Here is a 71,173-nt window from a genome sequence, read left to right as displayed (position 1 = left end):
TGAAGCCAGATATGAACTAAAAGCGGTTGCACTGTAAAATTATTTCCAAAAAATATTTGGAGAACAATAATGAGAAATGTATTAAGTAATATTTCAAAAGAAACTAAAAAAATGTAAAAATCTTACATCTTTGAGGGTGTTTTTGTACAAGTGAGCCGATGCAGAATTGCTTTACCCGATTTTTCTCTCTCTTTATCACTCTTGTAGAGAAAATACCAGCAACCTAGGAACTTGGTGGAAATTCATTACAATTATGAACTGATTCTTTTTCTTAGTCTCTCTCCATTATTCTACTTTAGCAGAGTTGTCTGCCATATTTCTTTCTTGACTTTGACAATCTGTGATACACCGTGGGCATCTTAGGGACAGGTTTTTTTTCTTTATTTTTTATTGCTTTAGGTTCATGAATAAAATAAGTAAATTAATTTTTTTTACTTTTTACTTTCATAAGTGATTGTTACTGTATAGTATAAGATAATGAAATTTATTTATCAATTTTAGATAGTTATCATTACAAATCAAATTCTAATAAAATATTGATAAATATAATGTTATCTATTTTTAAATTACTGTAAAGTGTTAGAGTTGTCGACCACTTTATCATTAATGGGTCATGCAAACGCATTCAGGGTCCCAACTTATAGGTGGTTTGAGCATTTTCCATGTATAACCGTAAAAAGATTTTTTAAGTTATTAATTCTTTATGTGTTTGAGCTTAGGAATATAGATCCTTGTAATACTAGGATTTAGTTTTTTAAATCTAGAATATAAACTTCTTTCCTTGTGTAAGTTACCTTCATTGTAAATGAGAGAGAATTGAAACAGTATTGCAATAACATTGACTCAATTGGGCTAGCCTGTTAATTGAGTGAACTAGGGTAAAATCATGCGTATTCTTCTTTCTCTTTACTGTTTATGGTTTGTGTGTTACTATTATTTTGGTTTTCGTTATTCTATTTGTTCAAAAGTAGTAACAGCTAATAACAATTGAACCTTAACTAACTTGAAGCTGTCGATGTGAATGCTAAGCTACATTGAGCTGAGCTAACTACATATTTCTCTTTGTTTAAACTTGAACTATGAAAATGAAAGAAGATCAAAGAAGAAGAAGAGTTGATCATGTTCTTATATTAGGACATCTTTGGATTATAGAGCAACAAATAAAACCAACCATTTTTCTTCATTCATTATACAAATTTGTTTCTTTAATCATAGATTAAACTTATTTTAGTATTTTAGAAATAAAAAAATCGAAATAAAGTATTTTCAATTTTCAATACCATTTTTTTTTTAAATATGTATGGGATAAATCGTCTCTAAGTAAACATGTTACGACCCAATGCCTTAACCCAATTCCGATTGGGCCTACGCCTAAATTCACTTGGAGAATTGTTTACTATATAAGTTGAACTATCTTACGAGTTACGAGGTAAGCTAAACTAGGTCAACCCATTAGTCCACAACAGTCCATAAATAGGAATCATATCCTATTCTGTTTCCACTTCAGTCAAGATCCTGAATCTAATAAAAGTGGTAAGCTTAATCTGATAAAGGCAAGAATCTTATTCTTTCTAATGAAGACTATCTCCCAAAGAATGACTTAGAGTCCTATTAGGATTCCAACTTTTGGGTTCACTATATAAATAGAGGCTTGTCCTCTCACAAAGATGCAATATCATTACCACCGACTTGCTCCTAAAGTTCTTACTCCTAGAAATATACACCTTCATCCTAGCTCTAGTCTTTGACAAAACTCCCGATAATCCTTATTTCCCTTAATCCTTACAAATTGCATCTTTCAACCTTGCTGACTTGAGTGTTGAAGTGCCTACGGAAAACACACCCTAGTGTTTCCTGAAAGTTTCACGCTTGTTTCTCCTTGTGTGCAGGTCCAGCGAGTTGTTAATGTCCTCAATCTCACAGGTCATCTTTTTGTAACCGTAGATTTTTACCGTCTACATATATATGATGATAGCTTTTCAAGTATAAAATTTCATGCTAATTCGTTCCCATGATGGAGAATTTCTATAATAATGATGATAGCTTTTAAGTATAAAATTTCATGCTAATTTCGTTCCCATGATGGAGAATTTCTTATTAAAAGACATGCCCCGTGTTTGCCCTGATTCCACGAACATTACAAAAACAGGCTACCAAAAAGAAGCTTTGATTGTGAAACAATAATGATGGTAGAGATTAGAAATAATTAAGAGGGATAAGCTAGAATTCAATATGAAATAACAGTAAGTCCTTATTTTCAATTAAAAAGACACATCAATGGATTTAATAAAAACTCCTACTCCTACATGTTATGAACTAATCATAGTAACTATATGATTGTAAAAGAAGATAATATACTGTTGGATGTGGCATTCTGACACACGTGGAAGTCAACTTGGAGTTGGTGGTCAAAAGTAATTTGTTAAGACTTGATGGGCAGTTCAGTCTTTTCCTATGTTCTAAAACCTAAATCCGTTTTAGGTTTTGTGCGCAGCTCACTTCTCTCATTTGTTATAGAGAGAGAAATGGTTAGAGGTGCTGTGCTGGAAAACCAAGGTTCGTCCATGGAATCAACGGTGATGGTAGGTGTGAACTGTCCTATTGTGTAGTCTTCCTTTTATGTATAAATATGTACTGATTTCTGCCTATTTGATTATGTATGAGTGGTGAGAACATCTGGGTATACGGGTGTAAAATCAGAGGGTTTTGTATGGGGTGATGCCTTGGTGTAAAGGGGTGAGCCGATTCTTCTGTAAGGTTTCTCAAACTCATAATGAAGTTATTTTCTGGTTGCTCTGAGAGTGGATGTAGGTAATCTTTCAGATTACCGAACCATATAATCTGGTGTTATTCTTCTATTTTTGCTTTAGTATAATTGTTCTCTTTTGTGCTTGTTTGGTTGATGAACACTTCTGGGCTACTGCATTATTACACTGTTTTGAGTTATTTACAATATTTGGTATCAGAGCTTGGTTTTCGAGTACATAGGTTCCATTAATTCTAGGTTGTGAGATCCAATTTTAGAATTTGCAGTATCTAGGGTTTCACAGTTCTGTTTACTACTTGGGTTTTGGCTGGTCTCTAAAATTTGGGGCTTTTAGTTTCTAAGTTACTAGGAAGGTTGAAACTTAGAAAGTCTAAGTATGAACTGGAGAAGTTTACAGGAGATAACGATTATGGGTTGTGGAAGATGAAAATGAGAGCTGTCTTAGTCAAGGATGGGTTGTCTGCTACCTTAGAGGTGAGGAGAGTTTACTAGCGAGCTGTCTGAAAAGGAAAAGAAAGAACTTCTAGATAAGGCTTACAGTTCTTTAATCCTAGGGCTAGGAGATAAAGTCTAAGAGAGGTTAAGAAGATGAAAAAACCAGCAGAGATTGGGAAAAATTAGACTCCTTATACTGTCTAAGTCTTCACCAAATAGGTTAGTTTTAAAACATAAATTTTTCAGTTTTAAAATGGATGAAAACAAGTTTTAGGGGACACCATAATTGATTTTAGGAAACTAATTCAAGACTTAGAAGGTCTCAGTGTTACCATTGAAGATGAGGATCAAGTGTAATTCTTCGGAATTCTCTTCCCAAAAGTTTTTAAATTTTGTTGTACTCTTAAGTATGGTAGACAAACTCTTAAGCTAGAGAGGTTTTGGTACTATTATACTAAGGATACTGAATTTAGGAAGGAGGGTAAGTTAGATGAGAAGGTCTGAATGTCAGGGGCAGATCTGAGAAAAGAGGGTTTAAGAAAGGTCATTTTAGAAACAAATCTAAGTCAAAATCCAAGTTTGTCAGGAAGTGTTTCCCTGTCACGAAGAAGGACACTTTAAAAGGGATTGTCCAGATAGGAAGAAGAGATAAGGGGGAGAAGAGGCTAGTGGCAGTGTTGATATAGCCTCAGATAGGGATGAAAGCTCTGATGTTCTTGTAGCTTTGAAGGGAACTGAATTCTAAGTGGATTTTGGACTGGTTGCACTTTTCATATGACTCCAAATAGGAGTTCTCTTATAACCTTTCGAAAGATAGAATCTGGCAGGTTCTAATGGGAAATAAGCAGTATGTAGTGTATTAGGCATTGGGGATTGTCAGTTAAGTCTTCATGATGGTAGTTCTAGAATCCTTTCAGAAGTTAGGTACATACCTGAGTTAAAAAGGAACCTGATTTCCTTAGGTAGTCTGGACTCAAATGGGTTTAGTTACAAAGCTCAAGATGGAGTCATTAAAGTTACCAAAGGGTCCTTGGTGGTTATGAAAGGAGAGAAAAGGAATGGTCTATATGTCTTAAATGGATCCACTGTTACTGGAACAGCAACAGTAACATCTCAGAAACCTAATCAAACCTCTGTTTGGCATAAAAGGTTGAGACACATTAGTGAGAGAGGTTTAATTGAGTTAAGTAAGCAGAATGCTTTAGGGGGGGATAGAATTGAGAAACTAGAATTCTGTGATCATTGTGTTTATGGGAAGATGAGCAGAATCAGGTTCAGTGTGGGAAACCACTGTTCTAAGGGTATTTTAGACTATATTCACTCTGATGTGTGGGGGCCAACCAAACATCCATCTTTGGGAGGATATAAATACTTCATTAGCATCATAGATGATTTTTCTAGAAGGGTCTGGATTTATTTTTTAAAAACCAAAGGTGAAGCCTTTAGGAAATTTAAGGATTGGAAGATCATGATTGAAAACCAATCTGAGAAGAAAATCAGGAAACTAAGGACAGATAATGGGCTGGAGTTCATTAATGCAGAGTTTGATAACCTGTGTAGGGAGAGTGGAATTCTAAGACATAGAACAGTTAGACACACACCCCAACAAAATTGGTTTAGCAGAAAGGATGAATAGAACCATTCTTGAGAAGGTTAGGAGCATGTTATCTGATTCTAGACTACCTACTAGGTTTTGGGCAGAAGCTGCTCACACATCAGTTCACCTGATTAATAGGAGTCCATCCTCAGCCCTTAGTTTCAGAACACCTATGAAAAAATGGTTAGGGTATCTTGCTGATTATAGAAACCTTAGGGTATTTGGATGTACTGTTTTTGTGCATGAGAAAACTAACAAGCTAAAACCAAGGGCAATCAGATGTGTTTTCTTAGGGTATCCTGATGGTATAAAAAGTTATAAGTGTTGGGATGTTGTAGGACAAAGGTGTATAATCAGTAGAGATGTTAGGTTTAATGAGGATGAAGTGATTGGCCTAAATCAAACTGGTTTGAGTGAAAGTGAAAACACAGTAAGGGCAGAAACCATAAACTTAGAGTTAAGTGAAGACAACCCAAACCTGGACAGTACTGAACCAGACCACAATAGTGATGATCATACCTTTGAAGAGGAACCTACCCTAGAGGACAGTGATGAAAATGATAGAGTTGAAACTGAGTTGCAAAATTACCAACTAGCTAGGGATAGAGAAAGAAGAGAAATCAGGTTGCCTAGGAGGTACTCACATGCTTATATAGTTGCTTTTGCCCTTCAAATTCCTGAAGACACTGATGAAGAACCTAGAACTGCTAAGGAAGCCATGAGTTGTAGGGAATCTAGGCAGTGGAAACTGGCTATGCAAGAGGAGTTTGATTCTTTAATTAAAAACCAAACCTGGATTTTGATTGACAAACCTAAGGGCAGTAGGGTTGTAAAATGTAAATGGGTTTTTAAAAGAAAGGAGGGCATACCAGGGGTAGAAGCACCTAGGTTTAAAGCGAGATTAGTGGCCAAAGGGTTTACACAGGTTGAAGGGGTGGATTACAATGAGATTTTCTCACCTGTGGTGAGACATACAACCATTAGGATANAATTTATTGCTTTTAGGTTCATGAATAAAAATAAGTAAATTAATTTCTATTTTACTTTTTACTTTTCATAAAGTGATTGTTACTGTAATGGTATAAGATAATTGAAATTTATTTATCAATTTTAGATAGTTTATTCATTACAAATCAAATTCTAATAAAATATTTGATAAATATAATTGTCATCATATTTTAAATATACTGTAAAGTGTTAGAGTTGTCGACTACTTTACCATTAATGAGTCATGCAAACGCAGTCAAGGTCCCCAACTTATAGGTGCTTTGAGCATTTTTCATGTATAACCGTTAAAAGATTTCTTTAAGTTATTAATTCTTATTGTGTTTGAGCTTAGGAATATAGATCCTTGAAATACTAGGATTTAGTCTTTTAAATCTAAAATATAAACATACTTTCCTCCTATAATGAGTGATAGCAAACAATAGGATAAGTTACATTCATTGTAAATGAGAGAGAAGTGAGACAGTATTGCAATAACATTGACTCAGTTGGACCTAGCCTGTTAATTGGGTGAACTAGGGTAAAATCACGCGTATTTCTTCTTTCTCTTTACTATTTATGGTTTTGTGTTTACTATTATTTTGATTTTCATTATTCTATTTGTTCATAAAGTAGTAACAACTAATTAGCAATCAAACCTTAACTACCTTGAAGCTGTTGATGTGAATGCTAAGCTACATTGAGCTGAGCTAACTACATATTTCTCTTTGTTTAAACTTGAACTATGAAGATGAAAGAAGATTCAAAGAAGAAGAAGAGTTGATCATGTTCTTTTATATTAGGACATCTTTGGATTATAGAGCAAAAAATAAAAGCAACCATTTTTCTCCGATTCATTATACAAATTATGTTTCTTTAATCATAGATTAAACTTATTTTAGGATTTTAGAAATAAAAAAAATCGAAATAAAGTATTTTCAATTTTAAATACCATTTTTTTTTTAATATGTACAGGCAAAAAATCGTCTTGGGCCTAACAAAGCCAAATAACGAAATAAACATGTCACGATCTAAGGCTTTAACCCAATTCTGATTGGGCCTACGCTTAAATTCACCTTGTGAACTATCTACTCTATGAGTTGGATTATCCGACGAGTTAAACTAAATTAAGTCCAACCCATTAGTCCACAGCAGTCCATAAATAGGAATCAGAATCATATTCTGTTTTCACTTCAATCAAGATCCTGAATCTAATAAACGTGGTAAGCTTAATCTGATAAGGGCAAAAAATCTTATTTCTTTCCTAATAAGGACTATCTCCCAAAGTAGGACTTAAAGTTCTACTGAGATTCCAACCCCTGAGATTCACTTGTTTCTCCTCGTGTGCAGGTCCAACGGGCTGTCAGTGCCCTCAATCTCACAAGATCCATCATTTCTGTAACCGTAAATTTTTACCATCTACATAATACATATGATCATAGCTTTTCAAGTATAAAATTTCATGCTAATGTCGTTCCCATGATGGAGAAAGACCATGGAATTTCTTATTAAAAGACGTGCCCCCTGTTTTGCCCTGATTCCATGCAACATTAAAAAAAAGGCTTACCAAAAAGAAGCTGTGATTGCGAAACAATAATGATGGTAGAAGATTATAAATAATTAAGAGGGATAAGCTTGAATTCAATATGAAATAACAGTAAGTCCTTATTTTTCAATTAAAAAGACACATCATTGGATTTAAATAAAAACTCATCTACTCCTACATGTTATGAACTAATTCATAGTAAACTATATGATTGTAAACGAAGATAATAATACTACCAAGAGTCTTCTTCACTTATAAAGAAATACACAAAGTTAAAACAAAATAAAATCACAAATTAAAAGATACGTGGAAACATATGATTCATGAATGAGGAGTGGTAGAGATATTTCACAGAAATATCATACCACCATATAAATGACTAATTTCGACTCATTAATTAGCGGGGGAAAAGCAACAAATGTTGCCTAAATTATTGATAAAGAACAAGGGAATTTCTTAGAAAGATATAGATTAGTTGCCTTAATAATAATGCACATAATATTCATTAAAGGTGTTTTTGGTTGGGGGTAATTTCTCATTACAGGGGCAATGTCATCTTATATTACTTGATTACCACGTTTAATTGTCAATTACTATGGCTTCGTTTGGTTCACAATTGGGTGTTTTTGGGAAAAGTTTTCTGAAAAAAGTTAAAAAAAAGTTGAATTGGGCGGGTATTACGATGTAGGATTTATAAATTAANGGAAACATTTTGATATGAAAGATTTAGGACAAGCTAGGAAGATTTTGGGTATGAACATTGAGAGAAATAGGAAAACAGGAAGCCTCATACTGTCACAGAAAAAATATGCTGAAAAACTAATCAAGAAGTTTAACATGATTGACTCTAAGCCTGTTAAAACACCTTTAGGTCAACATTTTAAGCTTAGTGTAACCCAGTGTCCAGAAACTGAAGAAGATAAGGAAGAAATGGCTTGTATACCATATGCCAATGCCATAGGAAGTCTGATGTATTTAATGGTTTGCACCAGACCAGATTTAGCCTTTACTGTCAGTGCAGTTAGTAGGTTTATGAGTAATCCTGGAAAACATCATTGGGAAACAGTTAAATGGATCCTTAGGTATGTGAAGGGTACTCTGTCCACTGGCATAGTTTACAGTAGGGTAAAAATTTAGGAAAACCCCATCATGGGATGTGTAGATGCTGATTATGCTGGAAACATTGATAATAGGAAGTCCATGACTGGTTTTTGTTTTACTATTTGGAATAACCTGGTTTGCTGAAAAGCTAATCTGTAGGCTATTGTAACACTGTCCACTACCGAAGCAGAGTACGTTGCAATTACAGAAGCAGTCAAAGAGGCCATGTGGCTCAAGGGAATGCTGATTGAAATGGGACTGGTCCAGCAACAAGTTCCTATTAAAAGTGACAGTCAGAGTGCCATTTTTCTGTGTAAAAATTAGGTATTTCATGAGAGGTCGAAACACATAGATGTTAGACTTCATTTTATAAGAAACTTGATAGAAGACAAAATTATCAAGGTAGAGAAAATTCCTGGTAAGGAGAACCCAGCAGACATGTTCACCAAGACAGTAACCTTAGACAAGTTAATGATCTTTAAGAGCCTTTTGCATGTTGAAGAGAATTAAGAAGAATTTTCAGGGGCAACTAGAAAGGGAGAAGATCAAATGCCAAGGTGGAGATTTGTTGTGATGTGGCATTCTGATGACACACGTGGAAGTCAACTTGGAGTTGGCTGGTCAAAAGTAATTTGTTAAGACTTGAGGGNTTTCGTTCCCATGATGGAGAATTTCTTAATATATATGATGATAGCTTTTCAAGTATAAAATTTCATGCTAATTTCGTTCCCATGATGGAGAATTTCTTATTAAAAGACATGCCCCCTGTTTTGCCCTGATTCCACGCAACATTACAAAAACAGGCTTACCAAAAAGAAGCTTTGATTGTGAAACAATAATGATGGTAGAAGATTAGAAATAATTAAGAGGGATAAGCTAGAATTCAATATGAAATAACAGTAAGTCCTTATTTTTCAATTAAAAAGACACATCAATGGATTTAAATAAAAACTCATCTACTCCTACATGTTATGAACTAATTCATAGTAAACTATATGATTGTAAAAGAAGATAATAATACTACTGTTGTGATGTGGCATTCTGATGACACACGTGGAAGTCAACTTGGAGTTGGCTGGTCAAAAGTAATTTGTTAAGACTTGATGGGCAGTTCAGTCTTTTCCCTATGTTCTAAAACCTAAATCCGTTTTAGGTTTTGTGCGCAGCTCACTTCTCTCATTTGTTAATAGAGAGAGAAATGGTTAGAGGTGCTGTGCTGGAAATCCAAGGTTCGTCCATGGAATCAACGGTGATGGTAGGTGTGAACTGTCCTTATTGTGTAGTCTTCCTTTTCTATGTATAAATATGTACTGATTTCTGCCTATTTGATTATGTATGAGTGGTGAGAACATCTGGGTATACGGGTGTAAAATCAGAGGGTTTTGTATCGGGGTGATGCCTTGGTGTAAAGGGGTGAGCCGATTCTTCTGTAAGGTTTCTCAAACTCATAGTGAAGTTATTTTTCTGGTTGCTCTGAAGAGTGGATGTAGGTAATCTTTCAGATTACCGAACCACTATAAATCTGATGTTATTCTTCTTATTTTTGCTTTACTGTATAATTGTTCTCTTTTGTGCTTGTTTGGTTGAATGAACACTTCTGGGCTACTGCATTATTACACTTGTTTTGAGTCTTATTTACAACAACTACCAAGAGTCTTCTTCACTTATAGAGAAATATACGAGTTAGAACAAAATAAAATCACAAATTAAAAGATTTGTGGAAACATATGATTCATGAATGAGGAGTGGTAGAGAAATTTCACAAAAATATCATACCACCATATAAATGACTAATTTTGACTCATTAATTAGTGGGGGAAAGCAACAAATTTTGCCTAAATTATTGATAAAGAACAAGGGAATTTCTTAGAAAGATATCAGATTAGTTGCCTTAATAATAATGCACATAATTAAACAATATCAAATTATTAATAAAGTAGAATCTTAATATTCATTAAAGGTGTGTTTGGCTGGGGGTAATCTCCCATTACAGGGGCAATATCATCTTATATTACTTGATTACCACGTTTAATTGTCAATTCAATAAGATTCCGATAATCTTCCAAAAGCAATAATAATTATTGTTGGTAATATATGAGGTAATCTGATTACCTCCATTTTTTAGGTATTTTAAGATTACTTAGTAATATTATTTTTGTTACAATTTTACCCCTAACTATTAAAATTTTTCGACAATAACGCCCTTTTAAAAAAAAAAAAACAATTGACAAAAATACTATGGACTATTTTATCCTTATATACAAAATTTTTAGGACCTAAATACCCTTAGACTATAAAAAAATTACCCAAGGGTGGTAGTTGGATCTGGCCACCACTGTTAGATGCGAGCGCCAGAACAGTGCACGACAAGCTGAATCTGGCAGATCGTGCATCGATCTGGCCGTTTTTGGCCTAGCTTCTAGCCTTTAACGACACCCAGATCTACAGCTTCTGGCCTTTAACAACAGTTAGATTTCTCGTTGTCATTAACAACCAGACAGCCAGATAGATCTGATCGCTATTAACGACCAGAACTCTAATCGCTAACGACGGCCAAATCTCTAGCCGTAGATCTTGTCATTTCCAACTAAGTTTAACTTGACTAACTATTAGTTGGATTCTCTTTTAAATTCATAAAAAACAAATGTAATTGTTTATTTTTATCTTCTTCAATAACTAGTAATCAAGCTTTAGTGAAGCAAGATTAGTGGAGTCTCCTCAATTTCAGAATTAAAAAAAAAAAAAACGTAAAATGTTGTAGGCCATATGGTCACGCCTATGCATCTCGTGGAATCAATTCCCGGCTTTTAATTCTAGGAAAACATGAAGATACACTTGAAACCATGTTTACTGTTAGAAGTGTATTGAACATAAATAGATACATATTCGAATATGAATCAATATGGAATACTTATGATTCCATGTTTACATTATAAAATGAAATATTGAGGGAATGAAATCAAATGTGTGGTATGTAGACAAAAATACCTCACTATTAAAATTATATGTCAAATAACAACAAAACTAATTAGATAAATAATACTTTCACTGAATTGGGTTGTGAACAGCCTATTGTTTACATTTCACTGAATTGGGTGTCATGTGATTTTTCCTGAAGCACTCCTGTAATTTGAATTCAGTACTTAATTTTTTTTTTTCATCAAATTCTAATAGCTAATACAATTTTCAGTTTACAACTATATATGTGACAGAATTTCTTTGACTTAACAAAAATAAAATTTAAAATAGGCAGAACACAAACAAAACTTGAGTCTTCCTAGTTTAGTGGGTTGAACAAACTGGTCCGTATTGCCAAAATGACCCATGGACTGTGCTGGCCAGAACCTTATTTAGACTGGGATCATTGGTCGTGCAGCTAGATACATATTTGGCAAGCTCAGATCGTAATTTACCCTAGTTAATTGGGTTTAGCTTTGCTCTGTCATCAAGAAACCTGCTATGTTATGACAGGATGGATAAATATAATTCATATCATAAGCTTCTCAATTCAAGCAAGCAACCTGGAATTTCTTTGCAGGAATTCAGCTTTTTTCCTGAAGCTGCAATTTGAGAAAGATTAGGTGAATATGGAAAGATACATGACCAATTGGTATTCCAATATGCTTTCATTGACAGTAGGCAAAGGCTCATATACATTTCATGGACTAATTTTTATTTTTGTATGATTTCGTTACTCTAATCGAACTTCATACCATTGGATTGAACCAATATCTCCATCGAGTTCAAGTTCACAGACAGAACTTACTAGGAAAGAAACAGCCTCATCAATAGTTGGAAATCTTGCAAGGTCACGCGGCAAGGCCTTTCCTGGCCAGTTTTCTAACAAATCTTTCAATTTCGCTTTCAACTCATCTTCTGATACAAACTTCTCATCTTGGCCAGGCTCAAGCAGCACATAAGTTTCAGTTCGTGAATATGCCATTCTCCTCTTCCTTGTTGCAAAAATCTGACCACAGAAACAACTAATCAAAATATTGAAAATGACATATAAATGGTAATTTGATTAAGATGAAATCTCAATGCTATTTACACATGACCAGAAAAACAGAAGTAAAAATTTATATTTAACTTGAACTCAGGTGCACAAAAATGACCATTTTCTGCAGAATACGACATAAAATCAACCAGAAAATGTTAATTACCTGTACTTCATTGTTTCGCGGGCTCGCCATTTTGGGCAGTTTGGAATTTAATGAAGAATTCAAATTCTCAGTTACCCCAAGAGAACATGCTTGAACAAATGGTGCAAGAGTATGCTGTCTTGATTCATTTATACCTGCAAAGAAGTGACTGTAACATTAGGAAACTTAATACATTTGCCTAACTCAATATATATAGGATTAGGATTATGCTAACTGTATAAAATAGCTCCAATTTGGCTGATAAGTCTCGAGGGAAAATTAAAATATTCTATAGTCTAAGTTGTTTTCTCACAATCAAATGGAAATAACAAAACAGTGATTATATATTCTGTATACTTTAAATAAGAAGATAAGATGAATCTTTTTCTCGAAGTACTTAAACTAGCCAGAATCCACCTAATTATATTCTGTTGAATCCATTAATTTCTTTCTCTTTCAGAATTCATTAATTTCCAAACATTATGCTAAGAGATTATATCAGTCTATTAACTCTATCCATATTCAAGACATCACAGAACTCAACTCAATTTAGTGTATCTTATTCTGGAATGCATTATAAGTGGCTAATAGACATAGAAAGGCCTCATCAAAACCAAAAAAAATTAAGCAAATTTTAATTCAATTTACAGTCAATGCAGTTACGGTTCTGCAAATTCACAATTCCATCAATCTTGTTTGTGGAATTACCACCAAAGCAAAACAAACCCAAAAAAGCTTATAAGATAAACACTTGATTGTTGCTTCACTATCTTCTTCTAAAAACATAATATCATGTCAAAAGCATATAAAGTCATGGAAAAAGCCAATGAGTACCGAAAACTTACAGATGAAACTATGAACTCGGTTTATTAGTAGTTGGTTACTGAAGGCTGTCTCCATTGAAACCATTTTGCCTGCAAAAGTCAGCATTTCTCTGTATTTGAAGTAAGTCTAAGTTGCGGCACTTGGCAGGATACGTTTTGAAGATAACATGATAAACTTTAAAAATCCATTGTGTAGTACAACACGACAACTTTGTCTTCTTCTTTCAAGACAATATAATGTTTCGCAAAGGGCAAAAAAAAAAAAAAAAAGGATTTGTACAAAGATTGGTTAGAGAGTCAATTGGGCTGTTGACTTGTCCAAGCAAAAAAATTCAGTCAAAATAGGTCTAAAACAAAGTGGGGTTGATGGATTATCCAAGCCCATGAGTCGTGGAGACACACAACCAATAACCAATTGTGAAAGATCAACTTACAATCAAATGGTTGGTTTATGAAGTTAACAAATAGATAACACTTCACCAAACTTTAGTTATGTCCCTAAATTTTATGTAATTGGTTACTTAAAACTGATTCTCCACCAATTATGAAGCAAAACAAGCAATTTATGTAACCAACTTCTACATGTTTCTGTTCTCGCGTTGGTTGTGATTTAAGTGGTTCTGTAAGGCCTGAGCCCTCTTACTAAAGTCTGTTACTTGGTTACACAAAATATAGCCCATTTTTTTTTTTCCGAGTTCTCTTGTTGTCAGTGTGCAACCAATTGACCAAAAACTTGTTTCTTCTATACGATCTTTAAGCATTTGCATGAGCTTATCTTTAATCATTAACTTGTTTGAAGGTCTACAGCTTAACGGGTTGCATCATTGAATCTAGATTCTCTTGTGGAGGATCTGCTTTCGATCGAGTTCTGAAACGTTTTTGATGATATATTCCATGGATATGGAGAATCAAAATGGAACGAGCAAGCCATTAATAAAGCAGCATTCTCATTCAAGACAATCTTCACAGGAACATTTTGTTTTCGACAATGTTCCTGATCATCAGCTCAAACTTATACAAGAATCAACTGATTCAGAAGAACACTTTTCATCACCTGAATTCGGCATCCAGTCTCCACTGCAATCTCCTGAACCTGTTACATTTTCACAATCTTCTGGATACGACCCCAAAAGGATTCCCCAATCCGTTTTTTCAACTCGACCAACAACACCTATGGAGTGGAGTGTTGCTTCAAATGAATCGTTATTTAGTATTCACCTTGGAAACTGCAGCTTCTCAAAAGAGAATTTCGTTCTGTTGTATAAATCTGGAGAATTGCCAAAGGTAGAGGATCAGCCTGGAAAATCTGCCAAACCTGATGAACCAACAAAAGTTTCCAAGCCTGATGAGTCAAATAAAGTTCAGCCTAGTTCGCCCACTGCGACCAAGTTAGCAGACAACATGGAGAGAATTCTTGCAATTGGTGAAGTTAATAATAATCAGAAAAAAACCAGTCCTGCTGATGCACGTTCGGAGGGGAGTAATAGTACTACTAGCATGAAGTCTTTTCATTTCCCAGTGTAAGTTGCTATCTCTTTTCCAGAAACTTAGAATTAGGTTCATGAACGGAAACTGAAATGCATTAAGGATTTGTAATGTTTATTAACGTATGGTGATATATTTCAGATTGGAAAATGATATCGGAAGGCATACTTCAATAAACAGGGAACAATTGGAGGAGGAGATGGAGAACAGAAGACACATCTCTATAAAGAGGGAAATTTTGAAGGAAGAAAAGGAGAAGAGGCCATTTACATGGCATTCCCAGCCACAGATACAGTCAAGTGGGCTACAGTATTATAGTCAGAGTCAGGAGCAGCTGCGGCCTCAGTCGCAAACCTCATTAAAAACTCAAAAATTTGGCTCCAACAACAGCTGGTTCTCCTGCATCCCATGTTTGTCACCTCGCACTTTAATCAAGAGACAAGTCAATAATTAATCTGCGATGAAAGATGTAGTTAGTTTTAGTAATTGTAATAGTGATATTAATTACAAAGGAGATGAGAAAGTAATTAAGATGGTTTAAAGGTGAAGATTTTATGTGCAATTCATCCTCATATCTTATTAATTTGCACCTAAAATCTTCCTATAATCATCCTTAATTTTGTCTCAATTATTAGTTGCATAATTAATAAAGTTTGGTGTTTCAGAATTCAACTTCTTAGCATTGATTGGATTAGTTTCCAAAAGTTTATGAAAGACAATGTTTTAAAACCCAGCCCAGTCCAACCGGTTGAACCAGGACTCGGAGCCTTCACCGGGCCGGGTTAGGGTGGGAAAGTGTCCTATTCACCATCTTGTTCTTGTATTCTCCTATTCACCAAAAACCCTAGGAATTGGGACGGTAATCGATGAATAATTGAAGATCGAGATATTGAGGCTTTTAAAGAGGAAGGGTCGTTGAGTGTAACGGTGGCAACGGAGGTGATTTCCGGTGATTGAAAATCACAAAACTAAATCGACGATAACAACGAGTTGTTGTCGTCGATTGGCGAGGCAATTGGAGGAGGGGTGATATGGGTTTTGGTCAGGAGACTGATCAGAATGTTTTTGTGGTAATGGAGAGTATTGTCGTCACTGAAAATAGACCTTATTTGTCCTAGTTTGTTGATGCTGACGATGATGTTTGGGGTATTTTTATAAGATCTCAAACTTATAAAGACTATATAGAATTTTTAAAAACATTTTTGGATATCAGTTTCGCCCATCGGTCAAACCGATTAACCTAAGATTTGACCACTTTGCTAGGTTTCATCGGATTGGTTATTACAAATTTACAACATCGATGAAAGTACAATAAAAGGGAAAACAAGTAGGGCGAGGCCCATTGGGCGTCGTGTTGAAGTGTCGAGGCCAACCCGTCAAAAAATGGTACGGCAGAAAGACAGACACGAAGTGAAAGGAGGTCAATGTGAGATTTGGACCACCGTCTCTACTTAAATTATACTTTTTTACAAAGACTTTGGTTGACACTTAATAAGTAAATAAGTTAATTAATTAATTAATCCATAAATCATTCACTTAACAATACGTCACTCTTTCATCACCTAATCGTAATGTTTTTTTAAACCCATAAATATTATATTATAATTATGAGAATCTGTATGACAGACAGGAAATTAAGATTTATTATTGTTTTTTTTTTTTAAAATGTGGAGTCTTCTTCCTGTTTGGGAAATTGACAAATGACAGAAGAATCAAAGCACCCTATGCAACATATTATCTTTTGGACTTATGTTTCCCTTCAAAGGGTTCATTTCTTTTTACCCATCTTTATCACTCAATTTATTATACAAATATATTGTGTTATTTAGATAATAAATACAATATGGGTAGGAAAATATACCCAAATATACTCGACAGATTTGATAGAGATTTTTAGGTATATTTTTCAAGAAGTTCTTAGTTTAAATCCTTAATCGAGTGTTAATAGAGATAGTCATTAAAACTCTTACCCGATCAATAGTTTTAGAGTCCTGAGAGATTAGTTGCGATACGCGTATACTGGCTCAGACAGTCCAACCATAAAAAAAAAAAAAAAAGAGTTAACGACTTTTTCCCACTTAAATAATAGTTTAATGACACTTTCTCATCTATAGACTTTTAAATACCACTATTTCATCTAAAAAAATACATTTTCTGATTTGGCAGCAAACAATGAGCAAACTCGGTCTATGCTGTTAGGGTTTTTGAAGAGAAGAGGTTGGTAAGTCTTTTGGTGATGAAGGATTGAATTTTGGTTTTCATGATTAGTTAGAATTTGACTTGGGGGACATATGTTGTGGGTTTTAGTGAGTAATAATCGAAAAAAAGAAATGATGATGACGTGAGATTAAAATGATACCAAAACCAATCCATGATTGACGAGATAAGTGAGAAAATACTATTAAAATATGTTGTTTGAATGAGAAAATAGTATTTTAAAAACCGAAAGGTAAAAAAATGTCGTGAAACTATTATTTAGGTGGAAAAAGTCCTTTACTCGTAAAAACAAAAATCCAAATAAAGAATTTAATTTTCAGTGTATGNGGAAAGAAAATGACGAAAAAGACCCCTCCAACGGCTATAAAACGGCTATATTTTAAGGGTAAAAGTGTAATTTAAAAAACTAAATTAATTTTACATTTTTTTTTAATTTTTTTTTGCCCAACCCGGCGGGTTGGCTATTGCCAACCCGCCCGCAACCCGTCGGGTTGCGATCCTCCTGCAGAGAGAACAAAATAGCAACCCTTGGGTCGACGAGTTGCCTTTTTGTAATCCGGCCCGCCCGGGGGTTGTTGGCGGGTTGGACTCAACCCGGCCTGCCATTAAGACGGGCTGAGCTTAACCCTCTTTTTATCGGGTCGAGTTAGGGTTGACCCGTCTATCCCGACCGATTTTTTCCACCTCTAGATGTGTCCACTTCACTAGGTTTCACCCGCATTGGATATTACAACATTGATGAAAGTACAATAAAAGAGAAAACAAGTAGGGCGAGGCCCATTGGGCGTCGTGTTGAAGTGTCGAGGCCAACCCGTCAAAAAATGGTACGGCAGAAAGACAGACACGAAGTGAAAGGAGGTCAATGTGAGATTTAGACCACCGTCTCAACTTAAATTATACTTTTTTACAAAGACTTTGGTTGACACTTAATAAGTAAATAAGTTAATTAATTAATTAATCCATAAATCATTCACTTAACAATACGTCACTCTTTCATCACCTAATCGTAATGTTTTTTTAAACCCATAAATATTATATTATAATTATGAGAATCTGTATGACAGACAGGAAATTAAGATTTATTATTGTTTTTTTTTTTTTTTTTTTTAAATGTGGAGTCTTCCTGTTTGGGAAATTGACAAATGACAGAAGAATTAAAGCACCCTATGCAACATATTATCTTTTGGACTTATGTTTCCCTTCAAAGGGTTCATTTCTTTTGACCCATCTTTATCACCCAATTTATTATACAAATATATTGTGTTATTTTGATAATAAATACAATATGGGTGGGAAAATATACCCAAATATGGTCTAAAGATTTGATGGAGATATTTAGATGTATTTTTCAAGAGATTTTGAATTTAAATCCTTAATCGGGTGTTACTAGAGATAACCATTGAAACTTTTATCTGATCGGTAGTTTTAGGATCCCGAGAGATTATTTGAGGTACACGTATGCTGACCCAGACAGTTAACGACTTTTTCCCACTTAAATAATGGTTTAATGACACTTTCTCACCTACAAATTTTCAAAACACCATTACTCCATCAAAAAAAAAAAATACACTTTCCGATTTGGCAGCAAACAAGGAGCAAACTCGATTTATGCAGTTAGAGCTTTTGAAGAGAGGAGGTTGTAAGTCTTCAGGTGATGGAGGATTGAATTTTGATTTTTGTGATTGGTTGGAATTTAACTTGGGGGGAATCTGTGAAACCTTAATTGCTCAATTGTCGGCTATTAATGAGATCAACGAGAGTAAAGTTTGAGGGTTTTAGTGAGTGATGATCGAGAAAGAGAAAGGTGGTGGTGTGGGGTTACAACGATGTCAGAATCGACTGACGATTGATGAGATAGGTGAGAAAATGTCATTAAAATATGTTATTTGAGTGAGAAAGTAGTATTTTAAAAAGAGTAATGCTATAGTTACTAAAGAATGTACACCAAATTCGTGTATCGAATGATATAGCGTAATCTTGAGTCTTGACCGTTAATTCATTATAAGTTAATATTAATCAATGGTTAGGATTTTATTATGTAATTTTTGATAATTTTATCATTTTCCTTTAAAAAATAAAGATAAAAAAGTGTCGTGAAACTATTATTTAGATGGAAAAAGTTTTTTACTCATAAAAAAACAAAAATCCAAATAAAGAATTTAATTTTCAGTGTATCCAATCAAAATCCAATCCAATCCAAGGGCAGATAGAAAATTGAATTAATGACGAAGAAAAAGTAAAAGATTGAAGGAAGGGGCCCTAGTTTATCTGGACCTCATAGTAATGAAAAGGCCTGGTGGGCCATAGTGACCTTCTGGAACGGCACCCCGCACCCCCACAAGTGAATACCTTTATCCAAATCCACGTGTTAACCCTTTAAGGAATCTTTTTATTTTATTTTTATAATTTAATCTTAATGGCTAACCACCACTATCACCTTCTCTCCTTCAATTAAATTGACGCCGTTGATGTATTTATTGACCGGCTCTGGCCCCCACCTCCCTCCCTCCCGCAAAATCACAACACCCTCCCTCTATAATTCTATTTAAAAATACAATTCCTGTTTTTTTCTTTTAAATTAAAAAAGCAAAAAGAAAAAAAAATTATATTTTGAATTTAAAATAATGTTTTATAGACACTATTAATTATATATACATTGCTATGTAAATGATGAATTATATAGTATTTTTCTTTTAAATTCATTTTTATTTTTCGCATGATATCAAAATTAAAAAAAAAATGTATTTTCTCTTCACTCATTTTGTTATTTATATAATTTTGAATTTTTTTTTAGTGATCAGAAATGTCTGAACCACTTTACGTATACCTTAACTAATGTTTTGTGACTTGAAGTTGATAGTCCGGTAAATCCTTTCAGTGGTTACCTCTATTTGTAATGTAGGTAAATCAAATTCACTCTTGAGTAATATATCTAAAAATCTTAGTTGACTATTGGTCCATCCAGTGATGATTAATTTTGAATGTTTAATTGACAAAAAATAATTATGAAAATTGTTAATAACATATTTATGGAAACTAAATAAGTAACATGTTTTTCTTTTTTTAATTTATTATTTGTTCTATTTATGTGTAGTGTATTGAGGAATTTATTTTTATTAATTTTATTATACGATGTGGAGAGTAAAGATGGTGTCTAAATTATTCAAGTCAATTAATTAAATAAGAAAAAAAAAAGCAAAAAACAAAGGCAAAGAAGAAGAAAGAAATGAAAGCAAAAAAGAGAAGAAAAAACGCGTTTTCTCTAAACAATACTGTTGAACTTGAATCTTCTTTCTCTCACTTCCATTTCTTCTTTCTTTCTTTCTTTCTCCCCTCCCCACCAAAATTTAGGGTTAGGGTTAGGGCTTCAAAGAAGAAAAACCCTCTCTCTCTCTCTCTATCTCCCTGTTCATCTTCACCTACTCAGAGAAAGGGTTTAGGGTTTTTATACAACCCTCCAAAGGGTACTCAAAACATGGTTTCTTTTCTCTATTCAGTCATCAAATGGCATTTTTTATACAAACGACTCTCCCCACTTTTACTCTTGTTCCTTTCACTGCTCTGCTTCACTTGGAACGGTGTCGTTTTAGCTGCTTCTGATGATAAATCGGTGCTGATTCAGTTCAAGAACTCACTCTCCGATCCATCAGGCTTGCTCTCCACCTGGAATCTGAGCAACAACTCCAATCACTGCTCTTGGTTTGGCGTGTTGTGTGACTCCAATTCTCGTGTCGTTACGCTCAACATTTCTGGGGGTGGCAAAGAAGGTAATTTAAGTGAAGCTCAAAATGGGTTTCAATTTTCTTGTTCTGATTATGCTCAGTTTCCGATTTATGGGTTTGGTGTTAGAAGAAATTGTAAGGGTAGTAAAGGAAAATTGAGTGGAAAATTGTTGTCTGCTATTGCTGATCTTACTGAACTTAGAATTTTGTCTCTTCCATTTAATGGGTTACATGGTGAGATTTCGAAAGAAATTTGGGGCATGAAAAATTTGGAGGTTCTTGATCTAGAAGGCAATTTGTTGAATGGATCTCTGCCTTTGTCGTTTTCCGGGCTAAAAAAATTGAGGGTCCTTAACTTGGGGTTTAATAGAATAGCCGGTGAGATATCGGCTTCATTCTCAGATTTTGTGAGTTTGGAAGTGTTGAATTTGGCTGGTAATCAAGTGAATGGAACAGTACCTGCTTTTGTTGGCAGGTTGAGAGGGGTGTATTTGTCATTTAATAAACTTGGTGGGTCCGTGTCGGGTGAAATTGGAGAGAATTGTGAGAACCTTCAGCATTTGGATTTGTCAGGGAATTACTTGGTTGGTGGAATTCCGCAGAGTTTGGGGAAGTGTTTTCAGTTGCGATCCTTGTTGTTGAATGCCAATATGTTGGAGGAAGTTATTCCAGCTGAATTGGGTATGCTTCAGAATCTTGAAGTGTTAGATGTGTCAAGGAATAGTCTTAGTGGGCCGATACCTGTTGAGGTAGGAAACTGTTCCAAATTGACTGTTCTTGTGCTTTCAAATCTATTTGATACATTTGAGAATGTTGGGAGTACAAGAGGGGATTCTCCAGTTGAGCAATCGAGTTCTATGAACGATGATTTTAACTTTTTTCAAGGTGGATTTCCTGAGGAAGTTGCATCCCTTCCAAACTTGAGGATATTGTGGGCACCACGGGCAACACTTGAGGGCAAGTTACCAAGCAATTGGGGTACTTGTAACAACTTGGAGATGCTTAATTTAGGCCGCAATTTTTTCACGGGAGAGATACCTGGTGCACTTGGTCACTGCAACAAACTGCATTTTCTTGACTTGAGCTCAAATCAGCTTACTGGAGAGCTTGCTGAGGAACTCCCAGTGCCTTGTACAACTCTCTTTGATGTCAGTGGAAACTCCTTGTCAGGTTCAATCCCAACATTTCGTAGTAGGGCCTGTCCTCCTGTGCCTTCCTTAAGGGGGAACCTCTTTGAAAGCTATGACCCACCTACAGCATATTTGTCATTTTTAACAAACAAAGCTCAGGTTGGAACCCCTTTGCCATTACTTGGAGGAGATAATGTTCTTGCAATATTTCACAATTTTGGAGTGAATAATTTTACTGGCACTCTACCATCCACGGCAATTGCACCTGAAAGATTAGGGAAGCAAACTGCTTATGCATTTTTTGCTGGAGAAAACAAACTTAGTGGACCTTTCCCAGGGCACTTGTTTGAGCAATGTGATAGATTGAGCACAATAATGGTCAATGTTAGCAACAACAGAATGCCTGGTCAGGTTCCAGCTGACATTGGTACCATGTGCAATTCTCTTAAATTTCTTGATGCATCTGGGAATCAGATTGTTGGGCCCCTTCCCCATGGTGTTGGGGAATTGATGTCTCTTGTTGCTCTTAATTTAAATTGGAACCTTATGCATGGCCAGATTCCGACTAGTCTTGGACAGATAAAGAGTCTAAAGTATCTTTCTTTGGCTGGTAATAACCTCACTGGCTCTATACCTTCCAGTTTGGGTCAGTTGCAGTTATTGGAAGTGCTGGATCTTTCTTCGAATTCTCTCACTGGTGTGATCCCAAATGATCTTGAGAACTTGAGAAGTTTGACTGCTCTTCTTCTCAACAATAATAATCTCTCTGGGCAGATTCCCTCTGGTTTGGCAAATGTTTCTTCACTCTCAGCATTCAATGTGTCCTTCAATAACTTGTCTGGGCCGTTGCCCTCAAGTAATAATTTGATGAAGTGCAGTAGTGTTCTTGGAAACCCTCATCTACATCCTTGCGAGGCATTTTCCCTGACAGTTCCTTCTTCAGATATGCAGGAGGCTGGGGATCCACAGAATTATGCTGCAGCCCCAGTGGAAAGTCCAGTAAGCAGTGGGAGCCGTGGCTTCAATTCAATTGAAATAGCATCCATAACATCTGCATCGGCTATTGTGTCAGTTCTTTTAGCTCTCATTGTCTTATTCTTTTACACCAGAAGATGGAATCCACAACACAAAATAGGTTCTACTAGAAAGGAAGTAACAATTTTCACAGACATTGGAGTTCCATTGACATTTGAGAATGTTGTACAGGCGACAGGAAATTTCACTGCAGGCAACTGCATTGGGAATGGAGGTTTTGGTGCAACTTATAAGGCGGAGATCTCACCTGGAGTGTTAGTGGCCATAAAACGGCTTGCTTTCGGACGGTTTCAAGTGATTCAACAGTCTCAATCTCATGGGATTCAACAGTTTGAACAGTTTCATGCAGAAATTAAAACTCTTGGAAGGCTTCGACATCCGAATTTGGTCACTTTAATAGGTTATCATGCCAGTGAATCGGAAATGTTCCTTATTTATAATTATTTGCCAGGGGGTAATTTGGAAAATTTTATCCAGGAGAGATCCACAAGGGCTGTGGTTTGGAGGGTGCTTCACAAGATTGCTCTGGATGTTGCCCGAGCTCTAGCCTACCTTCACGATCAGTGCGTACCACGTGTCCTCCATCGTGATGTCAAGCCCAGCAATATCTTGTTGGACGATGATTTCAATGCTTATTTATCTGATTTTGGCTTGGCGAGGCTTCTAGGCACTTCAGAAACCCATGCTACTACAGGAGTAGCTGGGACTTTTGGTTATGTTGCTCCAGAATATGCAATGACTTGCCGGGTTTCTGATAAGGCTGATGTTTACAGTTATGGGGTTGTACTTCTTGAGCTACTTTCAGACAAGAAAGCTCTGGATCCCTCATTTTCCTCTTTTGGCAATGGTTTCAACATAGTTGCATGGGCATGTATGCTCTTGCGTCAAGGTCGTGCCAAGGAGTTTTTCACTGCAGGATTGTGGGATGCAGGCCCTCATGATGATTTGGTAGAGGTTTTACATTTAGCTGTTGTATGCACAGTTGATACTCTTTCTACTAGGCCAACGATGAAACAAGTTGTACGGCGGCTGAAGCAACTCCAACCTCCTTCATGCTAGTGTCTTGATAAGACTGTTCATTAACATAGTTATTTGTAGAAGGTGAGCCCATTGTAATTTATGCTTCTCCGGCTGTATTGTCCGTGGCTGCCTCGTAGGTAGAGTTCTCAACTGTAGTTAATTCCACTTGTAAATTGTATTGTAATTTTGCACCCATTTTTCTATGCCATTTTTCTGATTAGGGAGCTTACTGATGAATCTGCAGAAGAATGCAGATGCTTGTTTCCACTTATACTTGTAATTTTAGTATCATTTGTTGTTTAATAAAACCATCGAATAGAGTTACTTTCTGAGAAATTTCAAGTGCTTGTTTAAAACATTATATCTGAAGCTTGATGATTAGTGGGAAGACGAAACCTGTTAAAGGGCTCATGGTTTTCAATTTGCAAAGACTTTGTCGAGAAAGTAAAGCTAAAAAGTAATTGCAGGATTCTCCTTGGAAGAATCAAAGCTCGAAACCTTCCGAGATTATCCCTTTAACTACTAAAGAAAATTTGATAAGCACCTTAGGGTTACTTTTTCCCCATGAACCATGGTTGGTGGTTCTCCCATCTTTTCGTCTTTTACTTTTGGTGGTTCACGAGCAATGGAAGAACACATCATAACTACCCACTTACACTATACTTCATAGCTTTAATAATGCACATCACCAAGTTTATAGATGCACCAATAAGTTGCAGGTAACCACTTTTGCATATTGATATTTTCATTCATAGCTATACCCTCTCTTTTTGTCACCTGTTTTCATGATTCGCAACCATCAATTGAATTGTCTATCCTAGGATTAATGTTGGAAGATTTAAGCAGTCGAACAAAGAAACTAAAAATAGAGCTAAATTACCCTGTGAGCTCTATAACCATTGTTACATGCTTTCATGTATTACATACAATAGAAATGCCTTGTCCAGTTGAAAAAAAAAAAAAGGGAAGCTTCATAACCATTTTTGGTTGAGGTATCGATGCATTACTGCTACAAAAGGGCAGAAGGGTTAACGACTATATGCTTTAGAGGGTGTGCAACATCGCCTCCACCAGCGTGCTTCACAAATTCAGCTGGTGAGAGAAAGCTACCATGGCAAACACATACTATTCTCACCTCCTCGCCCTTCCTATACCTGTAAAGAAAACCTTCTATTCTTTTCCCGTTGGGGCCATCACCTGTAGTAGACACACAAGGCATATCTTCTAGCACATTCCTTACCACTTCCTTCATTCCCTTTTCAGCAGCTGTTGTCTTATTCAATTCATTCTTCATTGGAACCCCGGCAACTTTACTTGATTTTTCTGCAGTTGTTGCTTCAGTATTGGTTGGTGATTTGTGCTCACTCTTCAGCATAGACTGAACACTTGAAGGGCTTATTGCTTCAGTACATTTGTTCAATCCTGAAAAGAGACGCAAAATAAATTGGGACTTCAAATCACTAAATATCGTATGACTAGCTTGTGAATAAAAGACTAAAGAATAAGAATATATACAATCGGTAAAACAGAAATACACAATTGTCACTTGTATAGAACAAGATAAGAGTATGACTACCAATCTACCATATGCAATAGAAAATCTACCAGGTTCTAGATCTAAAACATTAATCATAAATGCTATATAGATCCAGTAGGCAGCATAAGCTGAAGCCAGTGAGCATCAAAATATGCATTAACTGCCAATCAACATCAGAAAACCACAAGATTTGTAAACAATCAATTCAACCTTCCCTATATTACAGTTATTACTATTTCAGTTAGGATTCACAGGAAGTGATGATCGTACAAGAAATCACATTCAAATGAAGCTGAACCACTATTTATGATGGATATTTCCCTTTTGCAGGTGAAAATAAGATAAAGAAAAATCAGTCAGTCCTCTTTCATTGTCTTCCCTTTTCCTGGAAGTGACTGTTTACCAGAGTGCACCTTTTGCCCTGATTATTCCTTTAAAGTTTAGTCATATTACAACTGCTTTAATTGGTCATAGAAGAGTCAAAATTTAACCGGAGTATCGTACCATGGAATGACAGGGAGTTTCATAAATCTTCCTCCGGTAACTTCAATTCGGCTCCATGCAACAGACCGTTCACCATGAGTGAGTGCCTGCTGTTGACTCAGGTGTAGAGCCTTATTAAACCAATTAAAGCTTTGATCACGTACCAAGAAACTCGTCACCACAATTTAAAAATGATATAACTCACATAATGAAGTCATCTCACAAACGCAGTTTTTAGAATCTCCCTTCCTCTTCCTCTCCTTCGTTTTGGCTAAGAGAAGACCATAGATTGAAGCATCTTTATAAAGTAGCCTTAAATTAATAGGTCCCAAGACACGTATAATATGGCCTTAGTTATGCATATTGGCTAACAACAAATTTCTCTCTGTAAAGCTATTAACAAAGAGGCCTGCTATTGCATAGTACTCCAATATGTTTGTTTCTTCAGCAGGTGCTATTCTGGTAATCCAATAGTTGTGAACTGTTCCAACAACTTCTCTTGCCTGCACATGCAGCTTCTTTTATCTTTGGCTATGAAATTGGCGACACATATACTCTTAACATAAACATAGAGGCTCAGATCTGTTGAATTTGCTCTCAGCAAAACGCTTGTTAACCAGTCTCGAATTATCTTGACTCACAAAGGGTTTACCAATGTACATCAAATAGGAAAACATTCTTTTTTTTTTTTTTTTTTTTATGTCAATTGACAATCTAAACAAGGACCCCATTTGAAATTCACTCATAAAAAGTTGTTTCCCCACTAACATCGCCCCCACCCGGAAAAAACAGAACATCATACGTAATCCAGCAATATCACTAAAAAAGAAGGATCTGCACACCTCATAGTCAAAGGAATACATTATCATTATGACTGAACAGAGAAAGTCACCTTATGCAAAGATTTTAGGGGCTTTAAATTCTACATTCGGAAAAGCTAGAACAGAGATCAACTTTGATTATAACAGAACATATTCGAGATTTTTTTTTTTTTTTTTTGATATAATAACTTCATACATAGCGCATAAAACCTGGATTAAAATTCTTTTGACTCTCCACACTCCAGTTTGGTTATTTTATTATTATTAGTCTAAATTATCTTATATTTGACTTGAAACAGAAAATGATTTACAGATTTAAAAATGCTCATCAGTGAAGCTAAATTGCATAAACTAGTTTAATTATACAGATCAAGAATGAGAACCTTAACAAAATCAACAAGAATAATAACTGAGAACTAAAATCAAAATAGCAAAAATATGAAGATCCACCAATAAAATAATTGTAAAAAGATAAAAGTTAAAGTACAGATTAAAAGAAATACCTTGAAATGGTTGACTCTCAAATTCAGAAATCCCAGATGAGCCACTACCTTGTGATGATCCAATTGAACCTTGTGACGGTTGTGGCGGCTGCAGCGGCGGTGGTGGTGCAGCTGGTGGTAATAGTAAACTTCCTTCACCACCACCACCACCAACACCAACACCAACCTTGACTGCAATGTTACAATTGGCTCCTTTGCCTCCATTAACCCAACTTTGCACACAATTTTCAGCCTGAAAAATCCCATTAACAGTAGCCTCTTCTTCTGCCCCAAAAACTCTACTTCTCTCCCTCGAAATCTTCCAATTCCTTTGCTTCTCTGACCTTTTCCTCTTTGCTTCCATTCTCCTCAAAGTTTGCAACCCTTTTCTCTTCCTCCAATCCTCTTCAGTCTCCGTTGGCAATGAACACGTCCTTATAAGATTACCACAACCCACAGGCACCAAAAACGAACTCTCATTATTATTATAATTGTTAAAATCTTTCCCAGTTGGGTTCAGAAAATCCGGAATTGAAGAAGATCTTTTAAGCTTATTTGCTCTTTCAGGGTCCACCCCAAACCGTCCATTCAATGACAGCCCCAAACTCAGCTCAATCTCTTCCGTTTCTTCTCCACCACCACCACCACCACCTTGTTGAAAATTCCTGTAAAAAAATTGGTTGGTCGTCCCATTCATGAATCTCTGCAACAGATCTGTAGAAAAACCACTTACTTGAGCTTCTTTCGCCATTAATTTAAAAAAAAAAACCCAAAATTCTATTTAAACGATAAACCACAAAAATCATTCCATTTTTTAATCATCTTCATCTTCTTTCAACGATAGTAGTGCACAATGAACACGTTAATGTAAGAACGGAGAGAAAGATTGATTACGTTTATTTGAGAGGGAACCAAATTACCGTAAACACCCCAGAAAGGTCATGGGAAAGTGACACGTGGAGGGCATGAAGGAAGGGGAGAGAGGTGGAGATGAATAGAACACACGTGGTGTCAAAAACCAGATTCCAAGGCGTCTCCATCTCTTTGGTTGTGTCTGTGGATTAAGCTTAGATAACAATCGTGTCGTACCATGAGTGTGGATCCCTCCTCTAACTGCCACGTGTTGCTGAATATTTTCAGTTAGCTTTAGATTGTCTGTGGGACATGACACGTGGACTTATTTGGTTCGGATTCGTGTCTCAGATTTTCTCCTTCTAGCTACCTGCCGTTCTCTCTTTCTCTTTCTCTTTCTCTTTCTCGTCTCGTCTCGTCTCGTCAATGAACGGTTCTTTGTCTAAACGTGGCGTTTGCGTTTCGGTTGCTGTGAATTTCGGTGCGACGCATCTGCATGGTTGTTGATGGGCGTTACCATCAGCTAATATTTTCTGTTTAGTTACACGCCAATTTATTTAACGTTTTGAGCTGTTACTAATTAATTAAAGAGAAATTTGCTTGATTAATTCCAACTCATTAGCCAATCAAAGACCTTAAAAGTGATGGCCCCACATGATAGTTGAATCCAACGGGTGAAAACACATGAGCGGGTGCGTAAAAGATAAAGGTGAGAAAAAGAGAAAAAGAATCTCCGAAAAACACGCAAAAAATCAAGAGAAGATCAGGCGTGGAACCCAAGAGGGCCAAGTTGCACAAATTGGCACTTTTTTAATTATTAATCGGGTTAGTGATCTCGGTTACTGCCACGTGTCTATTACCTATTTCTATGTCCACGTGTTTGGCTCCTACTGGTTTCAGACAGCTAAGCAGGCTTGCAAGTTGCAGAATGCGACGTGTCGGGAATTCATATGAAAAAGTGATGATGTAAATTGCGTGTCGTACGCACGTGTCCTGTCAGAAAAATTATTATTCTATTAATTACATTTTGTATTAGGTAAGTGTAATTATTTTTCCTTTAAATTTATTATATTTATAATCCTTAATAATACTTAATTATTCGTTATTCTAAGTATATGCTCCAATTATAACGAAGATGATTTGATTGAAAGTTAGTAAAAGTGTAAAGAAGCATCTAATACAACATGATGTTGGAAACGTTTACGTTGAACCTATTAATGTAATAAAAAAAATAATTGGATTAAAAATTCATCTGATTAAGATACAGCAAGTGGATGAAAAAGGGTGAGTCAGATGATAGCAAGTTGTTGAGAACTGTGGTTGGTGACAGTAGCACAAACATAAATAATATATTTATAAGAATGAATTAAATGGAATGATTCTTAAAGAGAAGAGAGGGATTAATTAGTCCAAGTTTTAACCATGTTTTATCACATCTCCTTTTTGGACTTTGTGGGTATTTGGTCAACAGGCAGATTCAAATCTTTTTTTGTGTAAATGGGAATCAAATTATGGACTTTTAGACTGATTTTATTCTAAGTTAGATCAACTATACATTCCTTTCAATCAAAATTGACAGTTTGATTGTTTTGGATCTCTAAAATTTTGCAACAATACCATGTTTTTTTGTTTTTGTTTTTCTGTTTTTGACAGGGTATCTTTTGACAGAGATTTTCGAACCAATTTATGCGTATTTCAACTAATCTAAGATATATTAAACACCTTACAAGCATAATGTTCCAAAGTGATTCAAACCCAGAAAATTAATGAAGTGAGCAAACTCTCTTAACCACTAGACCAACCTTTTAGGGTCATAATACCATGTTTATGATGGTAGATTTTGAACTTGTAAATCAAAACCGTAAAACTTGTAACACAGCCAAAAGGCCGAGTTTTACTCATCGCGTTCAGTTTCAAGGCCAAATGGCTGCTGCAAAATGTGACACTGAAGTGGGGATTGAACATAACCATCCCATCTAAGAAATTTTGGTAAATCAATAAAAAATTCTATCCATTTAAATAGTAGTTACAAGAAAGTAATTCCGTCCATCTCTTGAGATGTTAGGCTCATCCCATTACAGCTACCAAAAACCTTACAATTATCAACATTCTCCCAAGTTCACAATTACTTAATAAACTTAGAGAATGAGTTTAGATTCTTGAAAGTTACAGAGTAATCCTATGGGAGAAAAAAGGGCCCTAAATCCAATCCTAGAAAAGAAATCCTAAAATTAATGAAATGTCTTATAATCTCTACATCACTGCAACTCATAGTCTGGAAGTTACTTTCTTGTAAAATTTATAAATCATTGGAACACTACCTTCTAATTCTTTTCAAGGGCTGAGAACTAACCAGGTCAAAAAGTTGCCACCAAAAATTCATTCTTCAGAGTTTAATGCAGATACACCTGTCTGACTCGGTACACCTGATCGGTTACCTCTCCAACCTCTCCCTCGCTGATAACCTTCAACTCGCCCTGATGAACCCCTACCTTGACCAGAGAAATCTCCTCGGTTTCCATATTGATTTCTTCCAAAACTTCGGCCACCACCATAATTTCCACGTCCCCTGATGTTGTCATTCCGAAACTTCTCTCTTTCAGGAGGATACCTACCTCTACCACTGCCGACTGCAAGAACCAGCACCATTAACAATTTCGTCATATGCTAAAGTTTGGTTATCTAGAATTTTAAATATCAAGTACATTATTATTTCAAGAAGACAAGATTAAAAAGCGGGAATGATTTCAATTTACCTCGAGTGTTTTTCTTTCTCTCAACAACAGCCTCTAGCCCTCCAATAATGATAGGTGAAGCCTAGAACATTGCACTTCAATTTATAAACAGACAAAAAACCAATACTATAGAAATAATTTTTTTAATGGCAACGGAAGTATCAACGAGATGACAATATAGTGAAATGTTGCTAGATAAGTTTATCAACCAGTAGGTCCCCTATCCAAATAGTTTTGAGGAAGGTGTGACACAAACAAAATTGGAGAACACCAAAATTCTTCACAGTGAAGAGTATTTATGTAGGTACAAAATTGAAAAATAGCATTACAAATTTAGAGAATCTGCATCCTAAAAGAAATGACCTCATTCCACACTTCTATTTGATCAACATGAGAATCAAGTGTTAGACACTCTAAAAGGCGAACTGGCAATTCTTTAATTAGTCAAAGTAGTTACAAGTCCAGTCCAAATAGTTAGATGATACTTGGTGCTCCATATAAAGTGCATAACTCTTGAACATAGCAAGAAGCAAAAATATCATGTCTAATGGGATATTTCATGTAGTTGGAGAATAGCCAAAACATCGAACGATGGAGTACATGCTGAATATCAATGACAAGAAGAAATTGATTCACTGGTTGCAAACCTGAATTGCATTATCTACAGAAGTCGAAGACAGAAATTCAACAAAACCAAAACAGTATCCCTGTTGGCCAACATACCAAAGATAGGAAGATCAGCAAATTTTATGCCAAGTAATGCAAAACTTCATGGAAGACAAAATTGTTTAACCATGCAATGTGTTTGAAACCAACCTTACTATTTCGAACTTGAATACCTCTTTGCTTGATTGGTCCAAATCTCTTGAACTCTGCCTCAAGCTCAGAATATTTCGTGTGTAAGGGCAAATTTCGAATGTAAATGGAGTGACCCTCAACTGAATAGAAAAAAGTTATCAGACTCGACAAATTTCCAGAACAAGTAAAGAACAATCAAGAAGCTCTAGAGTGCAAACCGGTGAGATCAACTTGATAATTCTAATAGTCCCACCACAGGGCCTTACTTTCTTTCTTTACTTGTCAAGATCTGAACCTCATACCTTTCTACACCCACCCCACCTTATAGTATTTGAGCTAATACCAGGCCATTACTGTCCTTTTGCAAGTATGATTTTCCATTTAACATGAGAAAGAATCTATGAATTTCCATTTAACACAAGAAAAGGTCAAAAAACTTTGAATCTATGGAATGGCATATCAACATCAGTTTTTTCAGATGAAAGCCCTCAATCTACCATATAACACACAGAGAGACAAGGAAAAATATACCTTCCGCTTGAGCTTCGCTAGTCTCAGGGAGATCAGTATCAACTGGAGCAGGTGTGTCAGACTGTAAAGCAGGTGATGCTGATCCAATTGATTGATTCTCAGTTTTCATGGGAGTCAATTTTTCTGTATTAGTAGCTACATAAACTTTGGTTGGCCCTGACCCTCCTTTTGCGACTTTCACCTACAAAATAATAATTAATAATAAAATTAACTTCAAGAAGTAATCCAATGCAAATGCCTATGAGCAAAAATTCTTCATTTGTGCACTCACAATTGATGCATAAGATATCTTAGGAGCATCATCTTGGGCTAAAGAAGAAACCGATTCAACCATGGCAGGAGTGTCCTCTTCAACAGCATGAGACACTGATTTCATAATAGACTCTTCATCATTCACTGATTGTCTCTCGTGACCTGAAGGTTCATAGATCTTTCCAGAAACACTTTGATCCTCTTCCAAACGAGAAGTTAATGGATCTGATGCAGGAGGATCCGGATGATGAATGGGCTCTAGAAAATAAGAATTCAATTTTTTTTTTTTAGTAATTTAAAAAAAAAAAAAAAAAAAAAAAAAAAAGTTAATAGAATTCCCCCCTACCCTAAAAAGTATAACATACCTGAATCTGGGAATGACGGGACCACTGGGGTATCACCAACATTATTGACTGGATACTTTTCCAATACTTCACTATCTTCTACATACCTAAAAATATCATTCAGAACAAAGTAGCCATTGTCTTGTGGAGCAAGAAAGAATGATTGCACAAATTTTCTTCTCAAGTTGTCCTTGCCTGTCAAGCATCCAGTTACTAACACAGATACTCCACCACTAAGGGAGTTCTGAGCATCAGCAGTTTTTATCTCTGCCTTAGAGTTCTTAAAATCCAAGGAAAGAATCTTCTCATTTATACCCTGCTCCAAGAAAAACAATAATGTCATCAACAGTTTTATCTCATTTTTGGTTATAAAAGAATCATCATGGGAAATGCCAAACAAGATTTTAATGACATCTTTAGACAAAGAGAATCAATCAGAAGGAAGTAGATTAAAAAACTAACCAAAATTTCAAGGAGCAAGAGTACATGAATTCCTTAAAAATTAAAATAAGGCAAAAAAATAAAAAAAATAAATAAAGATAAGAGAGAACAGTAAGCATGTTTTCAGTATATACAGACCCATTTTCAGCATGCTATAGTGGAGGAGAAATATATAGACATTTCCAACACGGTATATTCATTTTCCACCAGAAAATTTGGTGGAAAAAAAATCTATTCTGAAAACTTATACCAGCCAAAGATATTAATTAAGTTTCACATATCAAGAAGAAAACTTTACATACCACATATTTCATCATATATTTCCCCCTAAAAACTCCCACTAGTTTAACATTAAATTATCCTTGCGGCCATTCATGAGCTTTCTAACCCAACAGAGGTACATTGCTTAGACAACATCAACCCTCAAATTGATGAGACAATTTCAAGACAATTTCTAACCCAAAATCATATTGATGAGACAATTTCAAAACCACTGTCAACATCTAAGATTGAGAATTGCCTTATTTAGCCTGCAAGAGCTCGGTGAGATAATAGTTTACGAATATTCTTAAGTTGCTGCAAATCAACCATTTGCTAGCCAACAAATGGCCACACATATAAAAATAAATAGTAAACCATATGTGTGGAATATGCAAATCATCAGATTTTCTTGAATGGCCAAAGCATTAAATAAACTGTAAATGGTCCCAAAAAAAAATATGTTCACCCTATATAGCCTACTCCAAGCATATATATCTATCAAGTTATTTCACAAGAAAAAATAAAAGGACATACAGTCCAAACAGTATATCAATTATACAATCAAAAAAGTTCCCAAGACACTTACTTCCATGGTTGTCACTGATGTCATGTCACCATTGGGATCCGGTCGGCTTAGCACACTTGAATCATGATAAAATTTATAAACTGTCTCAGGAGAATCATAAAGGATATGGTAATACTGCTCGACGAAAGCATTACCAACCATTTGGGCACTGGGAGGACTTGCCGTTTGCAAGGCCATTCTGCCAATAGCAACACATAAACATTAACATAAGAACATTTCCATAATTAAATTTTTTCTATAACTGTGGGGAAAAAAATAATAACACTAACATCAATGACACAAGGCACTATAATCTCATAAAGAAGAGAACAGCTAGCCCCAACCATAGAAATTAGCACACAAATAACAAGGGGCCGGCAAAGGAAGTGAACAGGTTTTTACACGTCCAGCATCCAATAAAATGTAAATCATCAAAACAAAAACCCGTATGTATCCCACATAGATACTATGCAACAAGCCTTCGACCACTAATTGTTGGCTCCCATGAACTCTCAACCTCAAAATATTTGGACAATTTATACCAAATGGGAACTTTTAAATGCAGCACACATTTAAACACTGTAAAATAATATATATAAATATATAAGATTCCCATTAGTCCAAAAGCTTCAATAGAGCCTAAGCAAAAAGTGAAAACATATCATAGAGTGTGCAAATTTAACACCACATAATTCTCTAAAATGTGCCAATACTGACAACTGTTTAAAGAATGCTCTTATTGACGCAACCAAAACTAGCATAATTAACACGTGAAACTTGAAAGCAAAAAGAACAAGGAAATGGCCTGAAAAGTAATAAATCCACATTCTCCAGAACAGCAAGAACAGAACTTGCAACACATACCATAATCACATTCTCACAGAAACCCTAAAAGAATGAATGCATAAATGTTTTACACTAAACAATCATACAGTAAAGAGCCACACAATTTATGACTACAACAAATAACAAAATACAGACACAGCTCAACAATTTGTCTCAACCAAAAAAAACAAAGTTACGAACTTCAAAGCAAAAATAGCTCCTTTACCATGACCCAAACGACAAAAAGCTAAAAACTTTACCCATAAAACACAAAACTAAAAGTACCAATTTGGGAAAATCAATAGATGTTATCAATCAGCAACACTATGAGCAACAATAAACGAAGTACAACCACCCATTAGAATTAGAATAGCCATTGCAATGTCAGATCAAAGAGAAGATAATGACAAGTAAACATTCAAAATAAAAACAGAAAGAATGAAAAAAAAAAGTACCATTCATTTAGGAACGTGAAAAACAAAAAATGATTAAACAAATTAAAGCAAATGTACTAAAGAAACGGACTAAAAAACAAAAAAAAAACAAAAAAAACGAGGAGTGATCTGTAAAAGAATGAGTTTTAAAATAAAATAAAAAAGTTACCTTTAATGGGGTAGTGTTAAAGCTACCAAGAAAGTAGGAGATGGTAAAGTGATGAAGGTGAAGTAGAAACAGAGAAGAAGAGGTAAAGTTTGCGCACGAAAGAAGGGACAGGAGGAGAACGAAAGGTACCCGTGAAATAAGAATAATGAATAATAATGAATAGATGGTGAATTTCTTTACTTGGGTCAGATTTTGTTTGTTATACTTGTCTGAGTTTTATTGTATTCCACACCTGGATAACCTGATTCCGGCCCATTGTTACACTTCATCAATACTTTCTGAACTAGGAAAATAATGTGTGGATATTATACGAAATATGGAAATTTTTTTTTTTTTTTTTTTTTTTTTTTTATTATAATCAGGGTGCTCAGGCCGGTTTATGTGTATCTCAACTTATCCCTATATGCTCCGTTGAACACCGAGATCCATTGAACTATCTACAAGCCCGATGGGTCAAGTAAGTTACAAATATAGTAGGTAATTACTTTGTGAGACTCGAACATAAGACCTTTAGATAACCCATCCACATAACTAAAATCTTGTCGTCCGACCACAAGGCTAGTGGTTGGAATTATGGATTTAGATATTAAAAATATTGAAATGTGATTAGAAAATGCTATCCTTACAAAGACCCATACAAAGAGGGCTACAAAGTGACATCAGCAAGAAGAAAAAAACAAAGAAAAAACGGAAAAAGAGAGAGAAAGAGAGAGAGAGAGAGAGAGAAATCATGAAAATCAAGGGTGAGGATTGTCTTTGTATGCCCCTTTTGTATGTGTCTTTGTAAAACTAGCATTGCTCATGTTATTATATATATATATATATATTGTTGTGTGTGATTTTTTTATCAAGCTCGGGCCTTCGCCGGGATATAGCTCGACCCAGAACTAGCTCAGCAACGATGATTGATCGACCTAGCATAAGCTAGTCGCAAGCAATCCGAGCAATCATTCAATCAATCCCCAGATTACTTTAGATCCTAGATATTGCGGGAATGACTAGATCAACATCGATCACTACGCAATCACAACGTCTAATCGCTAGAATATTGGAATTGCAATTCAGATCAATTGTAATCCCTTTAATTTCACTCTTTTCTCTGTACAAACCTTGTATATAAACTCTAGTTAGTAAATACGAGTACGACAAAAAAAGGGTACAAGAATTTTATTGGTATGATACAGTAAATGGTGAAAAATATGTTTGTAAAAATTTGGTCATAAAATTTGGATACGCAAAAAATATGGTACGGGTATATACGGGTTTAATACGGCACATTGTCAATAATTTGTTTTGAAAAATACAGCAATATCAATCCTAGTTTTAGCACTTTTCATGGGCCATTTGGTTAAAATCTATATAGCATTTCAAATATACGGGTATGACAAAAAAAGGGTACGGGAATTTTACGGATATGACACGGCAAATGGTAAAAAATACGTTTGTAAAAATTCGGGAAAAATTCGCAAATAATACGGTTGGGCTGATAAAATACGGCAGTTCGCGAATAATACACGAATTTACTATCTAGGATATAAACCCCCTCAAATGATGAGGAAGGGGCTACAATTTTGACATAGGAATTATATTGTAAGCTCTCATAGCAAATACAAAAATAGTGGATGTAGGCTTCAGAGTTAACCTTGTCGAACTACTTTAAAACTCTCATTGTCTTTACTTTATTGCATTTTTACATATATTGCTGATTATTCTTAATCACGCACGCATCAGTTCCGATCTCGGCAAGGTTGATCGGATCTCGCTAGTTGGTGTAGATTTCTGTATCAACATTTTGGTGCTAGAAGGAGGGCCTCCGCCAACATCTCAAGGATTCCGGCAAACATTCATAGCAACCTACCTATTCCAGGCCCAAAATGGTGTACACCATATCAAAAATCACCACCAGAAACCTCAAACACGTGGAAGCAGCCCATTAGGAAGTGCAATAGGAGATCATTGGACGCCGACCACCTATGCCGCCAGCCCAACACACCACAAACAATCAGGGGGCAAAGACGTCAAACCCCGAGAATGGCTAGCTGATGGAGATTATCAGAACGATGGTTGCACATGTGATGTAACAGAATGTGGCCAAGTTGCGGTACCAGTAACTAGTTGCTCAGAACCTCGACTAGCAACACTGCACCAATGCAACCCCAACAGGTATGAATTATGCAGGTGGACAGTTCATTCTGTCGATGCCAGGGGGTGATCAACACCCCTAACCTCGCAGACATCACTTCGCTCACGAGCGCGAGTCTTGCGGGCAAACAAACCTTGGGAGGCGGCCAAGGAAGCAACCACAGAGAGAAAGAAAAAGCAACGGGCACCACCGAGAAGTCGGTGATACCCCCAGTGTTAGCGTGCCGGTATTAACCCATGCCCAATAGAAGGTAGATCTTCGCAGGCTCGCAAAGCAAGTCATGTGCATCAGTTTGGCAATAACTAACGTCGCGAGCAATGCACTGACGAGCATAATAGCACCTATTAGCCTAGCCATCATGACTCAACCTCACGCATCAATGCGTACACCAGAGGAGCTTATTTGGTCGAGGTAAGGCTTAATAGAGCTAGCCAGGGGAACCACAATGAAGATTTAGATCGCGTGTAAAAAATTCTCGACGATCTGAGAGCTCACCAGAACAACCTAGCGAAAGAAGTAGTAAGTTGCCTTTTCACGAGGGAAGTTCGCTGGGCCCCATTGTCACAAGGATTTAGGGCACCAAAAAGCAAGTTCGATGGGAAAGGGGACCTTAGAGACCACTTCGACAACTTTAATGACCTGATAGAGCTACACCAGGTCAGTGACTTAGCGAAATGCCAATGTTTCACAATCATGTTAGTCGGAGATGCCAAGAGGTGGTACAAGAGGCTCAAGGCGAACTCCATCAACTCCTGGCAACAATTCTCCTCGCTGTACTTACAACAATTTAAGGTAAAAAGGCAGTTCGCAATACCGCTCAACTACTTAAGCAACATCTACCAAGAGAGAGATGAAACGCTGACATCATACCTAACGAGTTCTAGAATGAGCAGGCAAAGGTCGCTGATGCCCCCAAGGAATCCATTCGAACTTTGCTGATCGCAGGAATCAGGCCAAATACGGAGCTATGGAAAGAGCTCTAAAGCGAAGATCATGTAAGCCTGGCCAAATTCTACCAGATGGCTGCAAAATACTACCGGGTAGAAAGCTTGTTGGCAGCATTGGCTAGAGGCTTGACGCGGGGGGCCTCGGACAGGAGACAAGATCACCCATTGAATAAGCATGGGAGTTGAGACCACAATAACAGGGATCGCAACAAGTTCCAAAAGAAACAGAGAATAGATAATCATAGGGACAGGCAACCTTTCCCGCGGTATGTAGAGTATACCCCCGTCACTCAAGATGTCGCCCATATCTATGGAGTGTCTAGAGAGGCGAAGAGACTGCTCGCTCTAGAAAGGATGAAGGGGCCTCCAGGCAAAAGAGATTGGCAAAAGTACTGTCGATACCACAGGGATATTGGGCACAACACAAACTATTGCCGAGCTTTGAAGGACGGCATCGAAGACCTAATAAGAAGAGGTCATCTAAAAGAATTCGTTAAGGTAGAACCAACTCACGAAAATCCAGGCGAACAAAGTAACCAGGCCCCAAGTCAGGCTTAGAACCCAGCACAACAAGCTCCGCCAAACCCCAATGAGGTCTTCGTGGGAATGATCTACGGAGGACCCAACATAGCAGGGAGCTCGAGATGTGCTCATGAGCAATATGCTTAGGAAGCCAGAACGGACTCGATTCCCTGGGCAATGAGCTGCAAACAGAAGCTGCCCAAGCAACCCAAACAAGAGAGCAAGGTAGTAGGATTTACAGTCGACGAGTGCAGAGCATCACCTCGCCAAAATCATGATGCGATAGTGATCGCAGCTAGAATCCGCAATGCAAGAGTATTAAGGGTAATGGTTGACAATGGGAGCATGGCGAACATTATTTTCTTGGAAGCCTTCTGAGGAATGAGGTTCATAGAAAGGGACCTGTGAGCATGCCCTTCACCGCTCTATGGGTTTACCAAGGACAAACTGGTTCCCAAGGGCACAATCAACCTTCCTGTAACCTTGGGGGTAGAGCCAAAGGTTAGAACAGTGATGACCGAATTTTTAGTAATAGATTGCCCGACCACATACAACGTCATCCTTGGAAGGCCAATCTTGGATGATTTAAGCACAGTGATGTCAGTGTGCTGCCAAGCAATGAGATTTCTGACTACTAAGGGAGTCGTAACGATCAAGAGCTATACCAAGGAATCTTGGGAATGTTACAACCGAGTTATAAATGTTGCACAGAAATGGCCGCACCTAAGGACAATGATTATCGCAGAATCTAAGCCAAACCCCAGACCACTCGAGGATACCATAGATCATCGCATCCATAGAGAAGAGCTCGCAGCAGGGTCAACAGAAGAATTACGAGAGATAAAGGTCAGCGAGGAAGACCCAACTTGTGTACTGAAGGTCGGTAACGGCTTGAGCGGCAAGGTGGTTGACAATCTAGAGAGCTTCCTAAAGAAAAACCTCGACGTGTTCGTGTGGGTGCATGCAAACATGGTAGGGATCAGTCCTGAGATAATGTGCCACAAGTTGAACCTCGATCCTAAAGCTCGGCCGATAAGGCAGAAAAGAAGATCTATGGATGCAGAGCGCTCCAAAGTGCTCAAGAAAGAAGTCGATAAACTCTTGAACATCAACCTTATCAGGGAAGTTAAATACCCAGATTGGCTTGCCAACCTGGTCCTAGTCAAAAATTCGAATGGCAAATGACGGACTTGCGTCGACTTTACAGATCTAGATAAAGCTTATCCGAAAGACAGCTTTCCGCTTCCACGGATCAATCAGCTAGTAAATGCAACAACTGTGAATGCACTACTTAGCTTTATGGATGCATACTCGGGATACAATCAAATCTCGATGTATTAGCCCAATGAGGAGCATACCTCCTTTATTACTGACTGCGGAATTTATTGTTACAAGGTCATGCCATTTGGACTCAAGAATGTTGGGGCGACTTACCAGCGCCTAATGAACAATATGTTTACCAACCAAATTAGGGAGACTATGGAAGTTTATATCGACAATATGCTCATGAGCTCGTCAAGTCTAAGGTCACTGAAAGCCATGTCGAGCATCTGAGGGCAATGTTTGACATCCTCTGAAAGTACCAAAAGAAGTTCAACCTCTTGAAGTGTGCCTTTGGAGTGAGCTCGAGGAAATTCCTAGGTTTCCTTGTGAACCAGCGGGGTGTCGAAGCCAACCCGGAGAAGATTTAAGCTCTCCTCGATATGAAAAGTCCGACTAGCATCAAACAGGTATAGAGTTTGATAGGGCATGTGGCAGCACTTAGTAGGTTCGTTTCCCAAGCCACATATAGATGTCTTCCCTTCTTCGAAACCTTGAAAGGGAAGAAAGGTTTCAAATAGATAGAGGAGTGCGAGAAAGTTTTCCAAGAGCTGAAGAGACATCTGAGACAACCTCCCTTACTATCAAAACCTATTCAGGGTGAGCCATTGCTATTGTACTTATTAGTATCAAAGTCCGCCGTCAACATAGCATTGGTACGCGAGGAGGACGGAGTGTAGTGGCCGGTGTACTATGTGAGCAAGAGACTGCTTGATGCGGAGATAAGATACCCTAAAATGGAAAAGCTTGCATTTGCCTTTGTCGTCATTGCCAGAAAGCTGCGACCTTATTTCCAGGCACACTTTATCCACGTGTTGACAAACTTCCCTCTGAAGAAGATAATGTAGAAGCCCGAGGCATTGGGTAGATTGATCCAATGGACAATTGAAATGAGTCAGCACGATATCAAATATATCTCAAAGACAGCGGTTAAAGGCCAAGCTTTGGCAGACTTTATATTTGAGTTCTCCTACCAACCAAAAGGCGAAGTAAGCCCGTCAGGGGTGGATACCAATAGGGATGTCGAATAACAAAAGCAAAAGTTCGATGACTTGTGGCAATGGACCTTGTACGTGGACAGTTCCTCGAACGAGAAAGGGGCAGGAACGGGGCTCTTGCTAGAAGGTCCTGAGGGAAACTCAATCAGAGCTGCGGTAAGATTTGGGTTCGTCACCTCCAACAATAAGGCTGAATACGAGACATTGCTCGTGGGAATATGCCTTGTTAAGGAAATGAGGGTAGAATCCGTGAAGGTGTACGGTGACTCATAGCTTGTAGTCTACCAAATTACCAGGGAATACCAAGTAAAGGAAGATAAGATGGTGTCCTCCCTTCAACTGGTGGAAACCGAGCTCAAGCAGTTTAGGTCCTTTACAGTCCACTAGATCCCAGGAGAGAAGAACTCGAAAGTAGATGCTCTAGCTCGCTTAGCCTCAGCGATGGGCCAAGACAAGTTGAGTCCATACCAGTCAAGTTCCTACCAAAGCCAAGCATCACTGCTCCACAAGAATTAGTCCTAGCTACAAGCCGGAGATACAGTTGGATGGATGCGATCATCGCCTACTTAAGGGATAGAACATTACCAGATGAGAGAACTAAAGCCAGAACACTTCGCACAAAAATAGCTTGTTGGAGCTCATCAACGATAAATTGTACAAGCGCGGATTCAATGTGCCGCTGCTGCGATGTATTGATCATGAGGACGTGAACTATGTTATGATAGAAATCCACAAGGGAATTTGTGGAAACCACGCGGGAGGCTCTTTAGCATACGAGGTGCTTTACCAGGGATATTACTGGCCAACAGTTTATGAAGATGCAATGGATTATGTTTGCAGGTGTGACAGATGCTAGAGATTTACAGATATCCTACGAGCTCCACTGTAAGAATTGACCATTCTAAAAAGCCCTTGCCCATTCGTGATATGGGGCATCGACCTTATCGGTCCCTTGTCTCAAGGAAAAGGGGGCGTAAAGTTCCCAGTAGTTGTCGTGGACTATTTCACCAAGTGGGTAGAGGCTGAACCCTTAGAGACAATAACGTGGAACAAGCTGTTTGTCAATAAGAACATAATTTGTCGGTTTGAGATTCCCCACACAATAATAATCGACAACTGGAAACAGTTTGATAGCGAAGATTTTAGGACCTTTTGCAAGCAGCTTGACATCAAGAAGAGTTTTGCCGCCGTTTATCAGCTCCAAGTCAATGGACAAGTAGAGGCTATAAACAAGGTGATCAAGCACACTATAAAGAAAAAGCTCGACGACCTCAAAGGAAGATGGGCCAACGAATTGCCAGAAGCTCTATAGTCCTATAGAACGACAGCTAGGAGCTCGACAAGTGAAACCCCATTCTTTCTATCCTACGAGTGTGAGGCGATGGCCCCGATTGAAGTGAGAATTAGTTCGTTCCAAAGAGAAACTTTTCATGAAGAAGCAAATGAGGACCTTCTCCACTTGAGGCTAGACCTGATTGAAGAACATTGGGCCAAGTCTTAGTTAAGGCTCGACTCATATTAATAGCAAGAATAGAGACTTTGAAGTGGGTGATCTAGTCCTCAAGAAGGTCGTCCATGGTACCTAAAACCAAAATTTAGGGGCACTTGGACCCAAATGGAAAGGTTTTTTTAGGATCTCGAAAAGCTCGCACCAGGATCTTTTCACCTAGAATGCCTCAACGGCGAAGCGATAATGCAAGCTTGGAACGTCGAGCACCTGTGAAGGTATTACCAATAAGCAGCTCAGGTTTCATTGTTCTATATTCATTGTAAGGCCGTTCATGACCAAAGCACTTGATTAATAAAAGAGGTATTATTCACTATCTTCTTTGTTCATAATTAACGTCTTTAGTTCGTTAGCATTTAATTATTGATCCATAAATCGTGACCTAAGCGATGATATCCCAAAAAGAAAACTCGGAGTCAAGAGTCCAGGAAATGCAACTTATCTTAAAGCCATGCCAAAATTCAACTCTTTAAGGATGAAACATCCTAAATCGACGAAGTTAAATTTGATTTTTTTCAAGAAAAAACACGTCGAGAGAAATCGGCCTCAAGCCAGCGACCAAAAAACTCAAAAAGATGATAAGTTCGAAATCAAAGTTGATTGGCGCATAAGATTTCCTGCATAAATCTAAAAAGCTTCTCAAGAAGGGAGCTACGTGTGACTTAGAGCAAATTCGAATTACAAGTCTAACTAAGACGATAAAATGACTCCGAATAACTATGATAATTATTGCTCGATGAGGAAATGATAAAAATCTTCTTATATTGATCAAGTTTGATTACATTCTTAAAAAAAAGGGAGGGGGGGGGGGGGGGGGTGGGAGTGGGGGTGCAATAACAAAAAACAAAAAGGATGATATTTCAAGCAGCTAGGGGAGTAGGAGTTCCATCCTCGACCTGTCTAGGAAGGTCGTCGTTGAGGGGGAGAGATGGCTCGTCGATAGGAGGAATGGCGACTTCCTCTCCAAGGTTGGGAGCCTCGGTTGGAGGAAGCGTGGTCAAGGGAGTAGGATCCTCGATTTCAATCAAGGGTTCGACCTCTTCCTCGCCTTCCTCGATTTCATCTTGACCCTCACCCTCTTCCTCAGAGTCGTTCGAGTAAACATAGGTCTCTCCTCAAGCTTCGACCTTCATCCTCTCGACTTCCTTCTAGTAGGCTCGCGGAAGGAAAGATAAGTCAATTGAAGGATGGGCTTCCTATAACTTCTAAACAAGGAAGACAGATGTCTCTTACGCCCGAGCAGTAATAGCCTCGTTCAGCTCCTCAATTCGAACCCCGAGCAGCCTAACATCAGCTTCGACCTCCTAGCGACCTACCGCCTTCTTGGCAAGGTCACGTGAGGACTGCTTGAACTTAGCCTCCCAGCTCGCAACAACTTTTTGAGCCGAGGATAACTTAGAGTTTAGCTTGTTGTTGGCACCCCACTATTGTGCCAAAGTCTTTTTGACCTCTACTACTTTAGCTTCGGCTTTGGCCCGAGTAGCCTCGTTCACTTTGAGTTTGTTAAGGAACTCAATTTCCTTGACCTGGAAGGTTGCAACTTCCCCCCTGAGCCGTTCGAGCTCAGCCTACCTTCACTATCTTTGTCACCTTCCATCCTCGATGAGTGCCCTCTAAAGTGTCGTAGCACTCATCATAGAGAAGTCTGCTCGTCAAGGCAGCCTAAAGAGAGAATAAAAGAGAATCAGTAAAAAGCAAGGATACCAAACGAGTAAAAAAGAAAAGAAACGAGCTACCGATACCTTTGTCGTGAAGCTGCACAACAAGCCCAACATCTCGGTGGGCGAATCATCCCAAATGGCTGCGTAAGTTTGCGGGGTGACATCATCCCTAGTCGTAGCGGCCCTGTGGCCAATGTGATCGAGGAGTTGGTCGATCATCTTGTCGATCGTAGCATGAGCTGCTTCGTCCATCTTCTTATTTTTTGGTCGGGGCAATCTAGACTTAATCCCCCTGACAATGCCTATCTCGCCTGTAAGAGTGAACTTCTTCTTGGCCAAGTCCTTGGCCGCTATGCTTTAAAGGCCACCTGCATGCGTGGCGACCTCTTTGCCCGAGCCAACCCTCTACTCGGCCATTTTTTACTTGCCCGAGCCCCCCGAGGCTCGGTTGCTTTTTTTTCCCCTAGCTATCATGCTGCTCGGATGCTTTATGTTTTCCCAAGCCTCCAGTTAGCTTGGGCGTCTTCTTCGTTGGCCCCTTATGGGGCTCAGTAACGCTCTTCCTGCCAAGTGCCTTCAAGGCAATCGCTGGCTTCTTCGCGCTTGGGCCTCTACCAAGCTCACTATCGACGCGATTCGAGCCGGTAGTGTCCGTGAGCTACTTCATCACCGTAGTAGCCGATGCCTTCTTGGCGGCCGTTAGGGCTGCCGTTTTATTCTTAAGGCCTTTAGGTTTTTCGGCCCACATCTCTACAAGGAAAGAGGCAAACAAGTTAGCGGCCCATTTGCGTGGGAAAGTAAACTCGAGCAAGTAGTAACTTAACCTTTTTCCAAGACCGTAAGGAATTTGGCCTCGTCTTGACAAAAGTCATACGCCTTTAGATGAGGAAGCGTGAGAAGCTCGTTAACGTTGCGTTAGTCATCAGAAAGATTGCTAAAACATTGAAGCCTCTGTAAGCTCACGACCGAAAGGAAATTCTGTTCGACATTAACTGCATAAACAAAACGGCTTGGTTAGATGGAGCACAACAATCAAAAGCAATCTGCGCGCACACGGGCTTCGTAAAAGAAGTACTACGAGTCCTAATGAGAGACCTTCTTTAGGATGTTGACCAACCCGTTAAGACATACTTTCCTCACCTTGGAAAGGTAGAACATCTGGTCTTTCCCTTTCTTGAGCTTGTATAGATGGATGAGTTCCTCGACGGATGGCTCGCCTAGATCATCGATCATGTACGCGATGTACATCGCAATGATGACCACGTCTGAATTAGCAGACAACTGAAGAGGAACGATGTCAAATCGCCTCAACACGTTGTCAATAAAATAGTGCAGGGAATGAATGCCCCGCACTTGAGAAGGGTCTCAGAGATCGCCACCCATCCAGGCGTGGAGTTTTTTTCGAAAGTGCTCCCCCGGAACCATCAGGTTAAGCTGCGGTGAATAGATCGCTTTAATGCACTCCAGATCCCCGATGGTAATCAACGACCGAGGTTCCTTTTGCAACCTATGAGCTGGGGACGACTGGGAGTAAGCCAACTGGATCGAAGCGTAGTCGAACAAGTCCACAACATCGAGGTCCAAGCTTCGGGCGATGAATTCTTCGGAGACCTCGGGGGTCACATTCCTAAGAATTGTCGAGCCCACCGGCATGCGACTACTGGAGGAAGACATGGCTATGGTTCGCTTATGGGTACCAAAAAAAGAAGCAAACATGTGTCAAAGCTCGAACAAATCGGCGACCATTCCACATCGCTTCCATTTCAGGCACCTAAGGTAGCCCACGCAACACGACGAATGCACGCGACCTATCCAAGGTACCGACGACCGTGATGTTGAACCGTTGTAAAACCCAAGACCACTAGAGATGCACCAAAAAACCCTACTAAAACCCTAAAACACACAATGTGAACCACAATGGCCACCCTTCGATGCAAACAATCGCAAAGAACGGAAAAGGAAAGGGAAAAGAACATTATCGGAATGAGGAATGCAAAACAACTTGCTAGAAAGACCACCGTGACGATGTAGAAACAACGGCAAAGAGAGCAAAAGAGTCAAAGAACTTTCGAAGTAACTATTCTGATAATTTTTGCCATCTTTTATAGAGGTTTGCATGGGAGACAAAAGGGCAAGGTTCGATCGTGGCCGTCGACCTACAATTGATCTTGACCCTTTATTTGTCAAGCAATCTCAGCCTTCAAACGTGGCCATGTGTCGACCATCTGCGAGGAGCGATGAATCGTTAAACTGCTGTAATTATAACCGTCGCTGCACGTTGCCTCGACTTCGCGCGTGAACAACTATAGTCGCCCATGCGCGACAAAACATGACAACCAAAGGATGCCACATTAAATGCGACATGACCACACAAAAATTACATGTTTGCCCTAACTTTTCATATTTTGAGTTTTATAAGTAACATGGAAAGTGAAGATCCAAGTGTGAAGTACGTCGGCCGGACATAAGGTCGACCTTGAAAGCTCGATCGAACTTACACTCGGAGACTTGTTGATGAGACCGAGCTTGACATCAAATCGAGCAATAGTCTTCAAAGCCCGAAACGAGCATCAAACACTAAGGGACAGATGTTGTGTGTGATTTTTCCGTCAAGCTTGAGCCTTCACGAGGATGTAGCCCAACCCAGAACTACCTTGGCAACGATGATTGATCGACCCAGCATAAGCTAGTTGCGAGCAATCATTCAATCAATCCCTAGATTACTTCAGATCCCAGATATTGCAAGATTGACTAGATCAGCAGCGATCACTGCGTCCAATCGCAAGAATATCGAAATTGCGATTCAGATTAATTGTAATCCCCTTAATTTCACTTTTTTCTCTATACAAACCTTGTATATAAACCCCCTCAAACGATGAGGAAGGGGCTACAAATTTGACATATGAATTATATTGTAAGCTCTCACAGCAAATACAAAAACAGTGGACGTAGGCTTCAGAGTTAACCTCACTGAACCACTTTAAAACTCTCATTGTCTTTACTTTATTGCATTTTTACATACATTGCTGATTATTTTTAATCATGCACATATCAGTTCCGATCCCAGCAAGGTCGATCGAATCTCGCTAGTTGGTGCAGATTTTTGTATCATCACATATATATGATTTTTTTTTTTTTTTGTATACATATATATCTTTCTAAAGACATTTTTGAAAGTTCATAAATTTTATTTTAAAAAAAATTCATGTGAGAAATCTTGTTATAAGGGCTTGTAATTAAGCTAAATAATTAATAGAGGTGATTGATATTCTATTTCAAAATCGTATTATATAATTTTTTTTTTTTTTTTTATGTGTTTGTTGGTGTCAAAGTCTTACATCGATTAGAAGACGACGACCTTAGTAGTTACAATGACACCTTCATCACCTAGAAGTGTCTTTTCAAGGAAAAACCTTGCGAATCCTAGCGCCCAAAATAGACATTATCTCTAAGAACTCACCTGTCATGTGTCTGGATCCAACATACATCAATCGTGCTTTAAAAAAGATGTACTTACAAATTATACTATCCCATTTTATCGTGCTATTAGCAATAAGTCTATAATCTATTCATGATATGTTCAGAGTTTGCACTAAATTAATTAAAAATAATTTAAGCAAAAAAGAAATTAATTTATATAGATAATTATATGTTAAAAAAAAAAAAAAAAAAAAAAAGCGTTCCCACAAATTGTGTCCTAATTAAAGATTTTTTAGCCCATCACCAAAAATTGAAGCAAAATCCTCCATTTCCTGCTTCTCCAAAACCACACCAATCTCAACACCACCACTTCCATCTCCACTCCTTGTCAAACCAATTGCTCCGGTTCTATCTATCGACACAATCTCTACTTTCTTTGGTCTTCCCCACCCGAAATCCGACCCGTACATGTCAAATTGGGTTGACCCAGCTACCCCAACCCCTTGTGCTCCTGGATGCTCATCCCTCATTCTCACAAACTTAGTAAGTGTATCCTCGGTTCCCTCAAGAACTCCATTCTCCATCTCTTTGATCATATCGCTCACTTTCTCTGCAACAAAGGCGACCCCATTTTCTTCCTTAACTTCTCTTGCTTTTGCAACGAGCGCATGTGACATAACGCAGTTGCCAAAGTAATTAGTTACAATTGGAGGATCTAAACGGGTCCGGTAATCAGCTGTAAAGGCAATAATAACACTTGTATCATCTTTTACTCTTTTGGTTTTCATAAAGCAGACGAATACGTACGCGTATGTAAGCACAAAAGTGGATAAACGAAGCTGTTTTGATTTATTCTCTATATTTTTAGATGATATCTTATTCCGGAGTTCCTTAATATCTTGATGGGTCAACTCAAATGTGGCTCGAACCCAGCTGGGTTTCCCTCCCATGCTCGGCATAATCTTCAAACTTTGTGAGTTGGGATTCGAATCCGACTTTGCAAAATCCGACCAGTTTTTCACGTACACCATGTCGACCCCGTTAGGGTCTTTGATGAGAGTCCGGTCAAAACATGGGGTTAATTCTGGAGGTAAAGAAGAGACTTCTTCTTGTTGTTCTTGTTCTTGACGTAGTTTGCATAGAAAAGCCCAAGATTTAATAAACATGGTTGAACTTCTCCCATCAAGTATGGCATGGTGAGTTGATATGCCGATGCAGAACCCCTCATTTGGAAACAAAGTTATTTGTATAGAAATTATCGCTGCTTTATTATCAGAACTAAACAACTCAGGTACGAAAGGACGAAGCTCTAATGCTTCATGAATATGATTGTCAAACAGGCGGGTGGAGTCGGCGTTACATTCTGCAACACTGAGTGAAACACCATCGTTTAGGGAGTAGTAGATGTATGGTTTTAGGGCATCTTGGGGCCAGATGAGGTTACCAGCGAGAGGGAGATAATGGAGGAGAGTTTGAGAGAGAGATAGCTTGAGGTTGGGGAGGATGACTGAGTTGAAGAAATGAGAAGTTAAGTGAGTGATGTGATAGAAGAAGAGGCGTTCTACGGGACAGAAATTTAACCAAAGAGTGTCGTATTTTGTTAGAGGGAGAGAAAACTCAGTGGGTAAGGTTGAGGGAGGAGTGACTTTTGTGGTTTCATGAATTTTCACAACGTCGGATGGTGCCATGAAAGGGAGATCAATTAATAACTCTCTGGCTTATAACATTAACGGTTTAAATAGCCTTGGTTCAGTTCAGCTCTAGAATTGACTCATTGATTAGGCAATTAATTGTAGAATGCCATCTGGAATCAGGCTTTGATGTAATACATATATGTACATAACACAAGCATAAGCATGCATTAAAAAGGAACAAAAAGATGTGTTTATTCGTTAACCACAAGTTAATTAACAAGGATAATTAAGATATAAAGTTCATCATGGCTCTTGGATTATGACATTATCATTTTTCAAATTAGCTATGCTTACAGTAGAGTTGACAATGTCATCGAACAGGAGGATTTTGATAGCGGCATAGAATTATTCTTTATCCCCATTGTGAATTAGTCATGCATTCTGCAGATTTATTTAATTTGTTAATGTCGAATGCATGCGCCCACAAGAAATTAAAAAGAAAACATAGATTTGATCTCATTTAGATTGAGGTTACATATACAAGTAGTTCATGTGATGCCCTTGAGGCAGACAGAGAAAAGTACTGCAGGTTATCCTCTACAAAATGATGAGAGCTTGAGACAGGACAAGGGAGAGACATGGGCATGCATATGTCAAGCCAGTAACAGTTGTCTCATTAAATTAAACGTTGATTTTTATGCACATCTAGAATTAGAGAGAATCCGGACAATTGAAAGGGAACGTTTGATGATATTCTAAGGAGAAAGTATTATTGTTCTTATCAATTAATTGATAACGATATTGATATCAAATCAAAATATTATTCTAATAAAGTAATTAAATTAGTTAACGTTGCTACCTTCCTGTATCTTAAAAATATTTAGGCCCATCAACAAGCTGGTGGATATGAAAGCCAAAGACAGGAATTACGCCCAACAATCAAATAGAAAATTTTAACGAGTATTAAAACTCTACAGCAATTATAAAGAATAATGACAGTAACTCATTCTCACTCTCTATTCTTTCACACCTAAGACTTCTCACTATTATAGAAAATACATAACAGAAAACCTAACCCTATTTGGGTTTACCAGAATCAAACCCAACTCAGGTCAAATTTTGGTAAACTAATTCTAAACCTAATTAGATATTGGACTTAATTACTATGAGTTGTCGGAAGCCGATAATCCGTTAAGACTAAGAGAAGTATATACCATATCTAACCCAAACAGATAAGCAAAAACCTCCCTTTCTTGGTTTCTCTAAAACCACACCGATCATGAAATCTCTTTCTGTTGCAACTATTGCATGCAACATAACGCAGTTGCCAACATAATCTACCGGAACTGAAGGATCCATCTAAACGGCTCCTGTAATCTGCTGTAAGTCCAAACATAATACCTCTATTATCTCCTCTTAATCATTTGTTATAATGATGAATTATTTCTCTCTTATTTTCTTAAAAAAAAATACTTGCAGAAGCAAGATAATTCTGATTCTGATTACAGATTCACCTTTCAACCATATTATTAAGATGGACCGCAGCCGTATATGACAAATATAATTAGGTTGAGTTTATCATTATTATAATATATAAAGGTTGATTCGGGTGAAGAGTCTGAAGACAGACGATTTTCAAAGACAGGATAGAATTATAATACAAGGGCAGATGAAAGCTCCGGCAATAGGGAAAACCAATACATAGGAAGTTGACTGCAGAAAATCCAAAACGATTTAAGATAAAATAATGCAAACCTTATGCGTCCGTTTGGTTTATTATTTATCTATATTCTATCCCTATTTCAAATACAAATGCACTTTGTTTCCTTATTTTCAAAATCCTATCCTAAACTAAAAAAACTTTTAAACCCTCCTAAGTTTGTTAATTGATAAAAACACTCCCAACAAAAAAATTTATAAATTAACAAAAACATCCTCACCCACCCATAGTTGCCAGATTTCGGCAACCACCATCGATGGTGACCGGAATCTGTCACAACGGCGTACAAACAACTGGAATTGGCCGATAATTCGTCGATTTGACCTTTAGTGACGATCAGATCTAGCCTTTTGTGGTCGTCGACCGTTAGATTTGGCCGTAGATCTGGCCTTTTCCGGTCAGATCCATGGTGGATCTGACCGGAAAAGGCCAGATCCACGCACGATCGGCCAGATCCGACCGGTCTGAGCTGTAACGCCAAATTCAGATCAAATTTCGATAGTGGTGGCCGGAATTTGACACTGTGGGTGGGTGGGGGTGTTTTTGTCATTTTATAAAAAATTTATATATTGGGGTGTTTAGTTAAATTAGCAAACTTAGGGGGTTTTTTTTGTTAAATTTTAAATTTTACTTCATAATAATCACCCAACTCTACTTACCAATACTATTTCAAAAATCCTATCCAAAATAATAAACCGAACCTTATACGTTATCTTTTAGCCCACCGACAAATAAAGCAGAAAAAACTTCCATTTCTTGCTTCTTCAAAGCCACACCAATCTCAACACCAGCGCTTCTTCCTCTATTCTTGGCCACACTATAGCTCCATTCCTATCTATTGACACAATCTCTACCTTCTTCGGTCTCCCCCATCCGAAATCCGATCCGTATACGTCAAACTGGGTCGACCCGGCTACCGAAAGGGCTTGTACTCTTTCAGACATGGATTTAACTGCAATCAACACCCTTGAAAGTGTATCTTTTCTTCCTTCAAGTTCTCCCCTTTCTAACCCTTTGACCACATCGCTTAATTTCTCTGTAACAAAGGCAACCCCGTTTTCTTCTGTCAAATCTCTTGCTGTTGCAGTGCATGGATGTGGCATAACGCAATTGCCAACATAATTCAATGGAACTGGAGGATCTAAACGAGTCCTGTAATCTGCTGTGAATACGAAAATAACAGTTCTTTTGTCTTCCCCTCTTCGAGCTTTAACCAAGCAGACGAATACATATGCCAATGTTAGCAAAAAAGTTGATAAATGAAGTTGTTTTGGTGTTTTGTCCTCCTCCTTTTCATTTTCTTTATTCAATATAAACAATACCTGATTCCTTATTTTCGTGATATCTTCACGGGTCAACTCAAATGGGGCTCGAACCCAATCGGCATTCGGTGCTATGTTTGGCAAAACCTTCAGGCTTCGTGTGTTGATGTAAGCGTACCAGTTGTTCACGTACTCCATGTCGATACCAGTGGGATCTTTGATGACAGTTCGGTCAAAAGACGGGATTAGTTCTGGTAACAAAGAAGGATTTTCTTCTTCATCTTTACCTTGTTTGCATAGATAAGCCCATGACTTGATAAACGTGGTTGAACTTTTCCCATCAAATATGGCATGGTGAGTTGTGATGCCGTTGGAAAACCCTTGACTCGGAAACAAAGTAATTTGTATAGCAATCATCGCTGCTTTGGGATCAGATGTCAACAGCTGAGGGATTAAAGGATGAAGATCCACAACTTCATGAACTCCATTACCAGAAAGCGAATTGAAGTCGGCGGTAGATTCTGCAACAGTGACCGCAACGCCATCGTTTGGGGAGTAGTAGATGTACGGCTTTTTGACTTCTGGGGGCCAGATAAGGTTCCCAGAAAGAGGGAGGTAATGAAGGAGAGTGAGAGAGAGAGAATGCTTGAGCTTTGGGAGGATAACTGAGTTGAAGAAATGAGGGGTTAAGTCAGCAGTGATTTGGTAGAAGTAAAGGCGTTCAACAGGAAGAAAATTAAACCAAAACGTGTCGTATAATGTTAGAGGGAGAGAAAACTCGGAGTTTGAGTCGGAGGAAGGAGTAACTAGAGAAACCTCCTGTATTTTAACGGTGTTGGACGATGATGCCATGAGTGAAGAGTAAAGTAACAAGAAAGAAAGAGATTAAGTGCAAAGAAAATTTTGGAAAAATGTAACTGTTTTTCTTGATTATAGAATTAGTTAGACCATCTCCAACCACAAACGCTTGCCACAAGTTTTGTGGTTGCTACAAGTTTTACAATAAATTGGCGTGATTTTGGTGTATTTCACTATTATATATCCAACCAATTCTACTAAATATTACATCAAAAAGAATATTTTTTAGAATATTTTTTCTATTAATAATCAATAATTAATCAATTTCACTAATTATTTTTTTATGTATTAATTAAATATTTAGAATGCTATTTTTATTAAATAATAATTACTTTGAAACTTATAATAATTTAATAAAATTATTAATCAAGTAAACATTATATTTAATATAAAAAAAATTACATCTAATATAAAATGTCACAAAAAAGGTAACAACAACACAATAGTAAAATTCTATATCGATAGTAATTTAATTTTTTGAATTAGTATATTCTTCTCACAAATGATCAATTAATGCATTTCGAAAGTATGGTGAGCCTTTGTATCCTTGATTTGTCTATGTCGAGCAAGAAAATTTTGAGATCAGATATTTTCATCTACGACGATTTCAACTTCAGGAGTTTATTATTATAAATATAAATATAAATAATAATCAAATTAACATAAATACAAATAACAAAAATTAAATAACAAAAATGAGAAAATAAAATATATTTTATAGTAGATGAATAGTGCCACACCAAATTGGTGTGGATGAATAGTGTTACACCAAATTTGGTGTAACACTGTTCACTTACGTCAATTTGATGCAGTTTTTGGTGTTGGGTTGGAGCACATTTTGCACACCATTTTGGTGTAAAACACCAAAATGACACCAAAATTGAGTTGGGTTGGACATGCCCTTACAAAGCTATTTATATACAAAATAGACTTTAATAGCTCTTTAATAGAACCAGCTGTAACATCTAATAGTCAACCAGTCAACCAGTCAACTAACACTAATCCTAACATTCTCCCTTAAACTAAACTTCTATGGACCTTATCCTTTGCAGCATGTGATTTTTATCCTCTGCTTTCAAGTATAGCTCAACACAAAACACAATATCAACTGATCTGGAATTCAGGGCTTAAAATTCATCAGTAGCATCTGATTCTTCTCCTCTATTTTCAAATATAGCTTAACATAAAATTGCTCTGAAATACAACACCAACTGATCTGGAACTTTGTTAGAGTTGGTGAACTCTATTCAATGTTAGATACCCATTTTTAAAGTGCAGCGGAAGATTTTACCAAGTTGATTAATGATTATCAAGTTAAGCATGAATCAACAACCACAAGCGATAAAGATAAAACACACAATCATATACATGGTTCAGCTAAAACCACTCTTAGCCTACATTCATGGGACCTCGTCCAGATTGAAGCTATCCACTATAACAACAAACATTACAAGATATCACTCAGAGTTGATTTTAGCTCCAACAAAGAGAACTCCTTGTTCTACGTTGTACTAAACATCACCATCTGAATCTCTAATGCTTCGTCGCTTCAGGATCACTCCATACCAGGAACACTCTTGAACAATGCTTGAGCTTGATCCAAGCTTCACTCGTCGAAGAACACCTCCAGCTTCCACGACTTGAACTCCTTTCAAGCTTTTAGCGTAGAAACCAAGTTCCAGTAGCAACAAACAATAAACAAAGATGAACAAAATGATTTAAGCATAAATCCATACATGGAACCTTTCAAGGAATAAACTCTTTGAAAATTTCAGAGCACAAACAAAAATAATATCCAGGTTCGAAGATGCAAGGAAGAAGAAGATGGGTTTAAATAATCCTTGCTTGGCTAATCTCTTTAAGACAAGTGGCGGACAATCTCTTTCATCTTTTGTTGGGACCACAAGCAAAAGCTCACAAACTCTGCAGGACCACAAGAGGAGATGCGGACACCTATAAAGAGAAAACTCACACAAAAACCATGAAAGAGATAAAACTTGATGGGCAAGATAATATAACAAAGACGCCACATGTGCAAAAAGAATCAGAGTACAAACAAATACAATATTAAAGGTTGGCTTTACAAATGAGCAAGAATGATAAAGGCCAACTTCGTGCTTCCCAATTCTTGCCAAGTTAGCAAACAAGGCTGACATATGTTAGTCTGAAAATGGAAAAGATTTTATCTATCTTCTAGGACCACAACCAAACTTTTGGGACCACAATCAAAAAGGGAAAAAGTCTGATTTTCCTTGGACCACTAAAGGATATTGGGACAATTGTAAGTGATCCAAATAATAGCACAAAAGATGCAAAGAAAATATCTTAGTTGTTAAGTAAAAAACACAACTTGTGCAAAGTGAGTCAGACATCCGATGTTAGCACAGAAGAAGAGTGTCTGCACACACGAAGTAAAATGCGAGATGAAATGCAACATGCATATGTCTGACTTCAGTATGCACACACAGAGCAGTTATGCACACATACAACATAAGTTTTACAAAAATATTCAACAAACTCAATACAAACATCCAACTTATGTAGCCAGCATCTCAACTGAAATACTGCATCAATTTAACACAAACTATAGTGTCTGAGATAGATGATAGTAATTAGCTAACTAAGAGCTTACCAGTTTTCTTCCAAAGAGTATACTCTGAATTAGGATTTTAGTTACCTCCGAGCTCGAATTATCTTACTAAACTCTAATAAATGGTGCAAGATAAGAAGTTAGTCCAGTGAGGTGTTCTTCAAGATCGTGAGCACTAACAGCGAAGAGTACTTGCGATTTCCAAAACTGATAATTGTCTCTCGTCAATTTGGATGAGATTATTGGAAGAGTTGGCGAAGACATTGTAGATGAATTGACAAAACTGCTTGAATCAGGAGTATGTTTATCTGATTTATGAGAAGAAGAAGAAATTGAAGAAAAATCGACCATTATCGACGTTTGTCAATGGCTCTGATACCAAGTGAAAAGTAAAGTAACAAGAAGAGAGAGAGAAACTAATGAGAAAGTGTAAAGAAAATTCTAGAAAAATGTAACTGTTTTTCTTGATTATAGAATCAGTTACAGAGCTGCTTATATACAAAATGGACTTTAAGCAATAACAGATTCTAACAACTCTTTAACAGAGCCAACTGTAACTACTAATAGTCAACAAGTCAACTAACACTAATCCTAACATTCTCCCTTCAATACTTACTAACACCATGAAATTAAGAGAGGAGAGATGTTAATGGCTTAATGATCTCTTAATGAGTACTGAAACATCTTTAAACCCATTACTACTCTAAAAAAGAAACTCTTGAATAGTTAAAGCTTGAAGATACTTAATTACTTATCACAACTCTTGGACATGATTCGTTTACTTTTTGATCTAATATAATGGTGTCATTTCTCAAATTGTTTGTTCTTACTCTCACTTAATTATTTATTGTATTTGTAATCGGTGAAACTTCCAAAGTCAATGCCAAACTGATTAAGATTGATCACCATTGTCTTTATTATAATATATGGCAAGTTGAATTGAGAGATGTGATGGTAGTCCAATTTAAAGACAGCATACAAGTGAAGATATATATAAAGAGTAAACGACTTTTTCCCAGCCAATTAATGACTATTTCCCACCCAAAAAGTAACCAATTTATTACCCAAAGTTTATATTCGGACCAATCGTTGGCCAATTCCAACATCATTATAACCTCAGATCACCATTATTCTCTTCACTAATCATCACTCAATAAGACCCCTCAATCTTTGCTCTTGCCAATCGTTAGCAATCGACCCCATTAGGGTCTTTGATGAGAGTTCGGTCAAAACATGGGTTAATTTTGGAGGTAAAGAAGAGAGTTCTTCTTGTTCTTGATGTAGTTTGCATAGAAAATCCCAAAATTTGATAAACATGGTTGAACTTCTCCCATCAAGTATGGCATGGTGAGTTGATATGCCGAGAACCCCTCATTTGGAGACAAAGTTATTTGTATAGAAATTGTTATGCCTAAAAAATCAAGGTTGATGTAAGTTGATGTTAGCAAGCACCATTCAGAGTTGAGGAAGGCTTTACACTGTCCAAAGTCTACCATGTCACCCAAGACAGAAAGAATATAGCTATCAACAACCCATCCGACTCAAGTTTTGTCTGTGAATGAATTTGGTTCATACACCTATCCAAGCCCTATTTAATTTAATGATATTTCTTAAGTTATCAGCCAATGGGACACAATGAGAGATTTGCACAACACCAACCCACTTACAGATATGTAATCATTACCTTGAGCATAGCAGGTATAAATAGGCAACTCCCCCTCACAAAATAGGGATCAAACACTCTGAATTCAACAAAGAAAATAGCAAAGACATACCATGAGAAAGAGACTACCTTGATTTTCTCTAAGAATACTTAGAACACCAAGCACCTATAACTCATATCGCAGTTCACAATCTCTTGTAATCTTGGCTAATAACCAAGAACTCACTACTTATAAGAAAACAATGGATGTCAGATTCGCTTTAAGCATATGAACCACTATAAAACTCTTATCATCTCATTTATTTTATGTCTTTGCATGCTATTGTGATAACAATACTCCATACTTAACTCACATAATTGTTCAAGTGTAATTTCTAAGGCTCTCTTAGCACTTTGCATGTGCGAGGTGTCAAAATAAAGCATCAACAAAAATGATCTCCACTTTATCATTAGAACTAAACAACTTAGGTATGAAAGGACGAAGCTTTAATGCTTCATGAATATGATTGTCAAACAGGCTGGTGGAGTTGGCACTACCTTCTGCAATATGATTGAAACACCATCGTTTAGGGAGTAATAGATGTATGGTTTTAGGGCATCTTGGGGCCAGATGAGGTTACCAACGAGAGGGAGAAAATGGAGAAGAGTTTGAGAGAGAGATAGCTTGAGATTGGGGAGAATGGTAGAGTTGAAGAAATGAGAGGTTAAGTAACTGATGTGATAGAACAAGAGGCATTCTATGGGACAGAAATTTAACCAAAGTGTGTTGTATTTTGTTAGAGGGAGAGAAATCTCAGTGGGCGAGGTTGAAGGAGGAATGACTTTTGTGGTTTCATGAATTTTCACAACGTCGGATGATGCCATGAAAGGGAGATCAATTAATAACTCTCTGGCTTATTACATTAAGGGTGTGTTTGGTTTAGGGAATGTTGGATTACTACAAAGTTAGATTACTTTGAAGATTGTTGGGAATCTTTAGGAAAATGTGTTTGATTAGTTGGAATAAATTGGTGGGTATGTTATATTAATATGTTTTGTTGGGAGGAATAAATTGGTGGGTATTTTATATTAATATGTTTGGTTGGGAGGAATAAATTGGTGGGTATGTTATTTAGATTACTAAATTGCCCTCTTTTTAAATATTAATATAATATTTTTATTATTAATTTTTGAATAATTTCTTTAAACTCCCAACATTTCAGATTTACCTAATACATCCCCGCTTATTAAAACTTTAATATATAACAAAATCACCCCCACCACCCCAAGCCACTGCCCCTCTCTATCATCCACAGTCGGAAGTTGTTGGAAGTCACTTAGAGTCATCGTGAGTAGCCTACCGTCACCGTCCAAGATAGATCTGGCCGTTAACGGGCTTTGGAGATTAATTAGGAAAGAATTAGGTGCCTTAACCATTCAGATTTGAACTAGGAAAATACAATAACCCAAACAAATACAATAACCCAAACAAGCTTGCAATCCATGCTGTGGTAACATAAACGGTAGCTGCAGTGATCATTCTTTCTATCCCATGAGTCTAGAATCTTCAGGATTTGGCAAAGTCATCAGCACAAACTTTTTAACTCTATGAATAAGTTTTCCAACACCATAAGAATCATCAAATTCCGATTTCTATAGCTCAAGTTATGATCAAAACATTGAAGCATGCTCATCTTAAAGAATTTCTAGGTTTTAAGTCTCGTCTTCAACGCATCACAACTTTTTTGTTTCAATTCCGATTCTTGCACCGTTTGTTCCTACTCTTTAGAAATTTCATTGACATCATTCAAATATCATTTATAACCTTAAAATATTCAAAATAGAGCCGTGATCCCATAAAAGGTATTTATGAAGAGATTAACTCAAATTTCACAAATTAAACACACTTTTCCACAAATAATCCAATTGAATTACTAACAAAATATGAATTTTCAAGCTCTCATCATACATGTTGCTTGTGACAGACTACTTTAGAAAGTGGATAGAGGCACAAGCATTCGCCCAAGTATGAGACCAGGAGGTAAAAAGCTTCATTTGGAAGAACCTAATCTGTTGGTTTGAGATTCCAAAGGAGATAGTCACATACAAAGGGTCCCAATCCATTAGCTCTTGCTTTAGAGATTTCTGTGAAACATGGGGAATCATGCTCAGCTTCTCAACTCCCCGAAACCCTAATTCAAATGGCTAGGCCAAATCATCTAATAAGACGGTCATGCAAACTATGAAGAAGCACCTGTAGAAAGCAAAAACAGCTTGGACAGATGAACTACTAGGAGTATTATGGTCTTATAGAACAATCGTCTACTCATCCACAAGCGAAACTCTTTTCTCCCTAGTATATGTCTCGGAGGTAGTCATCCCAACAAAGGTGTTGGTCTCGTCCCCCAGGCTCCAATGGATGAACAACAAATCAAATAGCTAGAACTTATGCCACAACTTGGACACTATTGATGAACTGTATGAACAGGCACAAATTCAAAACACAATCTACTAGCAGCGTGTCACTGGGCACTACAGCCACAACGTTCGAGTGAGGTCATTCAAAGAAGGTAACTGGGTCTTTTGAAAAGTTTTCCAAAACACAAAGGAGATAAATACTGGAAAACTCAATCCGACTTGGGAAGGTCCATACAAGATCACCCGATTAGTCGGCAAGGGTGCCTAAAGCTTCAATCACCAGAGGGCAAAGACATCAGTCACAGTTGGAATGCTATCCACCTCAAACGGTATCACTTCTGGCAAACAATATCTTAGCTTTTTTTTGCAACTTCTTTTTTGTTTTTTGTTTTTTCAAAAGGATGAGTGGGCCTGTCCACCTCTTTCATTGTCAATCGGCCTTAAAGCCTTGAATCAAGAATAAGTACTATTCAAAGAAAAATTGCGTTAAACTATTCTACTACAAAGTTTCAACTATATGGTCAGTCACGCCGACTGGCCCTAATTAATCAGGGTACAAGTTTCCAACAACATAGTCGATCACGCCGACTGGCGCCACTTAATTAGGGTAGAAGCTTCCAACTACATAGTCGGTCATGCCGACTGGCCCCACATCATTAGGGTTGAATTTTCCAACTACATAGTCGGTCAAACCGATTGGCCCCACGTAATTAGGATTGTTGTTTTCAACTACAAAGTTGGTAATGCCGATTGGGCATATAGCTCGTGAATTTTCAACTACAAAGTCAGTCACGCCGACTGGGCACATAGCCCTCAATTTTTAGACTACAAAATCAGCCACGCTGAGTCGATTCATGTGTGACATAGGATCAACTTGTTCAAAATCTGCTCCAACACTTGGAAATTTTGTTAGTTAAGCAGCTCATAGTCATCAGCCAGAGCGATTAAATCAATTGGCTTATTACTACAATCGTGCAACATTCAATAACATCGATCCACAGTCAGCCATTAGAAAAATATCAGATTTTATTAAAGCCTCATAGCGGTTAATTTAGGTACATAACTATGGGCGTTCAACACCCAAAATATAAACACAAGTAAACAAGTACATTTATAGAGAAGCATGCTCCAGATCATCATCTTGAGTCGAATGCCCTACAGTCGATTCAACCTCCTTCCCTTTGCTCATGGAAGCCTCCATCGCCTACTTATCCCGAGAAAGAGACCGGGTTGACTCAATAAGAAATCCTATCAAATCTCTGACAAAGTCGTCTACTTCATCCTTATGCTCAACCTTGATATGATCTTTCTCTACTCTACCATGCCCACTAGCTGACTCTGCTTCGATCTCTTCCCACAGTTTTATATCTTTATCAGGGTTCCAATGAGAAGTTTAGCGCGGGCCATGATCATGGCATCTATGGTGATTGATCAACATCGTTATCTTAGGGCGATTGACTCCTCCTCCTTTTCGGCAAGCAACGTCCTTTTCCGCCAGCATCTTGTCCTTTTCCGCCAATGCCTTCTTCAACTCAACCAACTCCAGCTCAGCCTGTCAAAGTTTGGCAGCATTCTCCTTCAATAACTTTAGAGTCAAAGCCTCCCAAATGCGCAAGCCAACGTTAGTCTTAGTCAGTTCTGGGATCTTTGCATCTTGGGTGACGGCAAACTTTTTTAGATATAGACTCCCAGTCAGAGCTTGCAAAAAATCAAACACTTAGGATTTGTATTTTCGGAGACAAAGCATTCAAAGAAAAATGTTACTTGAAATTGCCAAGCCACTACCCATTTAGCAGCTGTACTTATCCTCATCTGGTCCAATCGGCTCTCGTCCGTGGGTAGCAAGAAAGACTTGGCTAGTTTCCTCATCCCGATCGTATCAGAGTAGACAGAAGCTGTCATCGGGAGTGTGACTGTCATTGGGAGTGTGACTGTCATCTTCTCAACATCCTCATTGATTTGAACACTCTTTGACGATCCGGCTTCAGTCGAAGGCAGCATAGTTAATAGGACTGACTACGTTCGTCCTACCTAGACATTCTCGCTTGGCCTAGTCATTGATTCTCTCTTTCTCTCAGCTCGATGCTGGGTGATTGCCTCGCTTGCATTCAAAATATTAATGTTGATGCTCTTCATGAGTCTCTCTACAAAAGCAATCTCTTCAGGAGTTAGAGGATGAAGAATCAAATGTCCGAAACAGATATGGTTGTAGTAGCATGTCAACAAAATGCTTCACATCTACTTCAGCGAAAGGAAAGGTATACCTTTCTGTATCGCGGCAACCCCCCTCCAAAGATGACTCGCCCTAAGGTTTGCCTCTTGCAAAAGCACTTTCTAGTCTCTCTGCTTTTGCGGTATGACAAACACTTCCTGGGTGGGCATGTCCAATCCGTCGCCACTCTGACTAGCATTGTTAAACCTTGGATCTGTAGAATAACGAAGGATGAGGCTTAATACTCAAAGTACAAAAGAAAGTAAAAGGACACTCACCAGTCGCCCTCCAAGTAAATGGTATGTCGCCCTGCTCTCTCTTTCTAAAGACATCTTTGCCCTTTAAGAAGAAGAACTTCCCTTCTAATTCTTATCGCTCGATCGTAAGAATGTCACCAAGTGGATTTGGTCATGCTTTAGGGTAACTGAATATCTACCATTGTCTGTGTCGTGCTCATTCAAGTAGTAAAAGTAGAGGAACTCATGCAGACTGAATCCCACTCGGTACATAGTACAAAGAAGCTCCAATACTATCATGAAGTGGTTCAATACTTCCCAAATGAAGTAGGGAATTGGCAACCTTAGCCCCTCATAGAAGTAAATATCATACATAGCGATCCACCCTAGTATGTCCCAGTTGACCCGCTCATGGTCTCTTGATAGACGTATCTCGACCGAATCAGGAATATGGTACATGGTCCTTATCCTCTATTCATCATCTTGATAGAGCACTAGGGGATAGTCTAATGGCAAGATCTCTCCACCTGTTTGGTTGAGTACATCCCTTGTAGTCCCACTTATAGAAGGTTCACCCTTGGGATTACTGCTTGCCTCTTCATCATTATCTTCTCCAATCTCTCCTTGCTCTAACGAGTCAACACCACTCGATTTGGCAGTAGTCGAATCAGTCATGGCTACATTTAACCCTTTGGTGACCTCACGGGCACATTACCTTCCTCCGGCAATACTACTATGGGGGGATCCCTCTCTATCTCACCCTGACTATTCCTACTCGGCTCAAAATCCAACATTGCGTATTCAAATGTTAAACTCCTCACACCACAATCAGCTTAGTCTGACAGATCGACTGGATGGTCGAATTAACTTTCACTGCGGAGGATGAAGTTATAAGCAACTTAAGAAGTTGTCGCTTGGCTCGAATAGACGCCTCAAGCGTGTCGAATGGAGACAGTTTATAAATCAACCTTTCTCCTTGCTCCCACAAACCAAACTCCCAAAAATTTCTAGATTTTTTCCCAGCAACAATCACATTTCTAAACCAAATCCCCTCTCTCTGAAATTCCACAAAACTCCAAAAAAAAAAGGGCACTTCAAACTACCCAAAAGAAAACTATCCTAAAACATGCCTAAACTACTTGGAAAACTGAAGGAAAGAAAAAGCAAAAGAAATAAATCGGTATTCTGTGAAAGAAAGTGAATAACCATGAGCAAATCGCTGAACCTAAAAAAGCTTCAATGGTGACTGAAGAAAATCCTTTGAGAGAAATAGAGAACGAAATGAAGGTGAATATGAACAGTCGCCAGTGGTTTTTCTCCTTTTAATCACCTAACCTACTAGGACAACATGCGGCAATAGCCAATTGGCTATGACCCTTCAATTTCCTGTTTAAAGAAAGAGGAAAATCCTAATCATACACATGTCATAAGATAGGACTGCCTTGGTAACCCTAATTTCTCGTCTCCCACTCAAAACACATGAAACCCTATAGTACATGCATCCCGTTTGCTTGACGCCACCCCATCACACTTTGACGAGGCTCGACTTGCCCGAACAAACCAACTCGACTCAACTCCCTATCCAAGAAACAGACAAGACTTACTTTTTAGAGTAAAGAACGCGTAGACACTCAGCCTGATTGGCCAATTGAACTCTATAAAGGGTAGCACCTCATACCCTATCATTTGGTTTGGTTCAGTTCGACCGACCAAATAGACTCGGCTTCAAGGGTTGCTTCTTACATGTCTCATGCTACAGGGATTGTGCCCCGTATCTTAGCACTTGGTTTGATTAGCAGAGAGGACTTAGTTACACAAGGTTACGAGAATATAACGAATAGTCTCCTCACAGCTTTCACCAAGACAAGACATCTAAGAGAATACTCGATCGACCCGGTAGGCTGCCTTTTGGGTAAGGTAGCTCTTCGTTAGACCAGCTACTCTCCAAGCTAAATACTCTTTAGCTTAGGAGTCGGGGGTGTTAGAGTTAGTGCCCTAGAGCCAATCGATTTTGTAAAATTGACTCTTTGTAATAATGTTTATTAATCAATAAAAGACAATTTTCTTTTATATCATGTAAATCATAATTTCGTGCATTGATATATGTCCTTAGGATGGTAGAATCGTGACGAGAGTATCAAGTGTTTCAAATCTTGATAGTGAAAACCTTATGATCATATATGGTGGTCATTCTAGAAATGTTCGTAGCCCTAGTATTATTCTAACCAAGGACACAAATAATACGATAAGACTATTATAGTGTTTATGCTTACTGTAGGTAAGTTCACTGGACAAACACACTAGAGGATTTCAGATAGATGGTAACCCCAGTATCTATGGAATAAATCCTCTAACGAATGGTGGTGCATGTGATCCTTAGACTTGAGATCATCGGAGCACCTTGTGCACTGATTAGTGTAGTTTGACACTAGCCTAACGTAGTTCTATTTAGAGCTATCAATACGGTAGTGATTGGCTGCATTGAGGAGTGTATCAAGACTATGGTGGATCAACAAAGGATTCATCACTCCCGGATATGGGAGAAGTAATCTCACGATGCAATTTGGTGAATGGTAATGACACTAAAGCTATGACCATAGTGGGATTGAGTTGTTGCTTATTATTCTGGTCATTGGTCCATAACTGAATACAAAGATATCGAGGATAACTGATGTTGACACTATTTATGTACCTCAGCCTCGATGAGATAACGGATGATGAAAGAATTTGATTGCACGGTAACCATATTGTTGATAGGTAGTTATTTCGCTGAATCCGAATCTATCAGGTGGTCATGATGCCTTACTAAGGGCCAATCTTGGTCTGCGAGTAGTGAGACAATTAATTGGTGTTAATTATGATACTACTCACTGCATATATGATAAGGAGCCTATGGGTTACACACTTAGAAGATTATTTAAGAATCGTTTTTGTGAAAGGGGTATTTTCATCTTTTAGGACAAAAGGGTATTTTGGTAATCTCATAATGCAATTAAATTTGCTGAGGTTGTAGCTGTATTTAATTTTAATATTACAATTAAAATTAGTGAGATTATATTAAAATATATGTGCGCATGTATTTAAATGGATTATTATTAATAATTAAATGTTAATATATTATTTTATATTAGTTGATTTTAATTATATTAATAATTAATTAAAATTAAAAATACCATAAAGGGTGTGTTTGGTTACAAGGATTGATTAACTTGAGAGTCTATGGCTATTCCTATTAGGATTAGGGTTTTAATTAAGTGACACTATATAAGTGAAACTTAATTAAAACATAATAGAACAATTATTCATTCAGTGAATAAAAGAAAAAACCCAAGCCACCCTTCTCCCTCTCTCACGTTTTTCAAAGTGTTTTTGAATCAAAGAATTTTTTTTTTTTGTTTTTTATTCACTTGCTTCTTGAAGCCTTCTATTTGTTCTATTAAAACAGTAGTAGGTTATACGGATTATCTTCGTGTGGACGACGTTTGTGCAATTCTCTTCTTGAATCGACAAGCAAAACTAAAGTATTGAAGGAGCCTCCAAACGTTGGTAAGTTATTCTGAATCCTTGAATGGATTTATTATATTGTTTTAATGCAGAATTTATAAACATGTAAACATTATAATCTATACCCAGATTTGGGATTAAGAATTTGATCGGATTTTTATTTGTTTTGAATCTATGTTTTTCGCTACGTATACCTGATCACTTGCTAACGAGGGGTTGACTATGGGGGTCAAAATCACCCGGGCATGTTCCACCATAGTGGCCCAAGCTTATGATCCAATTTTGGTTGGGTCAGCATCGAAGCTCGTGACTTGGGTCGAGTCACGATCCCCAAATCCAGCCTTCTTTCAGAATGGGCAACACTGACGGCCCACCTAAGGCCAGGCCTCCTGTTTTGTTCTATCCTAATTCACCCAAGATTGCATATCTTAGGAAAATTAAGACTCCTGTTACTATTAATTCAAGTGAATTTGGATCTTTCCTATTCACAAGACCTCTTCCCTTAAGGATTTAGAGTCCCATCAAGATACAAAGATCTTACAACTACAATATAAACAGGGGTCACTCCACTGTTTAGGCATTCAGCCTCAATATCACCTATCAAGCACCTAAGCTCTTACTCCTAAGAGTTATACTACTACGTCATGGTTCTAGTCTCCGACTTAACCTCTAGTAATCCTTAACTATCTTACCCTCACTAAATTGTCTCATTTAGCTTTACTGACTTGAGCGTCGGAGTGCCTACAGCAAACACCACACCGATGTCCAAGTAAGCTCCACACTTGTTTGCTTTGTGTGCAGGTACAACAGATTGCTTGTGGCCTCAACCTCTCGGGATTAGACCATATTTCCGCAATCGTAGATTTTAACATCTATAATAACCCTAGTAATCTCATATAACCCCCAACTAAATGCTGCCTAATGGTTTAAATAGCCTTGGTTCAGCTTTAGAATTGACTCATTGATTTGACAATTAATTCATTGTAGAATGCCATCTGGAATCAAGCTTTGATGTAATACATATATGTACATAACACAAGCATAAGCATGCATTAAAAACGAACAAAAAGATATGTTTATTCGTTAACTATAAAATGAACAGTAACCAAATTAATTAAAAAAAGAAAAACTCTTATAACAAGGATTAAGATATACGGTTCATCATGGCTCTTGGATTATGCTTTTTTCAAATTAGCTATGCTTACAGTAGAGTTGGCAATGTCATCGAACGGGGGGATTTTTTGGTGACCTATGCCCACTCTTTGTTAAAACAATCTGATTGATTAATGTATTATTATCAGGTCGGGAGATTCAATGATTCATTATTTTGATAGCGGCATAGAATTATTCTTTATCCCCATTGTGAATTAGTCCATGCATTCTGCAGATTTATTTAATTTGTTGACGTCGAATGCATGCGCCCACAAGAAATTAAAAGAGAAAACATAGATTTGATCTCACAGGGACAAGAGAGACATGGGCATGGATATGTCAAGCCTGTAACAGTTGTCTCATCGAATTAAACGCTGATTTTTTTGCATATCTAAAATTAGGGATAATCCGGACAGTTGAAAGGAAACATTTGATGATGTTCTAAGGAGACAATTATGTTATTATTCTTATCAGTTAATTGATATTCAGTATAATTAATAACAATATTGATATCCTGTATCTTAAAAGCAAGGTTTTGAAACCTAGCTCGGGGTTAAACCCAGCAAAGTAGTCGGGTCCCGGGTTGACCGATTGAACAGGTTTGACAGGTGGATCAAATCAGTGATGTCAACATGTAAAAGGTTTGAAAACTAACAAAAAACACCCCTTAAAATTACTAAGTTCCTATAGGTTTGAAATCTTACAAAAACACCCCAAATTACCCTCCCAGCATCGACAACCTAGACCAAATAGGGCATGTTTCCAATCAACAATAGACCCCATCACCACGAAAACTCTCCTCTCATCCTCGTGACCAAAACCCATCTCACCCCACCCAAGTTTACCTCAACAATTTGCTGTTGCCGCCGATTTATTTTTGCAATTTTCAGTCGTTTCGCTCACTGAAAATTACCTCTGTGGTCACCTTTCCATTCACCTACCCTTTCTCTTCAAAATCCTCAACATCTCGACCTTCAATTGTTTACTGATGGTCGTCCTAATTTATAGGGTTTTTGATGAATAGTAAAATTGGTAACCGGCTCGGTGAAGGCCCTGGGTTCCGGTTGAACCAGTTCAACCTATCGGGGCCAGGCCGGGTTTTAAAACACTGCTTAAAAGTCTTTAGGCCCATCAACAAACAGAGAAGCAAAAACCTCCATTTTCTTGGTTTCTCCAAAGAGTAATGCTATGTGCACTAACAAATGTGTACTAATCAAAGTATTAACATTGAAATTTTGAAATTTTTTTTTGGAGGGAATTTCAAATTTCCAATGTTAATACTTGGATTAGTGGTTAGTGCACATAATTTTATTCTTCTCGAAAACCACACCGATCATGAAATCTACCAGAACTGGAGGATCTACCTAAACGGCTCCTGTAATCTGCTGTGAGTCCAAACATAATGCCTCTATTATCTCCTCTTAATCATTGGTTATAATGATGAATTATTTCTCTCGTATTTTCTTTAAAAAAAAAAAAAAAAAAAAATACTTGCAGAAGCAAGATAATTCTGATTCTGATTACAGATTCATCTTTCAAGTTTCAGCCATATTATTAAGATGGACCGCGGCCGTATATGACAAATATCCTTAGGCTGAGTTTATCACTATTATAATATATAAAGACAGACAATTTTCAAAGACAGGATAGAATTATATCTTCTCCGTTAGAAATTTTTTTTTGCTTCAATTTTGTCATGCGGCAGATTTTTCTGTTCGAATTGAAATGCGTATAGAAGAGGGAGTTTGACGATTAAAATACATTTTTAAATCTTCAGTCAGACATTCACGTGATGACTTTATAAACAGTGAGAAAAAATGCCTTAAAAATTGAGGGAAAGGTTAGAGTAGTTGAGACAATAAAGAGGTGACAGATAAGAGGAGATTAATTATAATACAAAGGGAAAATGAAGCTCCAGCATCTCCGGCAATCGGGAAAACAAATACATGTAAAATAAGAAGAAGTTGACTGCAGAAAATCCAAAACGATTTAAGATAAAAATAATGCAAACCTTATATGTTATCTTTTAGCCCAGCGACAAATAGAGCAGAAAAAACTTCCATTTCTTGCTTCTTCAAAGCCACACCAATCTCAACACCACCGCTTCTATCTCTACTCTTGGCCAAAGCAATAGCTCCACTCCTATCTATTGATACAATCTCTACCTTCTTCGGTCTCCCCCACCCGAAATCTGACCCGTATACGTCAAACTGGGTCGACCCGGCTACCGAAAGGGCTTGTACTCCTTCAGACATGGATTTAAGTGCTATCAACATCCTTGAAAGTGTGTCTTTTCTTCCTTCAAGTTCTCCCCTTTCTAACGCTTTGACTACATGGCTTAATTTCTCTGCAACAAAGGCAACCCCGTTTTCTTCTGTCAAGTCTCTTGCTGTTGCAGTGCATAGATGTGGCATAACGCAATTGCCAACATAATTCAATGGAACTGGAGGGTCTGAACGAGTCCTGTAATCTGCTGTGAATGCGAAAATAACACTTCTGTTGTCTTCCTCTCTTCTAGATTTAACCATGCAGACGAATACATATGCCAATGTTAGCAAAAAAGTTGATAAATGAAGTTGTTTTGCTGTTTTATCCTCCTCCTTTTCATTATCTTTATTCAATATAAACAACACCTGATTCCTTATTTTCGTGATATCTTCACGGGTCAACTCAAATGGGGCTCGAACCCAATCGGTATTCGGTGCTATGTTTGGCAAAACCTTCAAGCTTCATGTGTTGATATAAGCGAACCAGTTGTTCACGTACTCCATGTCGATACCAGTGGGATCTTTGATGACAGTTCGGTCAAAAGACGGGATTTGTCTTGGTAAAAAGAAGGATTTCTTCTTGATCTTACCTTGTTTGCATAGATAAGCCCATGACTTGATAAACGTGGTTGAACTTTTCATCAAATATGGCATGGTGAGTTGTGATGCCGATGGAAAACCCTTGACTGGAAACAAAGTTATTTGTATAGCAATCATCGCTGCTTTGTCATCAGATGCAACAGCTGAGGGATTAAGGGATGAAGTTCCACAACTTCATGAACTTCATACCAGAAAGCGAATTGAAGTCGGCGGTAGATCTGCAACAGTGACCGCAACGCCATCGTTTGGGGAGTAGTAGATGTACGGCTTTGGGGCATTGGGGGCCAGATAAGGTTCCCAAAGAGGGAGGTAATGGAGGAGAGTGAGAGAGAGAGTGTGCTTGAGCTTGGGGAGGATAACTGAGTTGAAGAAATGAGGGGTTAAGTCAGTGATTTGGTAGAAGTAAAGGCGTTCAACAGGAGGAAAATTAACCAAAACGTGTCGTATAAGTTAAAGGGAGAGAAAACTCGGAGGTTGAGTCGGAGGAAGGGTAACTAGAGAAACTCTGTATTTTGACGGTGTTGGATGATGATGCCATGAAATTAAGAGAGAAGAGATGTAATGGCTAATGATCTCTTAAGGGTTGCTGATATATCTTAAAACCACGAGGCCTCTGAGTCTCGGGTTGAGCGGTCTCACTGGCTTGATTGGTAGGTCAAATGGGTGTCCAAAGATTTAAAATTTAACAAAATACTTTAAAAAAAAATAAGTCTTATAAATTTGAAATCTTGTAAAAACACTCCAAACACCACAATTAACATTGATAAATAGGGTCTGTTTCCAGCCACGACAACACTCTTCATCACCACAAAAATACTTTCCTCAACCTCTGACCAAAACCCATCTCTTCCCTCGTTTGTCTCCCCAATCGCCAACGACAATAGGTTTTTTGACATTATTTTGCGATTTCTAGTCGATTACTCACTGAAATAAACAGTTGTCACCATTCTACTCACTAGTCATTCCTTTCTAAAACCCTAACATTTTAGTCTTTAATTGTTCATAGATTGATATCTTAATTTTTA

General features: G+C 37.6%; 7 protein-coding genes and 1 pseudogene across 10 annotated transcripts; 2 read left to right on the top strand and 6 right to left on the bottom strand.

The window, feature by feature from the left end:
• Positions 1–12,105: 12,105 nt before the first annotated feature.
• On the bottom strand, positions 12,106–13,583 carry LOC116127036 (protein CHLORORESPIRATORY REDUCTION 7, chloroplastic). The gene is made up of 3 exons (XM_031412704.1): positions 13,418–13,583; positions 12,594–12,727; positions 12,106–12,397 (listed from the first exon to the last, which is right to left on the bottom strand). The coding sequence occupies exons 1-3, from the start codon at positions 13,500–13,502 to the stop codon at positions 12,122–12,124; spliced, it is 495 nt and encodes a 164-aa protein (XP_031268564.1). The 5' UTR covers positions 13,503–13,583; the 3' UTR covers positions 12,106–12,121.
• Positions 13,584–14,290: 707 nt separating this feature from the next.
• LOC116126958 lies at positions 14,291–15,335 on the top strand. Its single transcript, XM_031412629.1, has 2 exons — positions 14,291–14,916; positions 15,023–15,335. Exons 1-2 carry the CDS (start codon positions 14,291–14,293, stop codon positions 15,333–15,335), a joined length of 939 nt encoding a protein of 312 aa, XP_031268489.1.
• Positions 15,336–20,337: 5,002 nt separating this feature from the next.
• LOC116127030 (LRR receptor-like serine/threonine-protein kinase RPK2) lies at positions 20,338–24,357 on the top strand. The gene has a single exon (XM_031412696.1). It carries the CDS (start codon positions 20,574–20,576, stop codon positions 24,042–24,044), a length of 3,471 nt encoding a protein of 1,156 aa, XP_031268556.1. The 5' UTR covers positions 20,338–20,573; the 3' UTR covers positions 24,045–24,357.
• Positions 24,358–24,959: 602 nt separating this feature from the next.
• On the bottom strand, positions 24,960–28,375 carry LOC116127031 (ninja-family protein AFP3-like). 3 transcript variants are annotated; one of them, XM_031412698.1, is made up of 3 exons: positions 28,249–28,375; positions 27,350–28,042; positions 24,960–25,427 (listed from the first exon to the last, which is right to left on the bottom strand). In XM_031412698.1, the coding sequence occupies exons 2-3, from the start codon at positions 28,023–28,025 to the stop codon at positions 25,015–25,017; spliced, it is 1,089 nt and encodes a 362-aa protein (XP_031268558.1). In that variant the 5' UTR covers positions 28,026–28,042; positions 28,249–28,375; the 3' UTR covers positions 24,960–25,014. The 3 variants fall into 3 exon arrangements, with proteins under 3 accessions (XP_031268558.1, XP_031268559.1, XP_031268557.1); XM_031412699.1 differs by having other exon boundaries at positions 28,223–28,358; XM_031412697.1 differs by lacking the exon at positions 28,249–28,375 and having other exon boundaries at positions 27,350–28,203.
• A 1,780-nt stretch (positions 28,376–30,155) lies between these two features.
• LOC116127050 (nuclear transport factor 2-like) lies at positions 30,156–35,685 on the bottom strand. Of its 2 annotated transcripts, none has more exons than XM_031412720.1 (9): positions 35,536–35,685; positions 34,129–34,306; positions 32,862–33,156; positions 32,516–32,754; positions 32,245–32,425; positions 31,732–31,853; positions 31,563–31,622; positions 30,937–30,997; positions 30,156–30,810 (listed from the first exon to the last, which is right to left on the bottom strand). In XM_031412720.1, exons 2-9 carry the CDS (start codon positions 34,303–34,305, stop codon positions 30,560–30,562), a joined length of 1,386 nt encoding a protein of 461 aa, XP_031268580.1. In that variant the 5' UTR covers position 34,306; positions 35,536–35,685; the 3' UTR covers positions 30,156–30,559. The 2 variants fall into 2 exon arrangements, with proteins under 2 accessions (XP_031268580.1, XP_031268581.1); XM_031412721.1 differs by having other exon boundaries at positions 32,516–32,721.
• Positions 35,686–48,334: 12,649 nt separating this feature from the next.
• On the bottom strand, positions 48,335–49,741 carry LOC116126957 (malonyl-CoA:anthocyanidin 5-O-glucoside-6''-O-malonyltransferase-like). The gene has a single exon (XM_031412628.1). It carries the CDS (start codon positions 49,739–49,741, stop codon positions 48,335–48,337), a length of 1,407 nt encoding a protein of 468 aa, XP_031268488.1.
• A 2,368-nt stretch (positions 49,742–52,109) lies between these two features.
• LOC116126956 lies at positions 52,110–53,521 on the bottom strand (annotated as a pseudogene).
• Positions 53,522–69,293: 15,772 nt separating this feature from the next.
• On the bottom strand, positions 69,294–69,809 carry LOC116126955 (phenolic glucoside malonyltransferase 1-like). Its single transcript, XM_031412627.1, has one exon. The coding sequence runs from the start codon at positions 69,807–69,809 to the stop codon at positions 69,294–69,296; it is 516 nt and encodes a 171-aa protein (XP_031268487.1).
• Between the last annotated feature and the right edge of the window lie 1,364 nt (positions 69,810–71,173).

Source organism: Pistacia vera, unplaced genomic scaffold (genome assembly GCF_008641045.1).
Source record: "Pistacia vera cultivar Batoury unplaced genomic scaffold, PisVer_v2 Contig188, whole genome shotgun sequence".
Classification (NCBI taxonomy): Eukaryota; Viridiplantae; Streptophyta; class Magnoliopsida; order Sapindales; family Anacardiaceae; genus Pistacia; species Pistacia vera.
The sequence above is the reverse complement of the archived record's forward strand: the minus strand, read 5'-3'. Positions and strand labels throughout refer to the sequence as shown.

Coding starts and splice junctions, on each gene's coding strand:
- LOC116127036 (XM_031412704.1), bottom strand. CDS start 13,502: ATGCTGACTTTTGCAGGCAAAATGGTTTCAATGGAGACAGCCTTCAGT. Junction 12,728..13,417: donor CCGAGTTCATAGTTTCATCT/GTAAGTTTTCGG, acceptor ACTTCTTTGCAG/GTATAAATGAATCAAGACAG. Junction 12,398..12,593: donor CGCGAAACAATGAAGTACAG/GTAATTAACATT, acceptor TTCTGTGGTCAG/ATTTTTGCAACAAGGAAGAG.
- LOC116126958 (XM_031412629.1), top strand. CDS start 14,291: ATGGATATGGAGAATCAAAATGGAACGAGCAAGCCATTAATAAAGCAG. Junction 14,917..15,022: donor AAGTCTTTTCATTTCCCAGT/GTAAGTTGCTAT, acceptor GATATATTTCAG/ATTGGAAAATGATATCGGAA.
- LOC116127030 (XM_031412696.1), top strand. CDS start 20,574: ATGGTTTCTTTTCTCTATTCAGTCATCAAATGGCATTTTTTATACAAA.
- LOC116127031 (XM_031412697.1), bottom strand. CDS start 28,079: ATGGCGAAAGAAGCTCAAGTAAGTGGTTTTTCTACAGATCTGTTGCAG. Junction 25,428..27,349: donor TGAGAGTCAACCATTTCAAG/GTATTTCTTTTA, acceptor GTCTCTTTTCAG/GATTGAACAAATGTACTGAA.
- LOC116127050 (XM_031412720.1), bottom strand. CDS start 34,305: ATGGCCTTGCAAACGGCAAGTCCTCCCAGTGCCCAAATGGTTGGTAAT. Junction 32,755..32,861: donor CCCGTCATTCCCAGATTCAG/GTATGTTATACT, acceptor CTTATTTTCTAG/AGCCCATTCATCATCCGGAT. Junction 30,811..30,936: donor GAGAAAGAAAAACACTCGAG/GTAAATTGAAAT, acceptor TGGTTCTTGCAG/TCGGCAGTGGTAGAGGTAGG.
- LOC116126957 (XM_031412628.1), bottom strand. CDS start 49,741: ATGGCACCATCCGACGTTGTGAAAATTCATGAAACCACAAAAGTCACT.
- LOC116126955 (XM_031412627.1), bottom strand. CDS start 69,809: ATGGTTAAATCTAGAAGAGAGGAAGACAACAGAAGTGTTATTTTCGCA.